The following is a 72089-nucleotide window of genomic DNA, read 5'->3' on the forward strand; positions in this document are numbered from 1 at the left end:
TGAAAGTAAACGTATCCCAAACATCTGTGTTCCCATGAAGAGTACAGCTGTCACTATACAGACACCACACATGCTGAGGACAGTCGGAGACTACGAGACCATATAGTCCATTACACTTTATATTTGACCAAGAGACCAGCCACAAGTGTTTAATTGGGAGGTGACTTTGAACCCAGTCACCACGAGGGTTTCTTTCTTATGGGAACTTATTAGATCTTATTGAAAGTACAATATATGAACAAAAGTATTGGAACAACTCCACATCCCACCTACTGGAGCCTTTAATGGGACATCCTATTCTAAGTTCATAGGCATTAGGATGGTGTCAGTGCTCACTTTGCAGGTATTACAGAGTCTGCTCATCTGGGAAGACTTTCTATAAGATTTTGGAGTTACTGTATCTGTGCGAATCTTGCCTATTCATTTGTGAGGTGAGATACTGTGGCCTGTAGGTGATCCCTAAAGTGTTATATGACTCCCCCCTTCATGCCTTTATTGACTAGTTGTTGAAGGTGGTGCCATGGATATCGCCTATCTGGACTTCAGCAAAACCTTTAAACAGCCTTTCTCCATAAAGAGCTGATAGAGAAGTTAGTGAAAATTGGACTTCATTCTGTGGATTTGTTGTTGGCTGAAGGATAGATATTGGTAGGTAAGGATAGTGATATAGGAGAAGGTTTGGTAGGTAAGGATAGTGATATAAGAGAAGGTTTGGTAGGTAATGATAGTGATATAGGAGAAGGTTTGGTAGGTAAGGATAGTGACATAGGAGAAGGTTTGGTAGGTAAGGTTAGTGACATAGGAGAAGGTTTGGTAGGTAAGGATACTGACATAGGAGAAGGATTAGTAGGTAAGGTTAGTGATATAGGAGAAGGGTTGGTAGGTACGGATAGTGACATAGGAGAAGGTTTGGTAGGTAAGGTTAGTGACACAGGAAAAGGTTTGGTAGGTAAGGATACTGACATAGGAGAAGGTTTGGTAGGTAAGGATAGTGATATAGGAGAAGGTTTGGTAGGTAAGGATACTGACATACGAGAAGGGTTGGTAGGTAAGGTTAGTGACATAAGAGAAGGGTTGGTAAGTAAGGATAGTGACATAGGAGAAGGTTTGGTAGGTGAGGATAGTGACATAGGAGAAGGTTTGGTAGGTAAGGATAGTGATATAGGAGAAGGTTTGGTAGGTAAGGTTAGTTACATAGGAGAAGGTTTGGTAGGTACGGATAGTGATATAGAAGAAGGTTTGGTAGGTAAGGATAGTGATATAGGAGAAGGGTTGGTAGGTGGGGATAGTGACATACTGTAGGAGAAGGTTTGGTAGGTAAGGATAGTGATATAGGAGAAGGTTTGGTAGGTAAGGATAGTGATATAGGAGAAGGTTTGGTAGGTAAGGATAGTGATATAGGAGAAGGTTTGGTAGGTACGGATAGTGATATAGAAGAAGGTTTGGTAGGTAAGGATAGTGATATAGGAGAAGGGTTGGTAGGTAAGGATAGTGATATAGGAGAAGGTTTGGTAGGTAAGGATAGTGATATAGGAGAAGGTTTGGTAGGTAAGGTTAGTGACATAGGAGAAGGGTTGGTAGGTAAGGATAGTTACATAGGAGAAGGTTTGGTAGGTAAGGATAGTGATATAGGAGAAGGTTTGGTAGGTAAGGATACTGACATAGGGGAAGGGTTGGTAGGTAAGGTTAGTGACATAAGAGAAGGATTAGTAGGTAAGGTTAGTGACACAGGAGAAGGTATGGTAAGTAAGGATAGTGACATAGGAGAAGGGTTGGTAGGTAAGGATACTGACATAGGGGAAGGGTTGGTAGGTAAGGTTAATGACATAAGAGAAGGATTAGTAGGTAAGGTTAGTGACACAGGAGAAGGTTTGGTAAGTAAGGATAGTGACATAGGAGAAGGGTTGGTAGGTAAGGTTAGTGACACAGGAGAAGGTTTGGTAGGTAAGGTTAGTAACATAGGAGAAGGTTTGGTAGGTAAGGATAGTGACATAGGAGAAGGTTTGGTAGGTAAGGATAGTGATATAGGAGAAGGTTTGGTAGGTACGGATAGTGATATAGAAGAAGGTTTGGTAGGTAAGGATAGTGATATAGGAGAAGGGTTGGTAGGTAAGGATAGTGACATAGGAGAAGGGTTGGTAGGTAAGGATAGTGACAGGGCCGTTTCTAGGTAATTTTGACTACAGGGCGAATCCTGCTAAAAGTGCCCCCCCCCAACGAAAAAAAAAAAAGTTCAGTGACTCATAGGCGATGTCTTCTTTGATTCTTTGATCTGAGGCATCACTTTCCTTTTCCCCTCCATCTGTCCCAGTCCACCATGATGATTATTTGCAGCAACAATTCATCTCTTGTGAACCTGCCAGACAAACATCTTAGGTTCCGCACTTTTACAACTTCCACTTCTTTTGTGTCTTGTGCAGTAAAGTCAGTAGGTATGTGGGTTGCCCCCTGTATGTAGGATCCCCTGCTGTACCTCCATATAGTAATAATCCACCTGTGCCCCCCCCCATAGTATTAATCATCCCTGTGCTCCCCCCATAGTAATAGTCCCCCCATGGTTTGTTCACATATAGTAATAAACCCACCTGTGCAGTCTCCATAGTAATACCCCCCGTGCTCTTCCCCCATAGTAATAATCCCCCCTGTGCTCTTCCCCCATAGTAATAAGCCCCCCTGTGCTCCCCCACCCATAGTAATAAGCCCACTGTGCTCCCCCACCCATAGTAATAAGCCCCCCCTGTGCTCCGCCACCCATAGTAATAAGCCCCCTGTGCTCCCCCACCCATAGTAATAAGCCCACTGTGCTCCCCCACCCATAGTAATAAGCCCCCCTGTGCTCGCCCCCATAATAATAAGCCCCCCTGTGCTCCCCCATAGTAATAAGCCCCCCTGTGCTCCCCCACCCATAGTAGTAACCCCCCCATGCTTTGTCCACACAAAAAAACAAACTATTATACTCACCTTGTTCCAGCATACAGCAGGTCCCTCTTTCCTTTTCTCCAGCCTGCGAGGAGCAGGCCGCCGTCGCCCCTGCATACATCTTCTCTCTTCAGCAGGCGCAGTGATATGACGACATTGCGCCTGCTCAGGGAGAAGATGTCTGCAGCGGCCTGCAGAGTGCTCGGCAGGGTCCGGGCAGTCCATGGGGGCGGAGCTACGTTGGGGGGGGGGCGGAGCTACGTTCGGGCACCAGTCTTGCCCTGTGATGGGGCACAGAGGCAGGGGGTCACAGAGCCAGGTGATGGGGTGAGCGGGCGGGTGGCCGGGGGTATGTGCAGCTCAGTGGAGCCACCAGCGCCCCCTAGCTGTCGGCGCCCCGTGCGGTCGCCCGGCCTGCCCGCCTCTAGAAACGGCCTTGGATAGTGATATAGGACAAGGTTTGGTAGGTAAGGATAGTGATATAGGAGAAGGGTTGGTAGGTAAGGATAGTGACATAGGAGAAGGTTAGGTAAAGTTTGTCTGTTTGCTGATGACATAAACATGTGCATTATGGCTAATATTCCTGAAGGTGTCAGTAATATGGAAAATGATTTAGCTTTGCTAGATAAGTGGTCCAAACAGTGGAAACTGCAGTTCAATGTTTCCAAATATAAAACCATGCACTTGAGGAGGAGGAATCCTCTATCAGAGTATCAGTTCTGAGTTGGTAAAGACTTAAGAAGAGAAGGATTTAGGGGCAGTGATTTCTGACTTAAAATATGTCAGCAGTGCAACCAGGTGGTGGGGAAAGCAAATTGTATGCTGGGCTGTATAGCTAGAGGTATAACCAGTAATAAGAGGGAGAATGTGATCCCGCTGTATGAGGCTGGGTTCACACTACGTATATTTCAGTCAGTATTGTGGTCCTCATATTGCAACCAAAACCAGGAGTGGATTAAAAACACAGAAAGGATCTGTTCACACAATGTTGAAATTGAGTGGATGGCCGCCATTTAATGGCAAATATTTGCTGTTATTTTAAAACAACGGCTGTTATATTGAAATAATGGCATTTATTTACTGTTATATGACGGCCATCCACTCAATTTCACCATTGTGTGAACAGATCCTTTCTGTGTTTTCAATCCACTCCTGGTTTTGGTTGCAATATGAGGACCACAATACTGACTGAAATATACGTAGTGTGAACCCAGCCTAAAGTTGTATGGTGAAGGGTGTGAAGCATAAAACATATCAGGAAAGACTTATGGATTTAACTGAGCACTTCTCTATTTGTGCACATGACTTAGATGGTCACATAGACACACTTTGTGAGTCTGACTATGTAGTACAGAGCTGGGAGAGAATGTACTCTTCTCCTGGGTCATTTTAGTAATCGGTGGGAGTCGGAATTTTTTTTTTTTAAGTGACAGTGTCCATTTAAGATTGGCCAAAACCGCCAATTTCATTGGGATCCTCCAAGCATCTAAAGTGTATTGAGGCCTCCCATTCCCCCAATTAATTTTATTTAATACATGTTTGATCTGCTGTCCAAGATGGCCGCCTCAGATTACCTCCTGTTAAATTATTCAGATTTTTCCCTTTGCCCCTTTAAGTGCATGAAGATATGGTCAGCGCACTCCCTTATCTGGTCTCCTTCCTGGGTTGTCAGTATTTTCCTACACCTCTCCCTCGCTCCTTCTGTAATCAGTTTGTCTGTTTGTATTGGCTTTGGTTTTGAGAATGACTTCTCTCTCTCTCTTATCTGGTATAAATAGATATTTTCACTCCTCGTGGCCACAATCCAGTTCTCTCCTACTGTAGATAATAGAGGAATACAGTACAGTCTTCTCTAAACACTTTATACCCAGGATTCTTCAGAGAAAGACACTTTTGCTTGTAGTCAGAAGCAATTTACTCCAGCAGCACCTAAGGGACTCAGACCTTGGAAAATACCGAAACATCTTCTCCTGGACACCAAGCTTAAAGGGGCTGAGATTTAAAAAAAATGTTATGTGTGGCTGGAGGAGCTATAAAAAAATTATACTCACCTCCCTCAATTCCCTCCAGCTGCTGTCTCCGTTCATCACCTCTTATTCATTGTTCCTTTGACACTTCACCCCTGTAGGACTGCCATATAGTCAGCCAATCAAGGCTGAGCTGGAACACTGCTTCAACCACTGATTGGTGGAAGTAGTGGTGACAAGTGAAGATTGGTGCTGTCCAAACTCTGGGGATCAAGGGAGGTGAGTATCACAACTTTTTTTTTTTTTTTACACCACCCCAGCCGTAATATATATAATTTATTCCCTAGACAAGGGGTACTCCTACAAAATGTTTTTTACTTTCAAATCAACTGGTGTCAGAAAGTTATATTGATTTGTACTTCTACTTAAAACTTTCAGGTCTTCCAGTACTTCTGCTTTATGTCCTGCAGGAAGTGGTGGATTCGTTCCAGTCTGACACAGTGCTCTCTGCAGCCATCTCTGCCCGAGACAGGAACTGTCAAGAGCAGTAGCAATCTCAATCTCCTGCTCTGGATAGTTCCTGCAGGACATATAGCAGCTGATAAGTACTGGAAGACTTTAGAATTTTTTTTACTTTACTTTATTACGAACCTATATAACTTTCTGAAACCAGTTGATTTGAAAATTTTATATATATATATATTTTTTTTTTTATTTTTTTTTTTTGCTGAATTACCGCTTTAAAGGCTATGGACACAACAGAAAAGCATCTTTTCATTCTTGCTTTTACTTATTATGGTGCAAAAATATTTTATTTTAACTTTATTACAAAGTTATTGCTTACATTTTGCCTCTACAGCCTCGGCAGCTTGCTGTTTAATATTTTCTCTCCCAACACAGTCTATATGCCTCTCCCTGCAAATTACCTGCTGAGTGCTTTTCTCCCTATATTAATTCCTGGGAAGTATTGTCTCATCTGCAACTCCCCTCAAAGGCCATGGACACAAATGATGTTTTATGTCACTTTTTTTTATTTATTATAAATCATACCCACATGTACAGGCCCCACCCTTTTTATTACGTTAGATGTGGGCATAGCCTGGAACCTAGTATTCATTTTATCTGTTGGACTACACTGTGCTCTTGTGGAAGTTTTCCAGCCTATTTTCTAATATTTTAATTTAATGAAATTGATGTGAATCACGGTTAGCGTGCAATTTGCACTTGGCCACCACACTCATAATTATTCAATTGAACTTACATTTTGGCACAACTACAAGCCAGTCATTCACCAGTGGAGTCATCGGGGACATCATTAGACTATACAGATAGGTTTGTGGTACATGCGTAAGGACCATTTACTGCTTGTTCATATACAGCTCCGGAAAGGCTGGGCAAATATATATTATCCATATAAAAGTTTATCGGTAGGAACTGAAACATGTATGTATATCACACCCTGGGTCGGTTCATTGGAAGATTTTCTAGTATTGCTGTTGGGAAGAGAGAAGTTGAGAGATGAGGAAGGAGAAAATGAAAAGGGGTCACCAGCTGTGGATGTGGTGCAGACATGGGGTGTCCAAAATCTCAGTGCTGTTCAAGTTGGCGAAGTTATCAAGGATTAGGAGAGAAAGATTTCAGGTTCCCTTTAAGCTTTTGATCCCTGCTAAGGGAGATAAGTGCTCCTCACCTTTTCTTACTCTAAAGGCCCTATTCCACGGAACGATTATTGTTCATAAACATGCTCCAACGATCGCTCGTTAACGATCACTAAACGATTTCTTTTAGCGAACGATAACACATAACGTGAACGATATATGTAGTGTAACGATTATTTTGCGGTGGTTACATGGTCGTTTAAAACGTTTGCCGGGGTGATCATGACCATACGACACACCTACTTTTTTTTTAAACCTTTTTACGAACGACTGAAAGATTTCTAATTTTACGAACCGATTAGCGAATTATCTTTCGAAGACCAATGATTTTTTTCCGACATGCTGAAAAACTATTTTAAACGACAATATAACGATTTCGCCTTTGTCGTTTGCTCGTTTACACCAATACCACAAAGCGATTATCGTTAACGAGCGGCCGTTGGAGCGAGTTTATGAACGATAATCGTTCCGTGGAATAAGGCCTTAAGCTCTTCTATACCCAACTAATCCAAACAAGATATCCTCTCTCTGAGGAGAGGCTGGATTAGGGAGGCGCCTTCCATTACTTCCATGTATATGGGAAACCTTATAACCTTATAAAACTCATAACTGGCTAAACAAAGGTTTAACAGTAGGCAGCAGCATAATGCCATTAACAATACCACTATTGTATATAAAGAGGAAAAAGCAGTGTAATAAAAGTAATACACAGTAACAACACTGCCGATATCGTACACCTTAGGGAAGATTTATCAAACATGGTGTAACGTGAAACTGGCTCAGTTGCCCCTAGCAACCAATCAGATTCCACCTTTCATCCCTCACAGACTCTTTGGAAAATGAAAGGTGGAATCTGATTGGTTGCTAGGGGCAACAGAGCTAGTTTCACTTTACACCATGTTTGATAAATCTCTCCCCCCCAATTACACTCTCCCCAGTGTACTAGGACCCTATAGTGGGACATTGCAGGGAGATTAAAGGAGCACTCAGGAGGAAAAAAAAATAGTTTATAAATCAACTGGTGTCAGAAAGTTACACAGATTAATTTACATCTTTAAAAATCTCCAGCCTTCCAGTAATTATCAGCTGTTGTATATCCTGCAGGAAGTGGTGTATTCTTTCCAGTCTGACACAGTGCTCTGTATGCCACCTCTGTCCATCCAGAGCAGTACAAATCCCCATACAAAATCCATCCTCCTCCTGACAGTTTCTGACATGGACAGAGGTGGCAGCAGAGAGCACTGCGTCAGACTGGAAAGTGTATACCTTTTCCTGCAGGACATACAGCAGCTGCTAAGTACTGGAAGACTGGAGATTTTTTAAATCTAAGAAATTTAGAAATCTGTTACTCCAGAGTACCCCTTTAATGAAGAGAGAGATGAAAGCGGGGAGAGAGTTGAAGAAAAAGGAATGAAAGATGGATAAGGAGAGAAATGGATAGGGAACAAGCGAAAGGTCTTTTTTAATGGGGTGTTTTTAACCAATTATTTCCCCATATCCCCCTCTTAGCCCACAACGTACAATGGATAATCGCACCTTTTATATGAACATAAAAAGATCATGTCGGCTGCACATCTCCAGGTCACACAGGCAATCTGCTGCCTAAAATAATAGACAAGAACGGCTACATGAACAACTAAGCGATAGTTTGTGCGTTCATTTCCTCTAAAAATTGGGTTGGGGAAATGACTCTTTAACCATCGACCTGTGTGTATAGTCAGTCGGAGATCTCCATATAAAAGATCCTGGGACAGACGGGGGCGGGGGGATGGGGGGGGGGGAGACGGTAAAAAAAAATAAAAAATTCTTTCATTAAAATCCTTCTTTCCCCATTTGCAGCCCGGAGCAGCTGTACGTCTGCCTAACAAGCTTACATATTCCAGGTGCGCCAGATCTGTACAGTAATCCTACCCAGAATTCCCTGCACGTCTGCCTTGTGCCCGCAGCATCAGGTTATATTTATCCGTGCCCTGCTGTGCTGTTCCTGCACTGTTACCTGCATTAGGATCTGTGTAGGTTCACGCTGTGTTCATATCTATAGAAGTAGTATATGTTATAATAATTATTATTACAGCAGTGCATATAGTATACTGAGAACCTGGGTGAGTGCCTGTAAGAGAAATCAATATATAGATCCGTCACCACCTTCATCTCTCTGCGGTGATGTTAAGCAGATGCACTTGAGTCATTGAAGCTGGCACAGGAGTGTGAGTGACACATAGTGACTGTACACGGCACAATCCGAGGGGAGGGATACAGGACTCCTGTGGTCTGGACGCTGCACAAGAGCACTGTGTCACCTCCGTATTAGCCACTGACCCGGCAATGACCTGGGATATTATTGCATATAGATCATATTTGATAACCACTAAAGACATACTTATGTATAGGACTGCCATAGAGAAAGATTGCCAAGGATAGCCCCATCCCTTTTGTATATGACTGCCATAGAAGAAGATTACCCAGGATAGCCCCATCCCTATTATATATGACTGCCATAGAAGATTACCCAGGATAGCCCTATCCCTATTGTATATGACTGCCATAGAGAAAGATTACCCAGGATAGCCCTATCCCTATTGTATATGACTGCCATAGAGAAAGATTACCCAGGATAGTCCCATTCCTTGTGTATATGACTGCCATAGAGGAATATTATCCAGGATAGCCCCATCCCTTTTGTATATGACTGCCATACATAAAGATTACCCATGATAGCCCCATCCCTTTTGTATATGACTGCCATAGAGAAAGATTACCCAGGATAGCCCCATCCCTTTTGTATATGGCTGCCATAGAGAAAGATTACCCAGGATAGCCCCATCCCTTTTGTTTATGGCTGCCATAGAGAAAGATTACCCAGGATAGCCCCATCCCTTTTGTATATGGCTGCCATAGAGAAAGATTACCCAGGATAGCCCCATCCCTTTTGTATATGGCTGCCATAGAGAAAGATTACCCAGGATAGCCCCATCCCTTTTGTATATTACTGCCATAGAGAAAGATTACCCAGGATAGCCCCATCCCTTTTGTATATGGCTGCCATAGAGAAAGATTACCCAGGATAGCCCCATCCCTTTAGCCATTTAGCAGTAGGATTTCACCCATAGAGAAACTGGTATACCATGGCACCATGGCTAGTTTTAACCTTTTTTTTTTTTTTTGCAGACCAGATCTTCATGGCTCTTCAAGTCCAATGCCCACCCATACAGGATACTTACAGGGATGTAGGGATCCCTGAAGTCTGTGGAAAAAATGGTTTCAGCAATGGTGAACCATCTGGTTGTGTATTGCCCTAAACCCACAATTGAGTCCCAGTCTTTCATGAATCCACATTCAGCTGCGATGGCAAAACTCCCTTTATTTGGTTGGTATGAGCCCAGGAACTGCGCCATATAACATAAAGTACTCACTAATATTTGGACATTGTAGGTCAGGACTATTACCATGTGGCAGTAATCATGCTGCGTCATAGCTTAGATGAGTGAAGGGGGCTATGCTTCCATCCAATATAAAGTTCTTGTTACTGTTGGGTTGTGGTCGCTGCATGTCCCTATTCACTTACCCTAGCTGTGATCTAGCACAACTGCTCTAAGGCAAGATGGCAATGGGACCAGTACTATGGCCAAGCCTTGACGCCAAGACTAGAAAAGGCCACCAAAACACTCACTTTTGAACAGAGCTTGCATGAACCCGCCCAGGTCACAGAATTGAACTGACAAAATCTGGACTCTTGCCATCACCCCCTCTCTCTGCTCTCTGCGGCCCTTCTGTCTGTGTCAGTGTGGTGCCCACGCCCGGTGTGAAGGTGGGACGGACGGTCATTGGTCAGATGGTAGTGACGCCAGTTCTATGGTGGTTGGCCAAGATATAGCCGGGCCCAGTGAGGTTATGTCGTGACACCAGTGCCGGTTGGGCACACAGGTATGGTGGCACACCTGCTTTTAGTTGTTTTTTTTAAATAAATTGTTTATTTTTCATTTTAAATACATTTTATAATCAACAGTGAGGTCTATCCAAACCATAGGATAGACAAACAATGAGTACATCAAGAAGAGAAGGGGGGAACACAGACAACACAGACACATCAGGGAGACAGAGAGACAGTGGAGGCCAGGGTCCTGGTAGGTGCATGAAATTGCTCATAGTACTCATCCCACAGCGCCCAAATCTGCTTGAACTTATCAACACAGTTATCATTAGCATACCTCCCAACATTTGCAAAGAGCAAAGAGGGACATGTGCGCCGCGGTCCCCATAGCCACGCCCCCATAGCAACCCTCCGTAGCCACGCCCCCATAGCAACCCTCCATAGCCACTCCCCTACAGTCACCACATGCTGCTGACTGAATAATGCCCTATACAGTATCCAATCCCGCCAAAAATGCCCTATATAGTATCCAATCCCCCATTATAGTGCCCCACATAGTATCCAATGCCCCCATATAGTGACCAACATAGTGTCCAATCCCCCACATAGAATCCAATCCCCCACATTGTGCCCCACAGTGTCCAATCCCCCACATAGTGCCCCACATAGTATCCAATGCCCCCATATAGTGCCCCACATAGTAGCCTATGCCCCCATATAGTGCCCCACATAGTAGCCAATCCCCCCCATATAGTGCCCCACATAGTAGCCAATGCCCCATATAGTGCCCCACATAGTAGCCAATGCCCCATATAGTGCCCCACATAGTAGCCAATCCCCATATAGTACCCCACATAGTAGCCAATGCCCCATATAGTGCCCCATATAGTAGCCAATGCCCCATATAGTGCCCCACATAGTAGCCAATCCCCATATAGTACCCCACATAGTAGCCAATCCCCCCATATAGTGCCCCACATAGTAGCCAATCCCCCCATATAGTGCCCACATAGTAGCCAATCCCCATATAGTGCCCCACATAGTAGCCAATCCCCCCATATAGTGCCCCACATAGTATCCAACCCCCTCATATAGTGCCCCACATAGTAGCCAATCCCCATATAGTGCCCCACAAAGTAGCCAATGCCCCCATATAGTGCCCCACATATTATCCAATCCCCCATATAGTGCCCCACATAGTAGCCAATGCCCCCATATAGTGCCCCACATAGTAGCCAATCCCCCATATATGCCCCACATAGTAGCCAATGCCCCCATATAGTGCCCCACATAGTAGCCAGTCCCCCCATATAGTGCCCCACATAGTAGCCAATCCCCATATAGTGCCCCACATAGTAGCCAATCCCTCCATATAGTGCCCCACATAGTAGCCAATCCCCCATAGAGTGCCCCACATAGTAGCCAAACCTCCATAGAGTGCCCACATAGTAGCCAATGCCCCCATATATGCCCCACATAGTAGCCAATCCCCATATATGCCCCACATAGTAGCCAATCCCCTATATATGCCCCACATAGTAGCCAATGCCCCCAAATATGCCCCACATAGTAGCCAATGCCCCCAAATATGCCCCACATAGTAGCCAATGCCCCCATATAGTGCCCCACATAGTAGCCAATCCCCCATATATGCCCAACATAGTAGCCAATCCCCATATAGTGCCCCACATAGTAGCCAATGCCCCCAAATATGCCCCACATAGTAGCCAATGCCCCCATATAGTGCCCCACATAGTAGCCAATCCCCCATATATGCCCAACATAGTAGCCAATCCCCATATAGTGCCCCACATAGTAGCCAATGCCCCCAAATATGCCCCACATAGTAGCCAATCCCCCCATATAGTAGCCAATCCTCCCATTTGTGTGGCCCCAGCGGAAAAAACAATAAACCAGTAACTCACCTGTCCTCCGGTCCCAGCAGCTCCTCTCCCGGCAGAGCACGCACTCCCGTCATCCTCCGGGGCGGGCAGCGGGGTACAGAGTCACTGACTGTACCGGAAGTGATTCATGACAGAGGCTGCAGGTCACTTCCGGCACAGTCAGTGTCTGTATACCCCGCTGCCCGCCCCGGAGGATGACGGGAGTGCGCGCTCTGCCGGGAGAGGAGCTGCTGGGACCGGAGGACAGGTGAGTTTGTTTATTGGTTTATTGTTTTTTTCCGCTGGAGCCACATATAATGCGGGACACTGGGGGCCGTTCCGGGACCGCGGGACAGAACCCCGAAAACGGGACTGTCCCGCGAAATCCGGGACGGTTGGGAGGTATGCATTAGAAGCAGTCAGATACTCGATTCTTTGTACATCCTGTATCCTGTTAATCAGCTCTATGGCAGATGGAATGAGTGACTGCTTCCAATATTTGGCTAAGAGACATTTCGCTGCTGTTAATAGATGTAAAAGCAACCTAGCCGATCGTTTGCGTAGAGATTTGGGTGGAACGTTTAGGATATATGTCAGGGGGTCTAATGGAATCTCTTGGTGAAACACTGATGCCAGTATCCCGCATACGCCCGTCCAATAAGGTTTTAGTACGGGACAGTCCCAGAATATGTGTGGGAGGGTACCCTCCTCCGCAGAGCACCTCCAGCAAGTGGAGGGGGTGGTGGGGAACATGTGGTGCAGGAGATCTGGGGTGTGATACCAATGAAATAGTATCTTGTACTGATTTTCCCTATAGGCTATGCAGGAGTAAGATCTAGCTGCCTGTGACCATATAATTTGCCATAGGCTTAGAGGGATAGATCTACCTAGATACCATTTCCATTTGTGCATATAAGTATGGGTGCGCTCAGAGTCATCTATAGGGGAGTTCAGGAGTGAGTAGATCGGAGATATCAACCCCCTGGTGGCTGCCGAGTTTTTACATAAAAGCTCGAACATAGAAGGTTTAGGGAATGGCTGGTGACCGGTGATGACAGATGCAAAATTAGAAAGGTGCTCATGAAAAGCAGCTGCACTGAGGGGTAGGTTAAGCTTATCTCTAAGATCTGTGAACGGTAATACCCGTCTGGTAAACGGGCAGACCACATCTGCAAATTGGAAAAGGCCGGCAGTGTGCCACGGCCAGATAGTCGCACGATCGTAACTCCTGTGTAATAAGTCAGTGTATAGGAAGGGCGTAAGCAAGGAGGGAGTAGACTTTAGAGGGAATTTGCCAGTAGCAGCCAGCCAAATCTCCCTTGTGTGTCGCATAGGGCCCAACAGCCAGTCTATTGAACCAGGGTATTCAGGGGACCATATCAATTCGCTAGGGTGTGTGGGCGCCATCCAGAGTTTCTCAATTTCAGTCCATTTATTATAGGCCTGGCGAGAAGTCCAGGATGCTATCCTCCGTAAGTGGACAGCGAGGTAGTATTTATATACATCAGGGAAGGCGAGTCCACCATGAAACATGTAAACATAGTCCCCCATATGATCTAACCCCTCCCCCCTGAACCCCCCCTCCCCAGACTCACGGATGTTGGAAGTTCACAGCTGCCTCGGCGATAAGGCAATACCCCTCAGCTACGAGCATCAGGGATGCGGATCCCCCCTAGAGTGCCGGCAACATCTTTTCTCATATACCATGTCGTGTCCTTGAATGGTCGTACTATCTCATCGATTTCTGGCGGTGATAGAAAAGTAACCAGGAACCTCTTCCATTTTTTAAAGAACTGTTTGGCTCGTTTTTCCCTGGCAGGTTCCGCATCAAGTTGGTCCATAAGTAGATATCTCCTAACCTGTTGTAGGACATGGTCTACCGTGGGCATATCTGAGACCAACCATCGAGATAAGAGACAACGTTTTGCCACCAATATAAATAAATGTGCCAAGTGAGGGAGTTGGATGGCGTCAGGGGGAATGTGTAGCACCAACAAGAATTAATTTTAAATAGAGAGAGTTCCATATTCAGAAATCAGGGAGTGAAGGTTAGGGAGAGATACCAAGGGATTCGTTAGAGTAAGTAGAATGTCATCAGCAAAAAGAGACAGTTTAAATTCTCTGTCCCTAACCATCACTCCCCGAACATCAGGTGAAAGACGTATCTTTGCTGCCAGGGGTTCAATACTGAGGATAAACAAGAGCGGAGATAGGGGGCACCCCTGCCTGGTTCCATTGCGTATTCGGAGTGGCCCTGAGGTAGCATTCGGCAAACGTACTCACGCAGAAGGGGCGGAGTATAAGGCCCTGACTATCTGCAGAAAAGGCCCCGAAATACCATAAGCTTCTAGAGAACCTGATTTTAGTTTAAAGGGCCAATTATACCTTGTTTCCCTGTGGACAGTGACCTGCTGGGTTGTTGCGGGGTCCCTTTGGCTGTTGTCACGATGGTCCTGAGTGGAATGATTACCCACCTGGACCATTGGTACTGCCACCCACAGAAAGGTGAGATGACCCAAGGAATGTATGCGTACTTTGCTGGTGTTTGATAAGGAATCACAGAGTCTATTTATCATAAATAAAGTCTGTTTTTCTCCAAAAATACTGCAGCAGGTCATACAGCTTTGCATTGATAGAACACTTTATACTTGATAAGACACTTGATAGTTTAGGATCCAGATCTGTAGTGAGAGTATAGAGAGTAGTACAGTCGTGCCGACTGGGTTGCGTACTGAGAGGTATATAGAAGAATCAGAGGAGTAGAGAGGAGGATGCTGTGAGAGTCCCAACCCAAAAAGTACTGTGCTCTGCCGGGAGATTGGAGGTAGAAATAGAAGAATACTTGAGAAGAGAGAGAATACTCGTGCCTGTGTTTTGACTCTTTGGTCTTTGCACCACCTATTGCCCTACCAGTGTCGAGTGACCCATCCTAGTGGGTGACACAAGCCCCAGACCTTGTTACCTTGGATGAGCGGAATGCTAAGGGTTCCCTGCTTACACCCACGCTGTGAGATAGAGTTCATAGGCTTCTAGCAACTTTGCTCTATCCAGATCAGTTCCTAGCCTTGCTTTATACTGTCCTGCACTGTGACTCTCCTTGTCCATGGCGTGGGTTAAGATGATCTCTGACTTGTCCTCTCTAGTGAAGGGTTCAACACTGCATTGTGTTGAGTGGAGTTACTGGAGAAGAATCTGTAGGTTGCATGTGCCTAGGCTGCACTCTGAGACTTGGGACCTGACAGAGGGCTAGGGCCCAACTGGACTGCTGTAGAGAGCGTTCTGGCTGGTGTCCTTCCTCTGCAGAGTCTAGCAAGAAAAGACCTAACACTTCCTCTACCCATGTTACTTCCTATCTACAGCCCCTGTAAGGTGTGTTGTGAATGGGTGAAGGGTGCATAAGTAAGAAGTAAAGAGAGAAATGATAGGATAGAAGAAGAAAGTACTCTTATTGGTCTACAGATCCATGTGACATGCAAATAACCCTTGCAATACTACAGCTGTGCAATAACTAAGTACATATACTTACAATTGCGACATCTTGTGGCGAAACTTTAACACTACATTACCACTTACATCCAAAAAGTACAGGCTTTTGCGAAGGGTGTAATTCATAGCAACACCTGAGGTGGGACACCACATCAGGAACTGTCCAGAGCAGGTTTTCTATGGGGATTTGCTACTGCTCTGGCAGTTCCTGACATGGACAGAGAGCACTGTCAGACTGTAAAGAATACAACACTTCATGCAGGACATACAGCAGCTGATGAATACTGGAAGACTTAAGATTTAAGGCCGTAGGCACTATTGGCTAGAAAATAAAGCTGTGAATATTATTATCAGTTATATCAAGGCACTTCTACTGAACTATAGTATACTGGTTGTATCCATATATGTCTCAGGCTGCTGTATAAAGCTATTGGTGCCATTTTTAGACACAACACTTATACTGGTAGATTTTGGGGAGAGTACTGCGGAAGTGGAGGATGAAAATAGTAACATGCTCTCACCTCCCCCACTCCATGCCGCTATCCTGCAGCTTCAGTTCCGGCCACTTGTGAGTCTGAGTGGGGACTTGGGACGTGATGTGTAAGGCCCAAAAATCACCCCAACTTTAACGCAATCTATGTTAGTCCATGATCTTCAAACTGCGGCCCTCCAGCTTTAGCTGTCCAGGCATGATGGGAATTATGGTTTTGCAACAGCTGGAGGGCCGCAGTTTGGAGACCCATGGTCTATGTGGTAGCTATGGTTCTCACTGGAAGCCCAGCTCATGTTGGCTGCATCCTTGTTAAAATAGGTTGTAGCTTTGGAGCCCCACAGCCCTTACTTTGGCCCCTGTGCTCCAGGTCCGGCTCCGTATACAGAGATTCGCCATTAGTCAGCGGAGCAGCTTGCGTCCACAAGTTCAGTATACATCATGTGATCCTACAAAGTTTTGTTTAGGAAAAGTTTTGCTGATGTCAGCCGCTTCCCATTGCATCGAGGCTCCAGTTATAATTACAGAAAGCCTTGAAACCTCCCATCCCCCACTCCAGCGTCCAGATTATATCTACTGGGAACATCTGTTGTGCTCCTGATTTATATAATTCATACAGGAAAGACGACGAGGAGTTAAAGTTGCTGGAGGACGGAGTTGAATGTAACAGGAGGCTATGTTTGGAACCAGCTTTTATCTCTTTTGCAACCCATATGTGCTCGATTCCAAGAAGAATGTGCAATGATCCCCCATAGCTTCTCGGCAGATGTACCTGTTTATTAGGCCAGTACTGTGCAAAAACAGATGCTGCAATCCCAGGGCTGTGTCCTTACATCTTCCCATACACGCTATGTAGTATTCATATACAGGGAACTGTTCTTCTCTTTTCTTACTTTCCTCTTGTTTTTGGAATCCATGGCTGCCTTAGGCGTGATAGTGATATGTAATGACAGGCCGGGGAAAGCAGTTTTGGTGGAGCATGGTGGTCGGCCACAGTGTCGGACTGGGGTACCTTGGGCCCACCAGGGAATATTTTATTCTAGTGGCCCACCCTACATACACCAGATATACCCAGCGACAAACCTTTCACATTACTATAGCGACTTTGCACAGTGCTGTGTATGTGACCGGCAATGCTCGCTCACTGTGAGTAACTGGTCAGACACTCTATGCCGGGGATGAGGAACCTCCGGCCTTTCAGCTGTTGCAAAACTACAGTTCCCAACATGCCTGGACAGCCGAAGGCTGGTTATTCTCTAAGCACCTACACAGCCAGTGCATCTTCCTCGGGTCATCTCCCTTTTCTGTAGGTGGCAGTACCGATCGTACGGATGGGTCACAACTTCACTCCGGACCACCGTGATAAGCGTCCAAGGGACCCCCATACAGCCCAGCAGGTTACTGACCACAGGGGAAAGGGTATAGCCAGCCACACTAAAATAAAAGCAGGTGTGCCTCCATACCTATGTGCCCAACCGGCACTGGTGTCACAACAACATAACACCTGGCTGAGCTATTCCCCGACCAACCACTACTGTAGTGGAGTCACACTTCACCATCTGGTAAGTGACCAGTCGTCCACCACACCGGTGGTGTACCACATTGGCATTCTACCATCTGTTTCTTTGGGTCCCGGCTCACTTACAGTCCGCTCAGCCAATCACTGCACTGTCCCGCTGCAGCGGACTGACGATGAGCCGGGACCTAAAGATGGTAATGAGTGTCACAGTGGATTTGCTGCAATAAGCACAGCATGAAATCTGCTGCAAACTCAATATGTGTTAATGCACCATTAAAAGGATTTTCTGAGCAAAATAGATTGATGACCTCTCCACCAGACACTCCCACCCATTGGCTGTTCAGCGGCCATACTACATAGGAAATGGAGCGGGAATAGCCAGCTCCATTCACTAGTGCACTGCAGCTCAGCTCCTGTTAAAGTAAATGGCAGCCAAGCTGCGGTAACCAGTGAACCACTACAAGGTGAATGGAGGTAACTGCTTCCAGCCACATTCGCTATGTAGTGCGGGTGCTGAAGAGCTGATCGGGAGGGGGGGGGGTAATGTGTTGACTGCTCAGTCAGTGACTGATGACCCATCTACAGTGAGGCGCACAGGGGATTGGTGATGTTTCCCCCTGCCGGGTCAGCTGATACGGTGGTGTGGTAGCTGAGTGGGTCTAGGGTCACTTGGGCACTTGTCATGGTAACCTGGAGTGGTGCTGGACCCACCCCGGACAATTGGCGCCCCACCAGCACAAAAAGGGGGTTAACCCAAGTATACAGGTGCGTGTAGGTGCAGGTGCGCAAGGAGGAAGCCAGAGCCTAGTGCGTTGGCAAAAATAGAACAGTTTACTGGAAATAATCGTAGTTCAATACAATGGTTACAGTTGGTAACAACTTAGGTGCTCACAGTTGAGGTAGAGAACAGGTGCTTGTAGTGGTACGTGCTTTACAGTAGAGAGAGAGAAGTTGCCAGGGGGGTCCTGCCCTGCCCAATGTAGTAATGTGCTCTGCCAGCACAATTTGATTGAATAGTAGGGTTGAAGAGACTACTTGTACTCACCGATGACTGTTTAGTCGTTGACTGTCTTATGCCCCCTAGTTGCGGGCTACCCATCCTAGGTGGCTAGTACAATACTCAGTCCCACAAGCCCCAGCCCCACAGACTCCCAGGCCTTCCCAGTTGTCTTGCACTTCGTACTGGGATACATAGACATTCCGTAGCTTTGTCCCACTGGGGTCAGTTTCTATAATTTTCAGGAAACTGCCCTGCACGTTTTAGAGAGGTTCCTGGCGTGGGCAAGGTTAATCCCTGTTGCCTTTTCTCTCCTGGTGGAAGTTTAGCACTGCATAGTTAGTTGGTTATTTACATAAAGAAAGTCTTTCTTAAAGGGGTTATCCAGCGCTACAAAAACATGGCCACTTTTCCCCCTACTGTTGTCTCCAGTTCAGGTGCGGTTTGCCATTAAGCTCCATTTACTTCAATGGAACTGAGTTTCAAAACCCCACCCAAACTGGAGACAACAGTAGGGGGAAAGTGGCCAGGTTTTTGTAGCGCTGGATAACCCCTTTAAGTTTCTATCGTGTGTCCCTGTCTGAGGACCTGGCCAAAGCCAGACTGTGGCTTAACCTCAGCAGAGACTCCACTGTTAGCTTCCTCTCACACTAAGAACTAGACTCAGACTGAACACTTCTTCCTGCCAAGAACTCCTCCTACAGGGGCTAACCCAACCCTCCTGTGAGTGGTGGTGTGTGTGTGTGTGTGTGTGTGTGTGTGTGTGTGTGTGTGTGTGTGTGTGTGTGTGTGTGTGTGTGTGTGTGTGTGTGTGTGTGTGTGGAGAAAGAGAGGATAGGATAGGACAGAATAAGAGAGAAAGCACCTACACCTGTGAGTGGTCACAAAATAACACATGGTACAAAACAGTTAACCCTGTAGTTACTTCAGCTGTGCATAAGTTTAGACAAAGGCAATAGTGACACCTAGTGGGGAAAACACAATAACACACCATCTCCCACTTGTGTGAACCTGAGGGAGTTACTTGCTCAAGTGCAATGGACAGCACCCTGTGCTGGGACACTACACATCATTATGCTTTAAGGGTCTGTGGTCTGATAATGTTTGATTGTGATCGGAGACTGATCAGTTTAGGGGTCTGGTCTGGGGTCATATACAAGTGCAGCTGTTCTCTAGGCCTGTACGCATAAGGACACATTTGGTGGCCTAGTTATATATTTTTTTATGCGATTTTGCAGAGAAGTGTTTCCTTACACAGAGCCGGTAAATGTTTTTATGGGGGAAGGGGACGCATGTAGAAGTTTGCTAATAGGTCCCACCTTCTCTAGTTAGTCCCTGAATTAGACGATAATTCTGCAGACATACAATACTGATTATACTGTGTGTATATATGTAGTGTGCACTAAAATCCTCATTTATGACCCAGCCAGGTTCCCAAACACGTCAGCTCCCAATTAGGAGAGAAGAATAATGGGTCTCTGTTACAGCCCCGAGTGTGAGAGCCGCAGCAGCCAGCGGCCCCCAGATACTCCATCATTGTCTAAGTCTAATTTCTCAGGTTCCACTTTAGTTTCAGTCTGGAACCACAAGCGCTGGCAAAAATTATGGGATCACCACATTTATAGGGTGGTCTCCCTACAGATACACAAATCCCAGCTATAACCCAGCGTTCAGCTTCCTGATACTTACCTCAATAAGAAAGAAATGATGATAATTCATTGCATATGGTTATCCAGATGTTCCAGAGAAAAAAACATGGGATCAGTAAAAAAAAATATTCAACAATAGTAAAAAGAATTCTGATTAGCACATTGTTGCTCCTCCTCAGGTTTTCTGATGCCCTGAAATCTTTATTGTTTCAAAACTACAACTCCCATCATGCCTGGACAGCCAAAGCTTTAGCTTTGCAACACATGGCAAGGTTCCCTAGAGACTATTTTTATGTTTTAATCATATTGAGATCCAGACTTTGGAACGTCCCCCGAAAAGGAACATTAAAGGGGTACTCTGGCGAAAAACTGGTTTAAAAAATTTATACAGATTTGTAATTTACTTCTATTTAAAATTTCAAGTTTTTTAATACTCATCAGCTTCTGTATGCCCTGCAGGAATTGGTGTATTCTTTCCAGTCTGACACCGTGCTCTCTACTGCCACCTCTGTCCATATCAGGAATTTCCCAGAGCAGGAGACGTTTTCTATGGGGATTTGCTGCTGCTCCGGACAGTTCCTGTCTCGGACAGAGATGTCAACAGAGAGACTGGAAAGAATACACCATTTCTTGCAGGACATACAGCAGCTGGTAAGTACTGGAAGAATGGAGATTTTTAAATAGATGTAATTTACAAATCAATATAACTTTCTGAAATCAGTTAACTTGAAAGAAAAAAAAAAATCGCTGGATAACCCCTTTAACACCCATTGTTCAGTGGTAAGATACCATGATAAGAAGTGACTTCTTCATCAATCAACCTGTTTTCTATCAATGACATAAAAAAAAAAAAATGTCCAAAATTTCTGTGCCCCCCAGTGCATTGACTGTTAAGGTAATATTTGTCATTTCCTCTGGTCCTCTACTTGACATATAACCCAATTCCATAAATGAGTAGGGATATGTGATTACTTTCTTCAGTCGCCATATTTATATGTGTCATTACAACATGGCACATATGTATACAGCTCCCCCGCTCCCAGCATCTTATAACCGATGCTGCCCGGGCGGTGAGTCCATTACAGGCATTCTACGCCCGCGTTCTGTGCAGATCATGAAACGTGTGAATGCAGCCTTATTATAAAGGGGCCATCTAGTGAAACTAGATGGAGATCACTGCAAACTGTGAAGTGACACACATAACCATGTGTTTCCCCGGATTTGTCTACTGATTATGGGGTCTCAGCGCTAAAGCCACCACCTAGGACATGTCAAATATTTTTTTAATTAACAATTTAATATCCTGGTGTTTTATATTGCGCCAATCTTTACACACAGCTAACTGGGAACAACCATCATCTTCTTCCACACTCCATGTTAGGTTTCTATGTTGAAGGGGTTTTTATAATTGTTTATGTGTTGAAGGCCACGTTTACCATCAGTCAGCCTCATCCCCAGCTCGGTAAGATCTCTAAGCACTTTTCCCTTTTATCTGAATGTTCTCCACCAAAAACGAAGAAGAATCTAGATTTAGATGATGGTAGATGATGGATGGGGCAATGGAAATCAATGCATCAGTTCTCCAATCCATTGTGTGCTCTGATGTGACTGTAGTTGAACCTTCTGATTCCCATTTTTATCTGGAATAATAAATGACTATTGCACAACCCTCGCTCATTGTTGATGAATGCCGGGTCTGGATGTGATTTTGCAGAAAATGGTTTTCTTCAACTTTTCTAATGTGCACCTGATTTTCTTAGAAGGGATGCTGAAAAACATATTCACTCCATTTCATCTTAACATCACAAAGCAGTGTCTAATTTCCAGATGAAACAGGGAGCTAGCAGTGGGGGGTGCACAGTGGGCCGCCGCACCCTGGCCCATATGTCACAGGACGCCCAAAGGCTTCTCTGCTGCATAGGAAGATACAAATATTTGAAATGGCCCCGTTACAGGTTTAGTATTGGGGCCCCGGAGCTTCAAGCTATGTCGTGTAATGATAATATGTAAGTGATACTCAGCATACTGCCCTGCTCCTATGCACATGTAATAAAGGAAAGGCCGACCTCTCATCACTGCTTCACTATAGACACTCAGCAACATAAAAAATAACACCGAGAAATTGTAGGAAGTAACATTTTATATTTTATTTTAAACTTGATGTAATGATGATAGATATGTGATGCAATGGTGATTTATGTGATGTAACGATGATATATGTGTGATGTAATGATGACATATGTGAGATATAATGTAATATGTGGGGTGTAATGTTGATAGATATGTGATGCAATGGTGATTTATGTGATGTAATGATGACATATGTGTGATGTAATGATGACATATGTGTGACGCAATGATGATATATGTGTGATGCAATGATATATGTGTGATGCAATGATCATATATGCGTGATGTAATGATTACATATGTGTGATATAATGTAATATGTGTGGTGTAATGATGACATATGTGTGATATAATGTAATATGTGTGGTGTAATGAAGACATATGTGTGATATAATGTAATATGTGTGGTGTAATGATGACATATGTGTGATGTAATGATGACATATGTGTGATGTAATGATATATGTGTGATGTAATGATGACATATGTGTGATGTAATGATGACATATGTGTGATATAATGTAATATGTGTGGTGTAATGATGATATATGTGTGATGCAATGATGATATATGTGATGTAATGATGATATATGTGTGATGCAATGATGATATATGTGTGATGTAATGATGATATATGTGTGATGCAATGATGATATATGTGATGCAATGATATATGGGATGTAATGACTGTATAATTGTGCGGACAGACATGCATTTTTATTAGCTGGCTATCCCCTTTAACAAGACCTGGTCAGTTTTCATTATTTGTCCCTATATTAGTGTAATGTTGACGTTTCCCATACATAGTTATGCTGGATAGTGGTATTATTTGATCCTGATACAATAGTAATGTAGATGTTTCCCATACATAGTTATGCCGGATAGCGGTATTATTTGGTCCCTATATGACAATAATGTAGACGTTTCCCATACATAGTGTACATACTGTAGTGTACAGACACGTATGGAGAACACAAAGACTTTCTTTTCTGAAGCAACATTTCCACTAACGATGCAGTGCTAAATACTTAAGAGAGGACAAGTCAGGGATCACCCCAACCCACGCCATGAACATCTCTAAAAGTGCGGGACAGTATCCTAGACAAAGGAACTGATCCGGATAGAGCAAAGCAGCCAATGGCCTACATACTCTATCTCGTAGCGCAGGTGATACTGGGATACGCACAGATACTTTGCTCAACTGAAGTAACCAAGACTGGGGCTTGTGTCACCCTGGCAGGACAGGTAACTCGACACTACAGGGCAAAAGGGGGTTTATAACAACAAAGGTCGAAACACTGGCACAATTATTCTTCTTCTTTCAAGTATTCTTCTCCAGTATTCTCCTTCTACTAAAGTTCCGGCAGAGCACAGTACTAAATTGTGTTGGAACTCTCACAACAAACTCCTCTCCACTTCTCTGAACTCTCTACTCTTCTTAGCACGTAACCATATCAGAACTGCTATTCTACTGCTACACTACCTCAGTATCTCTCAGTACAGATCTGGTGAAAGGAAGTCTGCACCAGTCAAGTATTATTCACCTGTATTACCAGACACTTGCCAGTAAAGAAAAGTTTTATTTATTCTACTGTAACTCCACCATCCTTCCTACACCATCCTCTTTCTGTGGGTGGCGGTACCGACTGTCCGGGTGGGTTATACTCCACCGACCAACCACAACAGTAGTGGCGTCACACAGTACCATCTAGCAAGTGACCGATCGCAGCACAGCCCACCACACATAGTTATGCTGAATAGCGGTATTATTTCGTTCCTATACGACAGTAATGTAGACGTTTCCCATACATAGTTAGGATGGATAGCAGTATTATTTGGTCCCTATATGACAATAATGTTGTTGTTTCCCATACATACTGTAGTTATGTTGAATAGCGGTATTGTTTGATCCTGATATGACAGTTATGTAGTCATTTCTTATACATAGTTATGTTGAATAACAGTATTATTTGGTCCCTATATGGCAATAATGTAGACATTTACCATACATAGTTATGTTGAATAGCGGTATTAGTTGGTCCCTATATGACAGTAATGTAGATGTTTCCCATACATAGTTATGTTGAATAGCGGTATTAGTTGGTCCCTATATGACAGTAATGTAGACGTTTCCCATACATAGTTATGTTGAATAGCGATATTTGGTTCCTATATGGTAGTAATGTAGATGTTTCACCTATATAGTTATGTTGAATAGCGGTATTATTTGGTCCCTATATGACAGTAATGTAGACGTTTCCCATACATAGTTATGTTAATTAGCGATATTTGGTTCCTATATGGTAGTAATGTAGATGTTTGCCATACATAGTTATGCTGAATAGCGGTATTATTTGGTTCCTATATGACAGTAATGTAGACATTTCCCATACATAGTTATGCTGAATAGCGGTATTATTTGGTCCCTATATGGTAGTAATGTAGATGTTTGCCATACATAGTTAGGCTGGGTTCACACTATGTATATTTGAGGCTGTATTTGGTCCTCATGTCAGGTCCTCATAGCAACCAAAACCAGGAGTGGATTGAAAACACAGAAAGGCTCTGTCCACATAATGTTGTAATTGAGTGGATGGTCGCCATATAACGGTAAATAACTTCCATTATTTCAATACAACAGCCGTTGTTTTAAAATAACAGCAAATATTTGCCATTAAATGGCGGCCATCCACTCAATTACAACATTATGTGAACATAGCCTTTCTGTGTTTTCAATCCACTCCTTGTTTTGGTTGCTATACAGCCTCAAATATACGTAGTGTGAACATAGCCTTATGCTGAATAGCGGTATTATTTGATCCTGATATGACAGTAATTTTAAGCTTTGCTATATCTGCTTATTATCAACATGGGAATAAGATTTTTCACTCACAATGAGCCCCAGCTTCCTTTTAATAATGGTGATTCACCCCTAGAAAGCAAGTTTTGAGTATACTTTATACTTTTTTATCCCTCGTCATGCCCGGCATCCAGCGGTCACATCGCTGCTCACCATTTGGCGTGAATAAGTTAAGTGTAAACAGCGCAGATAAATGGGACATGAAAAAGCAAGTTGTTGGGGCTGGAGTTGTGTCAGGAACGGCCTCTTACAGCTGGGACTTGTAGAGACTTCACGAATATGAATTCCATGGGAAGATGAAGCCGGAGAAGGGTGGAGGGAAGAAAAAGAGGAGGATTTAGTGTTCACAGTTGTTTCTGGGTCTGTGTGCAAGTCACAAAGAGAGGCTGTAACCGGCCGAGCTGCTGCGATGGGATAGGGCTGAGGGGGGCTGTAAGTTATTAGGGGGGAGCCAAAGACCAAAACAGTTTTCTTAGGCAGATGTTGTGTATCCACTGAGGAGAGTCCTTCCCATCGGAGCATAACAACTAGAGCAGAGCAAGCGCAGGTGATTCTGGACAACCGCAGGACTACGCTGAAGAGATGGGGGCCATCCACAGACTGCTGCTGTGCCAGCTGGTTATTTTCCACAGTAAGACCTTCCCTTGTTACCCACCATTACTGTGGGGGGATGTGTTATTACTTGCATGGCTGACACTTATCTTATGGTCAACTTTTGCCATTGTCAGCTGTTGCAGAAACGGATGATGCTGGCTGGTCAGATATGCTGGGAGTTGTAGTTCAGCAGCACTGGTGGCATCATGCTGGCTTTACGGGCACTGATCCTAGTGGGGGCTTAAGGTGGTGGTAAATCTAGCAATTCCTTACTGTAATGGTTGGTTCATTGGGTAATGCGGGAGGAATTACACATGACATGGTATATGCATGCGCTGTTGTGTACACGGCAGGGTCCCTGCTGCCATTAGTGACCCATCAACAGCTGGCATTGGCTGACACTAAAAAGAGGGCGCTGTGGCTGGCAATGTAAATTTTAGGGGAACTGTGGCTGTCACTATTTTAACTGTAGCTGTCCTTGTGGATGCCAGTCATAGGGGCACCATGGCTAATACTATTATGGGGGCACTGTGGCTAATACTGTTATAGGGGCACTGTGGCTAATACTGTTATGGGGGCACCGTGGCTGATACTGTTATGGGGGCAATATGGCTAATACTGTTATGGGAGCACCGTGGCTCATACTGTTAAGGGGCACCATGGCTAATACTGTTATTGGGGCACTGTGGCTAATACTGTTATGGGGGCAACAATGCTTATACTGTTATGGGGGCACCATGGCTAATACTGTTATGGGGGCACTGTATGGCTAATGCTGTTATGGAGGCGCTGTAGTTGGCAATGTTATTTGTTCAAGGACATCAGGTTAGTACAATTTCCCCCAACCCCTAGCTGTCCAGCTTTAGCAAAACTACAACTCCCATCATACCCTTAAACAGCTGGAGTGCCACAGGATGGGGAACATTTACGGTGGCACAGACTATATTTTATGGGGCACCACTTCTGTTGGTTCTTTAAAGCCATTTATTCAAAACAGACGAGTATGCTATAAACCACAGCAATCTGCAAATATTATTCAGACTGCAGCCTAACAAGTCTGCAGGATGGCCGCGGGTTACCTGAAATGCTCTGCATGCCCTTCATACCCTATCTATCTATGAGGAACACTATTATATTAGGGACTTTGCTGCATTTCCCTAAGGCTGTGTTCACACTTTTCTTGTTAACATGTTTTGTTGTAGTTTTGAGTTCAGTAATCAAAACAGAAAACAAGTGAAAGATATAACAAAAACATGACAAAATTACAGTGTGAACACAGCCTAGAGGTTTCCCAGAGGCCAACAGAAGAGTTGAATAAATATAAAGGAGACATGTACTAACCAGATTTTCTATGATCATGTAGTTAGCTTTAGATCTATTTGCATAGGGCCAGGAGAACAGCAAGGGGGCAGCTTAGCTAGTGCATATATATATATATATATATATCTTTTCACACTAAAGTTTCTGGAGCTATAAGTGCAGACATTGGCCGCCGGCTTGTTTTCCCTGTGGCTGATATGTGATTTTTGGTCCAGCGGGTATCACTTCCCTCCAGGTTTTGTTAGGTGTTTGCACAGCCGTGAACATTTGGCAGTCGGGGTTCTCTTCTTGCATTCAGGACAATGTTATATTCCGTCTTGAAACATAAACTATTCTAAACTATTTGATGAACAGCAATAATGTATGGTTTTAGGAGCCAGTAGCTCATAAACAGTGGGATTATAGCTCTACCTTGTACTATCCCAAGCATAGGGAACCAAAGGTCATGAATGATGGGATAAGTTGTTCTGTTTTCAAACATGGTTGAGTGTTTATTCTATAGTTTTTATTTTCCATTATAGTCGTAGGTGTTGTTTTTAAACAAAAAAAATTATGAAAAAAAGTCAGTTCCATGGATTATGATGTTTAACCAAACACATAGGGACACTTACGTTTTGCATTAACAGATTCTTGCAAAACCAAAATGAGGATGTGCAGCTTGTCTGGCTTTTGTTTATAAGTAAGTGTGAACCATAGGTTACTGTACACGGCTATAAAGCCCTATCCGCAAGGCACTCAAGACGGATAGTTACTTCATAATAGATCTTGGAGCCAAATATTAGAATTTTGGAGCCCATGGAAAGAAAAACATGGAAAATGTGTGGAGGAAAACAGAAAATGTTAGAAAGTTAAAGTTATGTGAATGTTCAGGATTGAGTTTTGGAAACAATAGAATGAATTGAACCAAGATAGATCTATTAAATGTGGCGGTGACATATAGATAGATAGATAGATAGATAGATAGATAGATAGATAGATACAAAAGAAAATCCGTAGCACACCAGCGTCAGGTGAAAAAGAAGTGGTATTTATTGCTTGTAGCAAGAAACACAAAAAGGGATGCAACGTTTCTGTCTACTCCAAGACCATTATCAAGCATCATGCTTGATAATGGTCTTGGAGTAGACAGAAACGTTGCATCCCTTTTTGTGTTTTTTGCTACAAGCAATAAATACCACTTCTTTTTCACCTGACGCTGGTGTGCTACGGATTTTCTTTTGTATTTGTTGGGATCCCGTGCCAAGGGACTTACTCTGTACAGCACCCGCTACTTGGATTCGGAAGTGCAGCTTTCTCCTTTTTCTTTTAGATAGATAGATAGATAGATAGATAGGAGATAGATAATAGATAGGAGATAGATAGATAGATAGATAGATAGGAGATAGATAGATAGATAGATAGATAGATAGATAGATAGGAGATAGATAGATAGATAGATAGATAGATAGATAGATAGATAGATAGGTAGATAGATAGATAAATAGATAATAGATAGACCCAGTAATGTAACTTCACTCATATCAGCAAATTCCCAGTCTGTTTTTTGTCCATCATGTATATTCATACAGGACCACAGAAGTTTGTTGTTACTGTACTTTGCTGTGTACTTTTTAGGGACTAACTGAAGTCAAGTAAGAAGCTGACGTCATCTCTTATGGTATTAATCATCATAGAGTGAACTTGTTAGTTTCAAAAGACTAATAAGGGTACTATTACACCAACAGATCTGACGACAGATTATCTGCCAAAGATTTGAAGCCAAACCCAGGAGTGGATTTGAAAAGAGGAGAAATCCAGTCTTTCCTTTATGACCTGATCTCTGTTTATAGTCTGTTCCTGGGTTTGGCTTCAAATCTTTGGCAGATAATCTTTCGTCAGATCTGTTGGTGTAATAGTACCCTAAGAGTTAAGGTGCCCATGCTGTATATGCCTGGGTCGGAGGTATTTGGGCACCTTTCAAAGCTCATGGTTGTCATAATATAATGTAATATATTTTGCAACCTTCGTATATCTCTAAACTGGATGTATATTTCAAGACATTGAAGGAAAAAAAAGCAGCTTGGCCTACATCAACCATCAAGCCAATGTTTCCGCCGATTTTCTTCCATTGACTTGTGGACTTGGGGAGCAAAGATTGGTCCGTGCACCATACAGGATTAAGGATATATGTTGGACTATGCCAGCCGTGATTTTTCTTTAGCGTCTATCACCAATAAGTGGGGCAATTTTTTTTTCCAAAAACACCAAGGCAATATATAGCCCCCAACTCTAATCTACAGATCAAAGGTAAAAACTGATCTTAGACCTGCAATAGAACTTATACTGACCTATTACCCACACCCTTATTATAACAGTGTAGTTATCATTTTTCTAAAAAGCATTGAAGACTATATTCCTCAAAAAAGCAGCTATCCTATAATACATAACAGAGCATAGTTTTTGCTACATGTTGACGGCTGACTGTTCTCTAATAAAGCAGGCCGTACACATAAGATGTAAGCAGTAGTAGTGTCAACTTGATCACTTATCCAATCCACATGATTGGGTAACAAGCTGATCAGTGGGGATCTAACTGCTAGAACCACCACCACCCACTCAATTACAAGAACAGAAGACAATAGTCCGCTAAATAGAGCACAGCATGCCTGGCTACTAGAGATGAGCGAACCTGGAGCATGCTCGAGTTCATCCGAACCCGAACGATTGGCATTTGATTAGCGGTGGCTGCTGAACTTGGATAAAGCCCTAAGGCTATATGGAAAATATGGATATAGTCTTTGGCTGTATCCATGTTTTCCAGACAACCTTAGGGCTTTATCCAAGTTCAGCAGCCCCCGCTAATCAAATGCCGATCGTTCGGGTTCGGATGAACTCGAACCTGGTTCGCTCATCTCTATTGGCTACCAATCCATTAATTCTATATGGGAGTCCAAACAGTGCCAAGCTCAAAAATGTTCAGAAGCCCCATAGGGAACAAATGGAGCCATGGTCGTTCATGTATTTGGGGGCAGGTTTCTACTGTTTTCTTGTTCAGTAAAGGTCCCAGCAGTCGGATCCCCACCAAAAAACTAAGCACTAATGTTCACAACCAACATAGAGAAGGACTAGGGCACTAGCCACATACACATACATGCTGTGTCCTCCAGTCATTCAGTGGACAGTGCCAGAGATTTGTTATTTACTTCTATTTAAAAATCTCAAGTCTTCCTGTGCTTATCAGCACTGTGTCAGACTGAAAAGAATACACCATTTCCTGCAGGACATACATCAGCTGAGGAGTACTGGAATCTTTATTAATAGAAGTAAATTACAAATCTCTGGCACTTTCTGGCAGAGATTTGAATTAATTTGATTTTTTTTTTTGCTGGAGTACCCCTTTAAGGCCAAGTCAAGCCGATCGAATTAATGTATGGGTTAAAATAGTTTAGAGATTAAAATTAGCCAACAGCTAAGGGATGTGTATGGCCAGCATAAGACTCCATTGGCTTTCTTTCAACAATTCTACAGGCAACTTCCCATTGACTTGTTCACATAGGGACAAACTTTTTACGCTTACTTGCACCTAATTTAAATTTCCCCAAAAAACTTCACTAGAGGACTCTTAAAAAGAAAAAAAAGAGTCCTGATGTAACTGGATTGCTGGCTCATACTGTATACTACAAGCCCACGTTGGATCTAGCTCATAAACCAACGACAGATGCTCCTTAAATTTACTAACACTCCTAATGACTAAAATGGCGCGGCGCTCTGGAATTATTGCCCAGATGTTAACAAGCTAAATGGAGGAATGAAGGTGACATTACACAGGGCTGCTGGGGTGACAGCAAAGAAACAAGGCGTGGTTGACGTTCCCATACCTTTATAGTGATGTGAAGCAAGAAGACAGTCAATACAAGTATGGAGGCCTCAGAACTTTGGTTCCAAACAATTGGATCCTGGATCATCACCAAGTCAAACTCTTCTTCCAGCACAAAAGTCAGGATGGCAGCTTTGACCTATTTCGGGAATATTATCAGGACATCCAGCTAACTGGAAAAAGACAAAACATGGTCAGAAGAGATGAAGTTCATCAGCAACTATCACCAAAATTTAGAAAGCAATGTCGGAAAGTAAAAAAATTTGGACTAAAGGTGCCCATACACTTAATTCTTATATTAACATGTAAGGGGTTCTCCCAAGTGGAGATAGGCATTGGGCATAATGGAATATCTCTGTCTGACCCCTTTGTTCTCAGAGAGATAAGCCTCCACCAGAGCTGTCTGGCTGTGCTTTACCCTTCCCCATAGGGAATGCATGAATATTTGGCTATGTCATTATGGGGTTGGGGGAGATAACTGTCAATCGAATGAACATTTGTCCCACAGTTGTTGAAAATGTGTTGCCACCTTAAAGGGGTTTTCTGGTTAAGTAAAATACATGTTTAATATTAGCCCCACTGGAGACTAACCATCTGTTCCAGACTTGTTATTACTTTATCAGTCTCCTTCTGAGTCTCCTTCTGAGTTCTGAGGCTGCTACCTTCTGCTCAAGACATAAAACTGTCTGAGTTGTTCTCTCCATCCCGCTCTGAACTTCTTCTTCTCTATCCCTTCAGCAGCGCTCAAGTAAACAGCTCCCTGGCCAGCTGTCACTGCACTCTGTGATGCCTGATGACCTGCTCTGAGTTCAAGTTGCTGGCGACCTCACTATGATTAACCTGGCATCACAGAGTGCAGTGAAAGCAGGCCAGGGATACTGTTTATATGAGCGCCTCGAAGAGAGGGGGGAACAGGGAGTTCAGAGAGGGATGGAGAGAACAGCTCAGACAGTTTTATGTGTCTTGAGCAAAAGGCAACAGACTCAGAACTCGGTAAGGAGACTGATAAAGTAATTGTAAGTATGAAACAGATGGTTAGTCTCCAGGGCGGGGGAGATTACTCACCATGTATTTTATTTAACCAGATACAGAAGCCGTCTGTAGACAGCTGTTTCAGTGTTGTTGCCCCTCATTGGTACTGACAAGTGGTAACAACCAAGAAACAGCTGGGGGGGGGGATTAGGGAAAAACGTTCTGGTTTGAATATTAAAATGAGATATATCTGCCTAAAAGTTTTCTAATACCGTACATATTCCATCATGATTAATTGTCTAAACATTACCATGAGGTGGAAGGCCTGATTTACATAAAGAATAGCTGTTGTCGCAGCTGATTGACAATAAGTGAGATCTAGAGAGAGTCTTCTGACAGTAAATTATTTCCATTCAGGATGAAATTGTTTGCTGTACTAAATCTCACTTGTCATTTGTGAAACAGTCACTACGTTCTTCCCCTGTCCGTCTAGATAGAACGCTGCAAACCCTTGTCTTACTTTACTGCATGGTTTCATAGATCCGGCAATGATTTCAGTATAAATGTGTGTGTTGGGTTTAGTTGTAGCTATAACTTAGATGCTTTATATTATATAACTATAACTCTTCCTATGTAGCTGGAGTGTTACGTCTGGGGGCCTATAGGACAGGTCTGTACCTGTACAAATGACAGGACGGTTTTATAGTAGAACCTGCACAGGTGGGTTTATGCTGATGCAAGACATTTTCCTGTTATTCATCCTGTCATTGTTCCTCACCTTACACATATATGCTGAGCTTTTGATTCCAGACATCCTTAAGGCGGAATGCTAATATAGATTATCATTTTGTTTTTTTAACTTCTTGAAAGAAAAGAACTGTGTGTAGCCGAGAAGACGAAGACTTGTTTGAATAGAATAGCCCAATAAAAAACTAGGATTGATAATAGTCTTTAGGTCTTATAGAGTTCTGATGACCCAGAAAAATGGGGTTAGTGTCAGATTTGTATACCTTGTGCCCACCATATACTGATGACCCACTGTAGAAAATAAAAGGAGTGCTGCTAGGGTTGTTGGGAAGCATCGTCCTTAGGGAAGACCATCTCAGGCTATGATTGTTGACTCTGATGGGTCAGTCCAATGTTGTGTGGGGGGCTACTTGGGGGTTCCCTGTTATTCCCTTGTAGAAAGGCGTCACCTGAGAGGGATCCTGAAATTATGAAATCCTACAGTGGTGCGGTAGTATGGCGAGGTGTCCCTTGTACTTCTAAGCTTTTGGAAGCCCTTGAACTTAGAAGACCAGTTCAGCTCTAGGAAAGCTTGCAGGACTGTGTTCTGGAAAGACTCGAGAGACCCCTGTGGACTGTATAGTGCCCTACGTGTGTCGTAGTCCTGTGAGACCAAGGACTGGGAGCAATCATAGGGATTAACTAGGGGAGACTATTTGAAGGAAAAGTTTGGTTAGAGAAAAGTAAATTTTTCTACATACAGGAAAATGCAACTGGTATGGCTGCAAGTTGTATGGCTGCAATCGTTCGCATTGAATAAAACGTCGTTCGGTCGTTCGCAGTAGTGACGAATGCAATAGCGACAACAAGACGATCGCAAGAGCGATCATAAGTAACGACTATCGTTCCTTGTAAATGGGTGAACGATTTCAGGTCTTTCGCAATAGCGGTCGTTTGGATCGTTTATCGTTAACGATTATGCGAACGATAATTGTCCCGTGGAATAGGGCCCTAAGGGTCCTATTCCACGGGCCGATGCGGGCCCAATCAATAGTGTAAACGAGCTGCTAGATCGACGCTCGGTTACTGGGCCTATTCCACGATAATCGTTTAGCGAGGGCTGCAGGGACATCCTTACCGATGTCCTTGCAGCCCTTGTTTTAAACACCATACTTAACTAAACATGCTGCAGGGCTTCTCCTGCCCTTCTCCTTCCTCCCGGTCCCGCGCTCAGCAGCAGCTCTGGCCAGTGATTGGTTGAGTGATCTGTCAGCTAAGAGAGGCCGCACCGAAGCTGCTGCTGCGCACAGGACCGGGAGGAAGAAGACCTGCAACATGCTAGCTAAAGTCTGGTGCTTTTGAAATCATCGAGCACCCACCGCACATCGCTATTCCACGCAGCAATGCGCAGTCGGTGCCCAATGTTTTAAGGTTTGAACCTAAATAAACGATGAGCCAATGACATGATCATCGGTTGATCGTTATTTCTATTGCACGCAGCCATAATCGGCCAAATCGGGCCGATTCGGCCAATTATCACTCGGCAGCAAGGGGTGTAATCTGTAGATATTATCCTAATGAACTTTAGTTGTTCTGTGTTCCTGTTGTTGCAAGTTGTAAGTGGCTGAGAGTAGTTTGGACAAATGCCATAACACATCACTATCATGTTATAGAGCAGAAAAAGCTGAGGAGATATACAGAATCTTTTCCCATAAAGATATATGTCAAACTTGTAAGTTGTTGATTGAAATGAAAGGAGTCCAGTGGGCGAGTCACTCAATGGACTGGACTCTTTAGTATGGAAACATTAGAGATTTCAATCAATATATCTATCTGTTGAGCTCCTCCTGCTCTATAACATGGTGCTGACAGCTTAGGTAGCATTTTTATGGGGACGGGTTCCTTTTAAGTGTTTATTATTGTTTTAGTCCTTTGGTCACCTCTCTGTGTTATCAACTGCCAAGCTTTCTGTGACTTTAAGACTGTCCTGTAACTGGCAAGCATATTGTGCTTCTCTAGGTGTTTGCAACCATCAAGATGGGTCCCACTGTGCAGGAAAGAAATAAAACATGTGTTCTTATATCTAGTCTCTGATCTGTTCTTCAAGGGGAACTCCGTAATCACTTACATTATACGTGTCATCAAGACAGCTGCTGACCGTATGCCCCTAGAGGGCATATGGAAATCATAAAAATGCCCCACTTGGGACCCCCCTGTATGACAGAGTAAGTTCTTATTCACACGTTCAGTGTTTTTCCCGGTGCACTATTTTTACTCCATGATCCGTGCAGTTTAGTTCGTAATTGCATTCTGGTGCATCTGTATCCATGTCCACATCCGCATCAAATGTTGAACTGGTAAAAAAAAAAATTGACTAGTTTGTTGTGAACAACTTTTTTCAAGGATGTGACATTTGTGGCGTCTGTGAAAAACACGGATCCCATTCACTTCTATTGGATAACCCATGCCGTGATCACGTCCGAGTTATGACATGTCCTATTTTTGTTCCAGCATGGATCACAGAGCGGATGACGGCACAGATCGTCCGAATAAATTCATAGGATTCAATGGCCCCTGAAATTGTCAGTGGTTACGGATCCGGAAACACAGACAATTTTACAGAACGTGTGAATGCAGCCTTATAGGAATAGTGGTGTACAATTTAAAGAACCCCAAGCTGTACATGGACAGACATTCATCTCAACTACTGTGGCCATTGCAGGAGTCATTGGACAAGGAATGGGGGAGATTTATCAAACATGGTGTAAAGTGAAACTGGCTCAGTTGCCCCTAGCAACCAATCAGATTCCACCTTTCATTTTCCAAACAGTCTGTGAGGAATCTGATTGGTTGCTAGGGGCAACTGAGCCAGTTTCACGTTACACCATGTTTGATAAATCTCCCCCTATGTCTTTATGAGAGTAATAACGAGGAGGATTTATTGTTTATACTCATTTTTGGTCCATAAGACAAGACAAAAATCATCTCCTGTTCTGGAAGGCCTGTCCCTCCCCGCATCACCTGGGCCTATTGATATGAATAGGCATTGTGTAATGCCAAGTTTCTCCTGTGGAGGTGCTGTAGGGAAATTGAACACTTACTACAACAAGATTACAGCTAATCAGCTTAGTGCTATAGGAGCCCTCTAACAAGTAGAAATTGCCCAGAACCCTTTACAACCACTTTATGATCCTAATAGCACAAAACCAATGTTTCTAATCCTATATTAGGAGAATGAAAAATAACGTTGAGCCTGAGCCTATATAATCCTATGTAGTCTGACATTTGAATGTCAGGTGCTTGGCTAAGAATTGCTGGGTGGGACTGTCCATTCCTATGCTATCTAGTCATTGTAAATGGCATCATTTGTTCTGCATGAAGAATAAGGGCCGTATCTGTCTTCACTTCCCCGTGGGCAGAGATTTGGCAAATTGTAAATGGTCTGAGTGCATGAATGGCAGAGATAGCTGTCAGAGAGAAATTAGGATAATGGGATTGGGCATGGATGCGTTTAACTGGACAGAATTGTGTTAAGCGGAGGAGAAAATAAGCGTAAAAAGACAGAATATCATAGTACGGGGCGCGGGTTGTATCACGTCTTCACTCGTCTAGACTAGAATAGCTGGCAGAACTTATAAGGATTGAAGATAATATGATTGACAGGTCACTGATCAAACCCAACAGGAAAATATCAGGGTAGTGAAATATAATAGGAGGGAGACCAAAAATCTAACAAAAGGCAACATATCATCATGTCTGTTCCTAGGTTATGGTTCTCGTAATGGAATTCCTATATAAAACTGCCCTGTGTATAGTTATTATCTCAGCAAGAGCCCTCCGTGTGCTGGGTACAGGCTACATTCACATCTATAAAACAGCCAATGTTCATGGTGTACGTGCTGGTCCATTGATTTTAATGGACTGAATGTAGCCTAGTAGTGGCCAAGTTCTCTATTTCCAGATTTTTCCAGGACTTAAGGAGCAAAGCAAGGAGGCAGCACAAGAAGATTTATCTGCTTATATATAGTCACTACTAGACTGGATTTAGTCCATTGAAATCAATAGACCAGACGCGGATATGCCTCAGTATCTGTTGTCATATTATTCTGCTGGTTATACGTGTGAATGTTCGATGTGTATACCGCAACCAAGAATGAAAGGTTTGGGTGGTGAAAGTCCTTTATGCCCCAACCATTCTCATGATCTATCGGTGAAGAGTCAGTAGGCTGCCATACACCTTAAACAGTCGTCCAAATCCATTGAAGGAGATAGGTTGTCACACAACATGGTACATGGTGCAATGAAATCTATTAGAAAAAAATAAGGCAAATGGAAGTGTAGGGCACCAAAAAAAAGTTGTGCAGAGCGGGTTTGGCCACAGCTTTCCTTGAACCTGACTGCTTGGTATTTGATTCCCCAAGGCTGCAGAAATTACTTTCAGCCCTATGGAGTCCTGGAAAACATGGATACAGTTTTGGCTGTATCCAACGTTTAAAGAACTACGCTGAACCTGAAAAGGGTCATTTCCTATTGATAATGCAAAAATAGTAAGAAAATACAATTATGAACAAAAAAACAGCAGATGTCAAGGGACAGAAGGATTGGGTATGTTGGATTTTAGCATGCTCAATCCTTTGTTCCCACAGGAGATAAGAAACCGCCGGAGTAGTCTTCTTACGTCTTAATCCCCTCTCTCCATTGAGAACACATGCATTATGAGCCGGGAGGAAAAGATGTCGGCCAAGTGAGTGTTCGGTGTTGGCAGAGAATGGGTGACTTTAGTGGCTTTCCCTCCAGGCTCATAGAGGGTGGCCCAAAACATGTAGACCTCCCCCATCTATAATCTTCCTATGCAGGAATACTGTAGATCCATTTTTAAGTGGACAATTTCCCTTAAAGTTTTATACTTATAGAGACATTTCATCATGTGCTGGCGCCTTCCTACATACCGTTTCTTTGGTGTTGTTGTATGGCCGTCTATGGGTTATAGCTCAGAATATAACACAGCTGGACACAAGAAAATGACCTAGAAAAAAAAAATCCCCCATTCTGCTATAGTTTAAGAACAGGACGTCTTTGATGATAGAGGGGGGTACAAATTCTTTAAGGTTTATTGCAAAACCAAGAGGCGTTTAGAAAAACATATTTTATTAGTAGCAGTTTTAGAAGCATCTGTATCTAATTTGCAGTATTAAGACACAATCCAGGCTACCGGCAGGGTGAATAGCCGGGACTTCCAGAGCACTGTGCTTCCATTAGATCTGGATGGATGACTCATTGATAGCTCGGTTACTGTAAGTGGCTGACCCCGGCCTAGCATGTGTCTGTATGTATACATTCCATATGGCAGACCATGGTGGGAGTTGTTGTTTCACAACATGTCAAGATCCATAAACTGCAGGAAATACTGGGCCCTAAGGTTGAAACATAAAAAGTAGCCATGTAACCTGATCATCCCAATGGGCATCAATCTGTAATATTCCGGAAAATCATATGGAGTAAGTTCATGTATAGGTATATGTAGTAAAAGTTGGGGGAAAAAACAACAGAGCTGGGTAACAATAAATCTGACCTTGTTGTCTGTAGAAATCAGTAAGAGTTCAGCTTTAATTTTTTAAAGGGGTTTTAGAGGACCTATTGTTATTAATGGCCTGTGGATAAGCCATCAATATCTGATCAGTAGGGGCCTGACACCCAGCACCTCCACCAATCAGACATATACAGAAAGAACAGAGCCGTAAGCGCATACCTCTATACACTTTATAGTCAGTGACGGCCGGCAAACTTAACTAAAATGACAGCAGTGGGGACATAATGCCGCCCCCTGCCGGACCACAGAATCTGCCGACTGAGGCGGAATGCTCATTCCGCCTCATGGCAGAAGCGGCCCTGTTTATAGTGGTCACACAATAAAGTGTCCTGTAAAGCGACTCTGTACCCACAATCTGTCCACCCCAAACCACTTGTACCTTCGGATAGCTGCTTTTACTCCAAGATCTGTCCTGGGGTCCGTTCGGCAGGTGATGCAGTTATTGTCCTAAAAAACTACTTTTAAACTTGCAGCCCTCTGCCAAACGGCCGTGGGCTAGGTTATCTGTGCCATAACTTTGCACCACTCCTCCGTCCCTCCTCCCCAACCTCTTCATCATTAGGAATGCCACTGGCAGGATTTTTCCTATTCCTCTGCAGTGAACACTGCACAGGTGCCTTAACGATCCAGCCCATGTGCCGTGTTCTCACAGCTGATAAATAGGAGAATACCTGCCAGGGGCATTCCTAATGATGAGGAGGGTGGGGAGGAGGAGCAGAGAGGGTGTGCCAGCCTAATGCACAGGCACTCTAGGCCACGGCCGTTTATCACAGGGCTGCAAGTTTAAAAGTTGTTTTTTAGGACAATTACTGCATCACCTGCCGAACGGACCCCAGGACAGATCTTGGATTAAAAGCAGCTATCCGAAGGTACAAGTGGTTTGGGGGGGACAGATTGTGGGTACAGAGTTGCTTTAATGCAGGAATAAGGAACATTGGCTTAGCTGCATGGGGGGATGCCCGGGTGATTGCTAGATTGTCCGGGTAGCCCATAGAAGATAACGATGGTCTGCTGCTCCGGTTACACTGAGTGACGGCAGTAGATCGCTGCTATCTAGATCGTTGCCGTTTCAACATGTTGAAAGACAACGATCAGCCGACATCGTGCATGAAAGCTAATTCTTGTCTTCTATTGAACAAAGTGATTATTTGTTGTATAACGGACGAATACGGCGATAGTCGCTTTGTGTAATAGGGCCTCTATATTTCTCCTTGTGTAGATCTGACCAGTGTATGACTGTAATATAGAGGTACACCAGAGAACACAGAGCTGAGATTCTTTATGTTAGCTGGCCAGCTTAAGAGGGGATATAGAATTTGACTTGGGGCCCACTAGCTTTTCGTGACACCCCTTCCTCATAGGATGGCTCATTTAGTTTAATCCATGTTTATGCACTCAACTTCTTTGAGAAGACCACCCAAAATTTCATTAAAAAGTGGTCTTCTATAGGGGTGGTCTTACTCAAAGAAAATAGCTACTATGCATATGTATGGTAGGCCGAAAATCCATCCCATGAAATCTGGTTTGGATCAGGGTGCGTTCTTCTGTATTTGTACTGGAGTTTTGGCCACCATCATGCCCTATGTAGGTCAAGTGAATAAAAATCTCAGAAAATACAGCTTATTTCTGCCTGACTGCGATGACCTGACACGTTGTTGCCTATAAAGTTGCGTTATGTAACTTTCTGGCCAGTGTAGGTGTAATTCCACAGATACGCGGTCAGGCCCAGAGAACACATGGCCAAATAATTCTCTCTCTACTAAAAAACATTAAAAAAAACATTGCCTTATGTTAAAGGAGGCGTCCGCCGATTATTGTGCCTGTGGTAGGAGCATTTAATGACTACTCTATTATTACGCCTCGGTGTTCCCGCAGAATGATTATAGCTGTGTAAGCACTTTACAGAAAAATGCTAATGAAATATAATTATAGGATGGATAATGTACAGCCTCATCTTACCCTATACTCCCCCTCGCCTTCCACAGAATCACTACCACATCCAAACATGATGGCAGCCAAGACTGCATTATTTAAGTTAGTTTGGTGCAGATGTCTTTATTCTATCTACAAGTTAGATAACTGGGACAGAAAATGTTTCATAGACTTTGATAGGAGAGTGTTGTGAGCATGCTCTGTGTCCCATGCAGTAGTCACTACGCAGGGAGGGGGAGGTCCATCATGTGAATCTGTGTTATCTGCATCTGCTTACCCTGCCCCTAGTGGACACATTACAAACTGCAATAAAATCCTTACAATACATGTGTTATACCAGCATGTATAATTTACCTTAAAGGGGTACTCCGGTGGGATTTTTTTTTTTTTTTTTTAAATCAACTGTTGTCAGAAACTTATACAGATTTGTAAATGACTTATATTTAAAAATCTCAGTATACAGGGCCTCCCACAACTCTAGCGCACTCGCAGGGTTTGCTAAATGTCTATGGAGGACCCTGGGCTAATATAATTGGGGGCTCAATTTCCATTTTGGATAGAAGCAAATGAAGAGTAAAATTCCTTTAGCAATGTAGACTTATTGGGGTTAAATAATAAACATGCTGTATTAGCAATAATAGACCATGGTAGTATTGTACTATTATGGTACCATATCTATACCGCTGAAGGTAGCATGGTAACTAGCATGGAAGTTAATACAGTAAATTGTAATTATAGTTAAAGTCTAACACTTGTCTGTTCATTGTCTTACAGGTCCAGTTGTCTACCTATACTCAGGTGAGAACCTTCTATACAGTTCTGGTTCATCTCTTCTCTATCCACAATTCAGAAGTCTGGGTCCAATGTCAATTGAGGTTTTCAACTATCCAAAGTGTAGACTGAAAAGTTTTACCTACTTTCCAAATGATTTTAGCAAATAAATTCTATAGAATATTCTTGTATCAGTTTGAGAGACTTAAAGCAACTCTGTACCCACAATTTGTTCCCCAAAACCAATTGAAAGCTGCTTTTAATCTAAGATCTGTCCTGGGGTCCATTCAGCAGATGATGCAGTTATTGTCCTAAAAAGCAACTTTTAAACTTGCAGTCCTGTAAGTGTCTGTGCCCTAGGCTTGCACCACCTCTCCGTTCCTCCTCCCCACCCTCTTTATCATTAGGAATGCACCTAGAAGGATTTCCCCTATTCATCACCTGTCTGAACACTGCATATGTGCTGGATCGTTCAGACGTGAGGAACAGGAGAAATCCTGCCTGGGGCATTCCTATTGGTGGAAAGGAGGGACGGAGAGGTGGTGCAGGCCTGGGGCACAAACACAGGGCTACAAGTTTAAAAGTTTGTTTTTATAGGACAATAACTGCATCACCTGTCGAATAGACCCAAGACAGATCTTGGATTAAAAGCAGCTATCTGAAGGTACAAGTGGTTTGGGAGAGGCAGAGTGTGGGTACAGAGTCGCTTTAAAAGGGTCCACAAGAATAAATGTTATCCCATATCCACAGAATAAGTGATGAATAGCTGATCGGTGGGAGTGCTGGGACCACCCCTGATCACAAGATTTGACCCCTGAGGAAATAAAGGAAAAAAAATGTTCAATGATCACTCTATACTTCTCTGCTTTTTTTTTTTTTTTTTAGCACCATCCCTATTCTCAGGTTGTTTAGGGTATTACAGTTTTATATATATATATATATGTGTGTGTATATATTTTATTTTTATTTTTTTCTATTCTTTACTTTGGAATGCTGTCTATAATGAGTTCTTCAGGCGGTAGTTTACAGTACTCTGCCAGCTACCCATCCCTGCAATGAATCTATGACATTGGAATTTCTAGAGGTTGTGATAGTGTATGACATCCATAAATCCAGCTCCAAACATTTAACTCTAAATTCCATGCAATAGAAAGGGATCTCACTATGATGTGTTCCTATTTCCTATCCAGTGTTGGATCATAATTCAATACCATTAAAAGCTAAAAGGTTTTGCTTTTTGTCACAGTTTTTTTTCGGGATATTCCATTCAAAAATGTTATTCCATTCATTTAATGGTATATTCCATTCATTTTAAAAAATCTATGATGGGGTGACAAAAAAAATCTAGTTTCCTACGGCCACCACTAGGGGGAGCTTACTGAAGACAGGTTTATACAATGCCTGTAACCAGCCAACCGTAGTGCATAGAATAGCACTTCATAGTGATGTGACCATAAGATTGTGAAGAAGCTGTGAATGCAGTGGCGGTGAGGTCCATCTGTTTCACCTTTATTCCATATATTTTTGCAATGTTTGGGTTTGAAATACCATAGGATTTTCTATATTATTTTTTTTTTCTATTCCAAATCCTCTGTTTATAACTTCAGGAATAAAATCTGCTGAGAAAAGCAAAAGTATTCACATTGGCAAATTCAGTATTTTTATAGATTGACTATCCCTGGGAACTTTTCCCTACAGATGTTAACCTCTTCAATGACAGTCGGGACATGGGATTCATAGTGGATTAAACAAACCAATTTGGAATATTGCATCTATTGGGATAAGCAAATATCGGGGTCTCTCACTTGGGGGTCAAAACTTATCAATTGTCAATAAGTAACCTCCATTGAGTTTAGGGGCGCAGCAAGACAATTCCTTTATCAGAGAGCAAAACACACTGTATGTCTTGCCCCTCCAAGGTTTAAAGAAGCATTAAAGGGATAGTTCACAAAAAAAAAAAATCTTTCAAATCAACTGGTGCCAGAAAGTGCCAGAGATTTGTAATTTACTTCTATTAAAAAATCTCAAGTCTTCCAGTACTTATGAGCTGCTGTATGTCCTACAGGAAGTGGTATTCTTTCCAGTCTGGAGAGCAGGAGAGGTTTTCTATGGGTATTTTCTGCTGCTCTGGACAGTTCCTGACATAACCAGAGATGACAGCAGAGAGCACTGTGTCAGACTAGAAAGAATACACCATTTCCTGCAGGACATACAGCAACTGATGAGTAATCCAAGGCTTTATCCTAAAGTTCTCTCTATTGTGTCCACAGTGCCTTCCAGTCAACAGAATCCAGAGAGCGTAGTCGTCTCAGTATCCAACATCAGTGCAGCATCGGGGTCCAAGGCCCACCTGTTATGTCAGAGTTACCGCATGGTGTGGACCCAGGACAGCCTCACAGACCGGCAGAGGGTTGTGCACTGGGATCTCTACAGCAGCCAAGGAGAATACAGAGGAGAGCGCCTCTTGGACATGTTCTCTGCAGGGGAACAACGCATCTACAGTGGCTACAACCAAGGCCGAATCATGGTGTCCAAGTCGGCCTTCCAAACGGGCAATTTTTCTTTAGTGATAAAAGGTAGGACAGTCTGGGAGCACAACTAAAAGGGAACCTCGCCTAAGTTAGGCCTTTCCTTTACTACTCCATGATTTTCTAAGTGTAAACCTTGATAAATTATGCGAGGGAGAAGGCCATGTATCCTCCACGTCCCACTGCCCACCCATCAGGCGAACAAGGCTTAGACCTGGTGTACGCCACGGCAAATGGAAAAATCTGCACCTTTTCCAACTTTCATAACTGTGTCCCCCTAAATCCTTTAAAAATGGATCACCCATTTGCTGTAGAGTTTGGATGCTGCTGCCGGTGATCGGGCTGACATATTACCTCTTTCCTTGATAGATATAAAGAGGGAGATTTACAAAAGTTACGTCAGGGGTGTACACCAGGGAGAAGGCATAGGGGACTCGGGGTGGCGCGGCAAGGAGGGGAGGAGGCGTGGCCTCCTGGGTCGCGTACAGCTGGACATAACACAGAAAGTGGGGATGGGGCATAGTATATGCTGTGTGCAGGAGAAGGGGAGAGAGCCTGAGAAAGTCTGGGCTGTGTACTTGCAAGCTAAACCAGTCTGCCTACAATGAGATGATCCACAATCCTGAAAGTCAAATTATTCTGCTCAAACATATCTTTTCATATGTTTCTGCCCATAACAAATAACAATTCCTTCCATATTTAATATCTATTCAGTCCCCTCCCCCCAGTTCTGAGCTGCTGCTTTCTGCTAAAGGCACAAAAATCTGTGTGTGAGCTTTTCTCTCTGGCTCCCCCTCCCTTCCTTTCCGAGATGGCTGATGTAAACAACTTTGTAGCAGCTAGGTAATGCTGGGAAGTATAATCACAGTGAGTTCATCAGTGACCTGACCCCAGCATTTCAAAGATGTTACAAAGTTGCAGATAAAGCCTGCCAATTACTTTTTAGCTTTGCACCATGGAGGGGGCTCCCAATGGCTCAAAAACAGAAATAAAAGCACCAAAATAACCTTTTCACCACCCTAAACTCATATGGCTTTTAAAAATCCACAAATATAAATCCTTTCGAAAACAGTGACACGTGATATTGCGGATATGTCCCATACACTCGAAATAAGCTTCAATATGAGACAAAAGGACAAGCGTGGCGCTCTTTCTGGTGGTGCTTTTCTGAATCTGTTCAACCCCTCTCAGTTTCTAGGTTTTTATTTAAATGCTGATATAGAAACATTGGGGAGATTTATCAAACATGGAGTAAAGTGAAACTGGCTCAGTTGCCCCTACCAACCAATCAGATTCCACCTTTCATTTTCCAAAGAGTCTGTGAGGAAAGAAAAGTGGAATCTGATTGGTTGCTAGGGGCAACTGGGCCAGTTTCACTTTACACCATGTTTGATAAATCTCCCCCATTATATTCATACAGGTATTAACCTGAGGAATGTTTTCCTCTTCTCCATTGCTTTATTACAGGAGTATCCATGAGCGATCAAGGATTGTATTCATGTAACCTCCATCACCACTACTGTCACCTTGATAACACGGTCAGGGTTCAACTGAACATCACAAAGTCAGGTAAGAAAAGATAGGGGTCAAACTGACCCTCCACAGGACCCATGTTCTTATATAGTATTTACGTGTTTATATACTTATTGGGGCAGATTCGGCCCTTCTCTCTGGCGTACGCCTCCCGTACGCCCAGCTCTCCCAATGGGCGGGCTGCCAGAGCTTGGGGGGTTGTGATAAGGTGAGAAGAAGGCGTGGCCTCCTCCCGTGCCTAATTTATCATGATTTACACCTCGCAGGCGTAATTTTCCGCTTAAAACTAACTCCACATGATAGGGGACAAGTAAGAGATTGTGGGGTGTCTGACCTCCCTACCCCCAATCGATCTCCACATCGCCCCCCCCCCCTCCCCCCGGCTTTTTTATTTTGTATTCTGCCACAGGTCGGCGCGAGACCCACGTATCTATTTATTTTCTATGGAGGCGCCGGAAAAAGCTGATTGCTGTACTCAGCTCTTTCCGGCGGCTCTATAGAGAATGAATAGAGCCGCAGGTCACATGCCGTCAGCTGGGTCGTGACGTAGCCGGAGCTCAGAAGACAGCCGCCGGGGTCCAGGAGCGGGTCGCGGCTCTGAGGGGGTGCCAGGACAGGTGGCTATAACCTATTTTTTATTTCCCTTCACCCCCTGCCAATAATGAATTTTTGCCCCCCAACCCCCCAGACTTCCCCTTTAACCACAGTCAGACAGCCTTATTCCTCAGAGCACAATAAGGTAAAAAAAGCAAATCCATCATACTCAACCTTTATTTCCCTAGGTGGAGAGTAGGGAGGCCCCCATACACCTTACACTGTCAGCTAATCCCATTACTAGTGCAGTGGGTTCAATGCTTGAATTAGTTGTAGACATCATGCACTACATAGTACAAGTACAAGGATATTACGTCTAACGTGTAACGCTTCTCCTTCAAGAACGTAAAGTGAAGATGTACTGGGATGGAGAAAAAGCCGTAGTTATTGCATTGGTTGGATCCAATGTGGTGCTGCCTTGTGAGAACTGGGACCACCTCTGGACTGACCGACATCGTGAAGAAGACCAGCAAGTAGTGCACTGGGATCGCCAAGCCCCCGGAATCCCTCACGATAGAGCGGACCGACTGATAGACATGTACGCATCGGGGGAGAGGAGGTCCTACGGCTCCATCTTCATCAGGAGGAAAATGAATGTGACGGATAACGCTTTTGCTTATGGAGATTTCTCGCTTCTCATATCAGACTTAACAAAAGGAGACGAGGGCACTTACTCGTGTCACCTACACCACCACTACTGTGGGCTTCACGAACGCAGGATTTTTCATTTAACTGTTTTTGATCCACCAATAGAACCTCCAAAAGAAGAAGAACCCAAGAAAACTAATATGGGTGCAGCACCAGCCAAAGGTAATGTACTATATGGCTCGTACATAACAAAAATCAGGCAAAGAAGAATCGGGCATATTAGTTTTCAACATGTTCAATCCTTATTAGCTGCTGTATGCCCTGCAGGAAGTTGAGTATTCTTTCCAGTCTGACCCAGTGCTCTCCGCTGCCACCTCTGTCCATGTTAGGTACTGCCCAGATCAGGAGAGGTTTTCTATAGAGATGTACTACTGCTCTGGACAGTTCCTGACATGGACAGAGGTGGCAGCAGAGAGCACTGTGTCAGACTGGAAAGAATACACCACTTCCTGCAGGACATACAGCAGCTGATAATGAGAAATAAGTAACAAAAAAAACAAAAAAAATCGGTGATGAAGATGGGCTCAATGGAATATCTTTTCTACATCTACAACCAATTGGTGTTGTTCAATAAATGGCAGTGTGGGATGTATATAAGTATATTAATAAAATAGTGGGAAGAAAATATATCCGCATTATATGTCCCCCTTCTTTGTTATGGTCTAATTTCTATGGTCTAATTCTTTGCCCGCAGATCCCACCGTCATCCGGGAAAATAAAGTGATCAATGTAATAATTCCGGAAAACAGACTTCACTTCTTCCAGCAGCTCGGATACATCCTGGCAACCCTTCTGCTGTTCCTTCTCCTGCTCACAGCTGTGATCCTCATCACCCGCAAACATCGCAGGAAAGGTGAGTGTGACTCACAAGATGTGACACGTAGCCCATCAGACCAGCAGCCTCGGGGGGCCTCACGTCTGCAGGTGTTAGTATCAGGGGAGATGTATGGACTGGGTGACAACTCTTCTGGATCTGCCGAAACAGATCATTTACATAGGGACCAAGTCCAAAAATTGGACGTCATATGCAAATATTGGGGCAGAGTTTTCCATAGTGTTGTAAGGCGAATTAATTTATGGGCTGGTGAAAGTTGGTACAAAATGGGCCAAAATGATTAAAGTTTACTTAAGTTTGATATTATTTTCACATTTAGTAATAAAAACCATAGATTTTTTTTAAAAAAGTTTACTTTAGTTAATAGTTTTGTTTTAAAAAAAAAAAAAACGGGCAAATATTGAAAAAAAACTATTTTTTTTCTTTCTAGGTTACGCATACAACATGAACAAAGCTCAAGGGTATGTACGTCACTTAGTCACTTGACTAAAGAAATTCTGAAAAAATATGGCAAACGTTATCATTGAAGGGGGAATTCCATTTTTTTAAATTAACTTGTTCCAGAAAGTTATAGAGATTTGTAAATGACTTATGTTTAAAAATCTCAAGTCTTCCAGTACTTATCAGCTCATGTATGTCCTGCAGGAAGTGGTGTATTCTTTCCAGTCTGACACAGTGCTCTCTGCTGCCATCTCTGTCCATGTCAGGAACTGTCCAAAGCAGTAGAAAATCCTCATAGAAAACCTCTCCTGCTCTGGACAGTTTCTGACATGGACAGAGGTGGCAGCAGAGAGCACTGTGTCAGACTGGAAAAAATACACCGCTTCCTGCAGGACATTCAGCAGCTGATAGGTACTGGAAGGATTGATATTTTTAAATAAAAGTAATTTACAAATCTGTATAACTTTCTAATACCAGTTGATTTGAAAAATTTTTTTTTTTTGCCAGATTTCTGCTTTAAGGGGAGTTTTATGCTGCCCGAACAATAGAGAGCATAAAGGCTTGCTTATCATATGGGGGAGAGCGATCATCGAGGGGGACCATGTTGGCTTCATTGACAGAGTTCCCCCTATTTGCCTATTATTTGCATATAGGAAGAGATCTGTCATACTGAGCAGGCGGACCCACTGAAGTGTCTCCGCACCTGCCATTATTTTATGCTCTCTGTGGTTCCCTTTATTGCTATGAAGGGATTGTATGCCATTAGGGGTCTGATTGTTTTCTCTTAAAGGGGTTATCCAGTGCTACAAAAACATGTCCACTTTTGTACCACTCTTGTCTCCAGTTTGGGTGGGGTTTGGAAACTCAGTTCCATTGAAGTAAATGGAGCTTAATTGCAAACCACACCTGAACTGGAGACAAGAGTGAGGCAAAAGTGGCCATGTTTTTGTAGCACTGGGTAACCCCTTTAAGCCGTACCACTCTAGTGCATTGGTTTTTTCTAGTGTTATGGCTCAGCCCCGCTCACCAGACATAGGCCATTCACAAGAGTAGTACTCTTACAGAGAGACATAAGTAACCTGTTTCTATGCCGTACTGTGATTATCTCCCATCGATTAATGCAGATTTTTCTTTATGTTTGTAGGAAAGACATCAACATGAAGGAAATTTGTCTGAGACCCCCTGATCTTATTGAATACAAAAGGGAAGATGTTCGAATTGGTAAATAAAATAATAATTTGGGGACAGTATATTTCCCTTTCATTAAAAGGTCTTAAAGGGGTACTGTGGAGAAAAAAAATATATATTTTTAATCAACTAGTATTAGAAAGTTATAAAGATTTGTAATTTACTTCAATGTAAAACTCTCAAGTCTTCCAGTACTTATCTGCTGCTGTATGCCCTGCAGGAGGTGGTGTATTCTTTCTAGCATGACACAGTGCTCTTTGCTGCCACCTCTGTCCATGTCAGGAACTGTTTAAATCCCTATAGAAAACCTCTCCTGCTCTGGACAGTTCCTGACATGGACAGAGGTGGCAGCAGAGAGCACAGTGTCAGAGAGGAGAGAATACACCACTTCCTGCAGGGCATACAGCATCTAATAAGTACTGGTAGACTGGAAAATTTTAAATAGAAGTCTAAAGTAGCCTAGCCCAACAATGTCATTAGGAGGAGAGTGAAACATATCTACAAATAATTTTCTAAATTATGTTTGTTGTTCTGTATTTGCTTGAAGAGCTTTTTATGGGTCTCAGTGTATTTGAACACATAACGTTCTGCTTTCCAGATTACAAAAATAACATACTGAAGGAACGTGCGTCCATGGAGAGGCCCTTCACGCCAAAGAATATTGACTTAGACCTTGGTGAGTGAGGTCACACTGTCATTTACTCCTACCGCTAATTGAGGGCTCGGGTAGAGACTGGTTCTTATAAGAGGGAACAGGGAGCTCCATCACTGGGCAGCCCCATAGCGGCAGGCATTCCAATAGAAACACAATCCCCACAGCAAATAAAAGCAATGGTTACGGGAGACATTTACAGACCTCATTCTCCGGGGATATGCTGGACAAAGAGGAGGAATCTGGCCGGGGATCAGTAAAAATTATAGAGCGTGGGCTCCGAAACGTGGATCCAAGATGAAAGTACAATTCTGTGGTGTTTTCAAAGCCAGCTTGATCTTGGGTAATGATAATACAATATAACAAAAACAAGGGGTTAGACTCGCACAACAGCTGCAAACACCATCTTGGGACTTTATTTGCTATTTGACTCTATTTTAGGAGCCTATATTTTTCCTAAAGGGGTTGTTTGAGAGTGGAATAAGGTCTTCTTTGATTCTAAAAACAGCCATACTCTTGCCTGATATTGCAAATCAGCCCTGTCTATTTAAATGGGACCGAGATGCAATACCAAGCTCAGCCTATAGACAAGTGTGGCGCTGTTTTTGTAAGAATTTTTTTTTTTCTGTGCAAATTTAATGGAACCTCTTAAATGGAAATCAGTAAAAAAAAAATGAAGGTTTCTGGTAGTAATAATTTATTAGGGCGTTTTCCCCAAGTGACATTACTGAAAAGGGGGTGAACATATTTACATGACCCTCCCCCAATTATATGTACAAATGGGTCAGACATGTGTCTGCTATGGCAGCCATACACCTTACACAGGATAAGGTTGATAGCTAGATATCTCTTTAAGGTGTTTTAGTGATCTCCCTGCCTGCTATTATTTAGCCCCAGAGAGTCTCCTCTGTCTCGTTCTCTACATTTCAAGGGGGCAGGATCAGAGATGGGTACATATACATAGACCTTCCTTACTTCTCTGACCAATGACAGGACAGTGCCTACTCTTCTCTGCTATACCGTGACATTGTTGGAGAATGTGCACTGTGCTGAGTTTTACACAGTACAGTACTAAATGGGCAGAAGAATGGGTTACTGATGCACTAAGTGCTGTGTGAAAAGAAATTTAAAAAAAAACCGCAGCAGCAAAGAAACAACTGAGCTGACTGTTGCTGTTTATCTCTCTCTCCTGCTCACATGTTAAACCCCATTCTTACTTCCTGTAATTTGTCCTGATCTAGCTGTTACTAGAGACAGATTCCCCCTGACAACAGCCAGTGAACAGCAAAGTAATGGGGTGCCTAGTGATCAATAAGCTCTGTAAGATTAAAAATAACTTATATTCGTCTTTCCTCAACAGAACTTCGCAAGGAATACTGTAAATAGGACATTGCTCCCGCTGCTGGCTGGCCCAGAAGCTCCACCTTCACTTAGGAAGAGGGCCTTAACGCTTCATATTGTGTCTTCATCCAAGCTGTTTGTTCCTTTTGCCTGCCTCTCCTTTGTGCGCTACTGTATATTCAGATCACTGTTCCAAGTGGCGGCAGCATTTTCATAAAGACGTTGACCAAAGACGTTTATGACGGAATGTACACATCGTCCTGCGCCATTTTTCCTATCTGTGGTAACTCCCAAAAGACGGATTTCAAGCAAATGACTAAATCTACAGTGTAGTGTAGTAATGGCTTGCCGCATTAGCTTCCTATAGAGCTGCCTTATGTATAAGTAGGGGGTGAGGTCTACATTCTGCTGGGATTGCACACAAAAAAACTAAAAACTAAATTTTGGGATTGTAAAGGATTTTCTATGCCAGTGTTTTTTATAGGTGTATTGTAGAGTCTATGGAATAGTCCCTCTAAGAAGCTGCATTCACAATATATGGGATTCTCCGTAGCATATAGAGATGAGCGAACTTACAGTAGGTTCAGGTTGGTACGAACCCTAACTCTTGTCATTTGACTCATGGTGCCTGGAGAAGATGGAAGCAACCCTAAGGCTATGTTCCCACGGCGTATCAGACAGGCGTATCAGACAGGCATATCATAGCGCACAGTGAAGCGAGCGGCCGGAGCCGCTCGCTTCACTGGGTGAACTGACAGGGCTTTCTGCAGCCGGAATTCAGTGAATTTCCGGCCGCAGAAAACTGACCTGTCAGTTTTTTACGGCGCCGTATGGGATCCCGGCCGGAGCGTGTACGATGCGTGTACGCTCCGGCCGGGATCCCATTGCACATAAGGCTTTGTTACACACCTCAAAACTACGGCCGCAGTTCTGCGGCTAGAACTACGGCCGTAGTTTTATGCAGTGTGAACATAGCCTAAGGCTGCATGGAAAACATGGATACAGCCATAGGCATGGACAACATTAATATAGCAATAGGCATGTAAAATATGGATACAGCCATAGTCAGTGTTGGACTGGCCCATCTTTTCCAGCCACCGGGTTTGCACCAATCTGAACTTACCGTACGTTTGCTCATCTCTAGTAGCATACTATGGTTTCCAGATTGAGTGCACAGTGGTCTACTCTGCCATATTTTTTTTTATTTTTTTTTTAGATTGTCTCCTTTCTCCATATTAAAAACCAAAATCTAAGAAAGTTGACTTGTAGGAAGAATAGTAGGTGAAACATAGAAAATACCAAGGGTCAAATAAGACAGAAGTGGAAAATCCACCATTTTTTAGGCTATGAGCGTAGTTTTTATAGATATTCATGATCCAGCAATCTCCCATCCACTTGAGTGTCGCGTATATTGGATACTCCAAGGAAGAGGAGAACATATCAGGATTAGAAAGCTTTATATTGGTTAGGTGGTTATGGTTATAGGTTTTTGTTGTCGATCTCTTTTTATATAATACTTGGAGACAAATTATGGATAGTAAGGCTAGCTGGTCTAGCCAAAGCTCAGGCCATAGATAGATTAGACCAAGAGTTCTTTTCTTTTTGGCATCCATTCTCTTTTCACAGATGAATGTAACTGAATTGAAAATTAGACAACTGTGGGAAAATTGTACTGTATAGGGGTTAAATGTTATCTGTCAGCTTTATAACGTACCCAGAATTCAACTGTTAAAGAGGTGTTAGGCTGGGTTCACACTGCGTTTTTGCAATCTGTTTAAGGTATACGTATTATGGAAAAAACGGATGCCAAAAACGGATGCAATAGTGTGTCATCCGTTTGAATCCGTTTTTCCATTATATATATATATATATATATATATATATATATATATATATATATATATAAAAAAAAAAACGGATTGAAACAGATGCGTTTTTTTTACGGACACAAAAACTAAGTTTTTCTGTAAGTTAAAAGTAACCAATTAAAAACTGATACATTGAACAGATTGCAAAAACGCAGTGTGAACCCAGCCTTATTGAGCCGCTGTATACACTCCTCCTACCTCATCTACCCCTTTCTGCCTATAGGGCTCAGTGTTGGAAGCCAAGCCCTGTTAGTTAGTCAAAGCAGGGAGGGGTGGAGGAGGGAGGAGGCATGTATAATGAGGCTTGGCCACTCCTCTTTGACACTACAGCTCTGAGCATGATGTAGACCTGACAGATTAGCTTTAAAATGCACCATAAGCCACGTAATAATCATGTACAAAGGCAAAACACCATAGATCAATTGATCTCAGAGTTTTTATCATTCACCTTCCAAATAACCTTTCATTCTTTCTGGTCTGAAGACCTAAAGTTCAAACCAGTTGCTTATGAGACATGGCCAATTGGATCTCTTGGTGGTACCTTATATTTTTACCCCATAAATCTGTTCTATCAAACAATGCCTGATTCTGGGTGACATAGAATATATTGGCCAAATAACTGTAATAAATTAACACTACCATACAGTTGCCTAAATAGCAGTGCTATATAGTGCCGCCAATTATGTAAGTAACAGTGCCACACAATGTCACATACAGTATCATCAACAATCAATGACCAAAGCTTGATACATTTCAGGTCATTTTTAAGTCCCCTTAAAGGTAAACTAACCTGTCGATATGTCCCCATAGGGCACAGGGCGCTGAGGATGAAGGTAATTTTTTTTTTATCCTCAGCAACTTTAAAGTTTAAAAGATATACAAATAAGGTGTTTGGTGCTTTGGGGGCAGAGCTGTCTGTCAGTGCCCCAATCCTCCCTGGCCAGCCTGCCTCTCCTATTGAGAGTGATGTCCCTGCAAAGCACCGCCCCAATATTCATCAGAAGGGACTGGTCAGTGTGGGCGGATGGGTGCACTGAGGGCTTTATTTTATAACATATTCTAGATTCTAGAAGAGCATTACAGTAATGGAAATCTGCAAGCAGTACATAAAAATGCATGCAACAGCATTCTGAAGAACGCATCTTCACTTTCCTTAGGGATCTGAGATTATGGACCTCCACTCTTCTAATGTTTTTCTATGATCATTACAGGACTTCCAGCTGTGATCTAATGTCTATTTCAGTGGGCAAATATAAAGGAACTATAGGAACCCTTCACTAACTGCTAGGATATGCCATCACGTTATATAACCTCTAGGACCCCCACTGGTTGTAAGAGTTAGGTGGACACAGTGCTGGTGTAGGGAACAACTCACAAGGTGCAGCACTACAATAGTGCCCAGAAATCAGACATCCTCCGATAGCCCACAAGATGGGAGAACTCGTCTTATAGATCGAGACACAAACCATTAAGAACAAACAGCTAGTTCTCTGGTTTCTTACCCATTCTTCCTTCCAACCAGCACAGTTCTGGTTCACGTAATATAAGTATTTAATGCGCCGCTGGTTTGGTGACATGTTTATAGTAATACAATGTATTCCTGCCATTTCCGCATTATACATTGGACAGGTGGAAACCCACATGTTTCAGATCTTTTTTTAGCATACATTTTTATTATATCATTATCAATATAACAGACATTAGCAGAAAATCAACCAAATAAGAGTATATGAACAAATGACATTTGTGAAATTACAATAGAGACTGTAGTATGGACATGTGCTTGATCTGGAAATAAACTTTGATGAATGCCTTTGCTTGTGTAATTTTGTGATGTGCAGTTTAACAAATGGGTATGATATTGTTGTTGCATGTGTAGTATCAGCAGTGGACATAACAGTAAATTGCTTGCCCATTCTTCGCATCTTTTCCTTAAAGGGGTATTCCAGGAAAATCAACCACAGGATAGTAAAAAAAAAAGGAGATTGCGGGGGTTCCAACCTCTATACCCCCGCCGATCTACATATCACGTGACCCACGGCTCAAGAGACGATTATGCCGGAAGAGCTCTGTTCTCTTTTCATGAGCTCCATAAAAATGAATGGAGATGCGGCTCACGTGCCATACCCGCAACTCTATTAATTACACAACAGTGTGGGAGATCAGCGGGGGATGCAGAGGTCTTTTTTTTATTTTTATGGAATACCTCTTTAATCCCTGGACCTATTTCCCACCCCCCTGTATGCATACAAAGCATTTAGTCTCATAGAGCCTAGCTCAATTTTTGGCACACAATCATGAATGGTGTAGGGCCAACGGGACTGTCACCTCTTTCCCCAATGGCTTAAATGACCTTTTGTCATATAAAAGCAAACTTGTAAAATTGAAGACCCCCGAATCCTCTCCCCTTCCATCTCCGGGTATATGTGACATCTCTACCTTATACCGACCAGAGCAAAAGGTCCCTAGGTGTTCACATGCGTTTCATTACAGCACATGACTTGATTCTGACTTCAAACCTGTTTGCCTGCCTCAGCCTATTTGCCTGTCAATTGACGTTGCACGTATGCAGCCACCCCAAGACCTTGGCCTGGTCTCCTCTCTTTACCAGGCCCATTGGTGCTTTGTACTGGCATATCTTGGCCCTCAAGGCCAGTTGCTAACTATACTGGGACCACTTCCAGAAATAATGACCTAATAGTTCAGATTAAAGGGTAAAACAGGAGGCTACTTATAAGTCAACACAGTAGCCCAGTGTCAAATGGTTAGGTTGCACATTGGGTCCACATCTGATGGTCTTTACACTGATGTTGGTACTCCTAGTAGTGATACAGTAGAATCCAGAGTATGAGAATTGGAAGTAAGTTTTAATCTGTTTCACATCTGCAATGAGCTCCTGAGTATATACCATATGCATGAACAAGAACAAGAACATCTTCCTTAAAAACATCCAGTTCATTCTAAAAAGAAATTATTAACAATCCAGCCCTTGCTAAGTCCTAAAATGAGAAAAAAAACAATCCATATGCTGATCTACCCAATACATTTTACAGATGAATAAATACATGAACCAAACTGAAGAAGTTATCAATGAAACGTACATTTGTGGTTTTTAGTGCTTTTATATGACTTACATATTTCTCAGAAACATCAACCTTAGTCATGGGCATGTTCAAGAGGAGGTTATTAGATCTAGATCATGGTGGTTAATAGATGGACCTCTGTGACCATGTAAAGCTGCAAAAAAATATTATTAAAAAGTGGCTATTGGTAGCGCATTCTGGGCCATTTGTCACCTAAGTTATACAGTCAGACAGTTCAAAGGGTAATATGGCCATGTCATGTCCTATCAGCCAAACCATACACGATAGATATGTGGGCAAAGTTCTTTCATTGCAACTGATCAGGGCATGGAGATGATACAGGTGATGTCTCCTGGGGGCTGGGTTACCAAATCAATAGACAGCTAACCTGGCCCCCAGAGAGGAGGTCACATGTTCTGTGTTTACAAATGGAGGGGAGAAGAGTTGTTGTCAGAGTGGACAAAAAGAAAACAAATTTAGACATCCAGAGAGGGTAAATATGAGGAAAAAAAACAGGGAAAGGGTGCATGATAGGTTATATATGTATATTAGAAATAGGGTGGTATTGGGAAGGGGGATCATTTAGAATATTTTTTTTTTGTTACCTGGATAACCCCTTTAAAGGCCGTTTTACACAAGGGATTATCGGCAATGAGGGTTCCTAGAAACACTAATTTGTCCCATAATCGGCCTGTGTAAAATTGCCAGCGATCAGCCAATGAGTGGGAAAACGCCTGATCATTGGCCGATTTAATCCTTTGACCGACGGTAAAACGTATCATTATCAGCTGTACATCTCTCTGTGTAAACAGGACATGTGAGGTAAACAACAAGAAATGCACATGGACACACAAACAATACTGCAATTATGCGGCCTGGTCGCGTGATTCATCGGTCCTTGTAAAAGCACTGCAAGTGAGCACATATCTCGCGGATCGGCACTTGCGTGTATTCTTGCATGGCCGCATATTGGGCAACATAAAAAGACCCTGAGGCTGTGGTCACTTCATGATTTCCAACATATAGTCATCATCCTTATGAATGCTAACTACATGAATACTTGACTACATTTAGGCCAATCCCTGTATGTTTAGAAATACGTTAGCATCCCAGTTTAACAGGATGCATACATATATATGACCATTATATGAACATGGCCTAAGAGTAAGAGACAGCAGATGACAAGCAGAAGACAAACCATTTATTGACTGATTTGGGCAACACTGAAGGTACCCAAGACAAGGAGAAGGCCAAGCGGTTGGCAAGTCATTACACTGGTCATTAAAGTCTCCATGTAATAGCAACACAATAGTAAAATGAAAGCTGAGCTGTGATTGGTTGGTATCAGCAATAAAAACAATCTTACCATAAGACACACACCCCCCCCAATGTACTTGCTACTGCTCCTGTATTTCCCTATGTATTTACTCCATGGCTAACACTGTCTATGGTGTTTTGTTGCTAAATATCCTGCTCTCTTTCTGCCATTGGCTTTTACAAACCCCAATAGTGACATCTAACCAAACACTTCGAGCCATTACCAGACGCTGACTTATTCCTTCTGTAACCTGATATGGAAAATATACAGCCTGTCCAAATTACGCCGCTGGACCCTCTCCCAGTATCTCTCATTTCTTGCACTAAAAGTTCTCAAAAGTCTCTCTCCTTTTGAGAACTTTTCGAAACTCTGTAAAAAATAAGAGACTTAACGAGTCAGTAGGTTTATGCTGTCCTATATCAGGGTAGTACATGGGTAAGTAGATTAATTACTTACCCATCACGATGGCAGCACGATGCAGCTGGCAACATTAGCACATAGCTAAAGACCGTATTACACGTAGCGACTATCATTCAAAGATTTGCTTTAACGATCATTCGTTAGCAATAACTAGCGATTTTTTAGCGAATGATTCTGAGGTTATTACATTCACTGGTTACTGTTATGAACGATTGTTTTCACGTCGTTATATAGTCGCTTATCGTTCCTCGGGACAGCCCACACAACGTGTTTTATCTGAGAACGACTTATTACACAAACAAACATGCGAACGATCGGTGAACTACCAACGATAATTTTTCAACATGTTGAAAGACCAAAATGAATTATTTTTCATTCGTCGTTTCATCGTTAAGTGTTGTTACACGGAAAGAAAATTGTTCATTTCGATCGTTTTCAAATTTTAAACGATAATCGTTCCGTGTAATAGGGCCTTAAGACTGACCCTGCCCTCAATAAGTTTGTATGCTTATAAACTATTGCCTAAAGCTGACCACACATCTCAGATAGCTGTCAGCCCAAGGAGACCACCCTATATCTCAGCTTGACTGAGCATGCATAGGGAACGGGGAGAAAGTCACTGCAAGACACCTATCTCCTCCAGAGCTGACCTCTCCATAGGCCTCCATTTACATGGACATTCTGTGTCTCCCAGGCATATCTAGAGCGGTGCCCCGACCCAATTGTAACAATAAAAAAGACCTAGACAATGCGCCAAGCCCTGACTATGGAAAACTTCTGAACTTCCACCCAGCCTATTTTTGCTTCTTACAAGTTTCCTTGGTATATTTTTTTCATAGTCTTGTAAAGTTTTTGTACATTATCGTCCTGTACAGAAACATTTGGCTATCTCATATACAGAAATGAATGTATGCGGAGGCCAAACCACTTCCAGTAAAAATAATCCTTGAAGAACGGCCATTGGGCGGCTGCTAAATTCCTAAATAAATCAGCCTTGTTCCAGCTCTAACAGTACAGTGCGACATTCCTGGTTATCTGGCACCGGCTTACAGTATGTGGGATATTTACGGATGAAGCAGTTTTTCCATTTCCGACCCAGTAGACAAGATCTTTTGGCAGTTCCTTTGAAAAGCAATATAAAGTGAATAAGGCTGAGAGGGCGTTTTTGATGATATCTTCGTGGGGTTAAAAGTTGGTCTATCCAAATTCACAAATCAAATCTATTAGTTTTTGGAGCAATGTACTTGGAGGCCTGATGAAAAATTAGTGCATAGCATTCCCTGTACCAGAATGCTGCAGCCCTGCCACTTTCCAAGCCTCCGCATGATAAATTAAATGGATTTGGAATAGATGGATGCAAGTTAAAGTACAGTATATGATGAAATATCCAGACGGTTTAATTCTTTGCCCACAGGCGTGTTGCGTCGATGTTATTTCACATGATACACCTCGATAATAATTCAATGCTAAGTGGCAGTGTAACATTACAATTCTTGATGCTGCGTCTAGTCCGAGCCTAATGCAGCCAGTAGCACTTACACCACTAATACCATCGCTGAACATACCCTAGTACCAGCTGGACCCGCCTTCTGGGGCAGAATACAAATCGAAGGGGCCATTCTAGGGTGGGTGAGGAACGTGCACAGACCCTTGTCTTGCCTTTCCTTTGGTGAGTTCAATCAACTCTCCAAGGTTTATGGTGGTCTTCCAACTCTCCACTGAAAGACGATGTTGGTGAAAGGGAAAGTTGGGCACCATGTTGAATTTTCACCTCTTGACCTTGTTATTTTGAGAAGGATAAGCCAGTGCCAGAGCTGTCTGGCTACAGTTTACTTCAGCCTCACTATAGAAGAAAAAAGCAATTGTGCCAAATTTTCATGTGTATGGTGAGGTTGGGACAGGATTCCTATAGCCATGTCTATATCGTATAGATGTAAATCGTGTTGGATCAATGTTTTCTTTGCTGTAATACAACTATTGCTACTGAGATACAATAGGGTTATTATTCATAGCCAGTGCAGCTTACTTTTTATATTGTTGGTCCTAATTCATGGGAAAAGTTGCAATTTAGCATCTTCTAAGTCTCTCAGAAGCAATCGGAATAAGGGGGTAAGCTGTGATAAGGACAAGAGAAGTCCGGCAGATTCTAAAATCCTGCAGCCGGCAGGGTGGAAGTTGATTACATGTAGGAACTTACCGCTCCCATGCCCGTGGTGACCATGCCAAGGGACCCCCCGCAGGAAGGCATTTTCCCCTGAGTTGTGATGACATCACGACTCGGGGGGGGGGGGGCTTGTCTTGTCTAGTGATGTCCGTGCTGCCCTTGTAAAAAAAAAATCAACTCCTGCATACCTCTCCATGCTCCGTGACATCCTACTACCTTAGGCCCGCTCCTGGCACTGTGTGAAGTCACAGCCCGCTCAGCCAATCACCGAAACACTGGTCCCGGTATGTAGGAGTTTATTTATTTATTTTACACAGTCACCAGCTGTTGAGCATGCACTGCTATGTGTAATAGTAATGATTTTAGGTCTGGACCTACAGAAAAAATTGTCCGATGATCGTTTCATTGGCCGATCATTGTCTCTATATCACACGAAGCGATAATAGGCCGAATTTGCCTGATTTGGCTGATTATCGCTTTGGGTTATAGATCCCTAAGATGGGCCCTTTAAGATACTTTATAAAGATTAAATTGTTAAATGCCTCATTTCTCAAGCTTAGGGATGAGCTTATCTTTATGCTTATTCTGTGCGTGCTCGACTTGTCGAGTGTCCTACAGAATATACATGAGGTCACTGTCCATGAATCCTAGTAAGCAGGTGCAATGTGGGTGAGTATCCATGGTAATTCAGGGTAAACACTCACAATATCCCACGAGAATCAGAAGTGGTCTGTCACTATGGTATTATTTGTACAATCTGTAGGTTTCAGACTGGGTGAAGGAAATACATTGCAGGAGGAATTTTCCAAAAAACTTATAAAGGTAAATTGTGGGTAAAATATAATAAGAAGCAGAATTCAGCAGATGCTTGTAGTGAAGGAACAGCAAAGAAATGGAAGGATGGAAGGTAGAATAGGCTTGTGGAAGAAGAGTAAAAGGAGAAGCTTGATGTTTGGATCTTGTTGAGTTTTCCCTATCCATGTTTGGGTAATGATCTGTAATATCACAGGATCAATAACTCTTCTGGTACGTTCTGATGGGTTCTCCTCTTACAAGCATGTCAACACAGGCATCAAACCAATTCTAAGGTGTCAGAAGATCCAACTTGTTATTCATCTCAATGTGGAGCAAACATGGCAGACCACCTCAGATCCGGCAGTTCTTCTCAAAAGATGCCCTATCCGAGCAATATTCCATCGCTTGTAACAGTGGTAAAACCCTTTAAAATCTCACGACTTATAACTATGTGATCAAAGGTTGCCATGTATTCTATCCAAACTAAGATTGAAACCAGCCATGCCATTGTTCTAAGGAATTACTGTAAGAAGTTTCTGCCCGGTTAGTCACAATGATGGAGCCTTCCAACACTTTACAGAGGAGGCAGACGTTTGAGGAGTCAGCTCAGTTGGCTCTAGATGAAAAGCAGATTTTGCAGGATGATGTGTTACTTAACAGCTCGCAACACGATTCCCGAACTGTAATGAAGGAAATGACCAAACGCTGTGAGAAGTTACTGAAGGTTCCATTGACACATATGGAACATGGCCATTGCTCAGATGTAGACCGAATGGTCAGGCAACAATAATGGCCAAAGACAAGAGTTTTCTGGTGGGGTCAACCCTTTCAAAAAGCCATTTTAGATGGACATTCATCGCCTTAGACCTCCCATAACTACTCTATAGCCTCACTACTCCAACACAGTGCCCAAAGCCTGGCCATCTAAGGTCTCTGGCAACCACTGAACAAGCGTCTCTTAAAGAGATTTTGAAAAAAAAAAAATACTTGATGGGACCAATTCCACCATTCCTTTTTCCTTCTCTTTTAATCTTTAGAAGGTTGTAGGGAGCAGTGTTAGGGATGGTGGATAGTTAAAGGGATAGTCCAGAGGGAAAAAAATTAAATCAACTGGTTCCAGAAAGTATAAAAATAAAAGTCTTCCAGTACTTATCAGCTGTTGTATGTACTGCAGGAAGTGGTGTATTCTTTCCAGTCTGACACAGTGCTCTCTGCTGCCACCTCTGTCCACTGTCCAGATAGTAGCAAATCCCCACAGAAAACTTCTCCTACTCTGGACAGTTCCTGACATGGACAGAGGTGGCAGCAGAGAGCACTGTGTCAGACTGTAAAGAATACACCACTTCCTGCAAGACATACAGCAGCTGATAAGTACTGGAAGACTTGAGATTTTTAAATAGAAGTAATATGCAAATCTGTCTCACTTTCTGACACCAGTTGATTAGATTTTTTTCCCACTGGAGTACCCTTAAAGACACACATATGGAAATTAGACATTTTTCTTCTCAAGGACCCAGGGTTATGATACCATTCATTGGCTCTCCCAACTGTAACGTAATGGGGTGTTACAGTCCAGCTATACCACCTGTTTCTCCCTGCTGCCCCCATGTGGCAGGCAGGTGCCAGGCAAGGCTTTGGCTATGGCAATGGAATCTGATTCCATGACCTGTCAGGTGCCGCCACACACTTACCCATAGCACAGTCTGTAAATACAAGCCCATATTCTCATATAGAATATCTAGTTCTTATCGCACATTGTGATATGGAACAATAATTGAGAACCTTTGATCACAGCATATCAGGGATTCCAGCCAGGCAATGATTGAAAGCAGCCATGCCATCTGCCGCGTGTGGTCTAGAATTGTGGTAAGACGCGTCTGCCCAGTTAGTCACGAGTGAGAAGTAAAACAATGAGCGGAGCCTTCCAATACAGAACAGATTCTGGAGGAGTCAGACTAATAGTTCTCTAGGGAAAGCATGTTGAGGGTTGTGGTTCTTAAAGTGTAACTGCTGAGGAATCCTTACACCACAGTCGGCTATGGGCATAGACCTCCAGAACCCTCTAATCTAGGCACTATTAGTAAGGAACCTCTATTGCACTTTAACTATGCTCCACCTGTTCCCTGTTTTTTGACTGTATAAAACCACAAGCATTAGGAAAGTGTCAGGTTAGGCTGAGTAATGGTGGCATCACCTCCACTGTTGGTTACAATAAAGTGGTTTTATACATAGCAAAGGAGATTAGTCACCTAGTAATAAATCTGTAGGCCATGATCTGACCACAACCAGTAACTCTTCTATGGATATGTACTTACTTTCACATCTCATTTCCTTAAAGGGGTTCTCTAGTTTATAATAGTTCAGAAGGGGCATAGCCATGAAGATGAATGTTGCTAAAGGAGAAGTCTGGTGAAAATTTTTATTAAAGTATTGTATTGCCCCCAAAAGTTATACAAATCCCCAATATACACTTATTATGGGAAATGCTTATGAAGTGCTTTTTCCCAGCACTTACTACTGCATCAAGGCTTCACTTCCTGGATAGCATGGTGATGTCACTTCCTGGATAACATGGTGATGTCACTTCCTAGATAACATGGTGATGTCACTTCCTGGATAACATGGTGATGTCACTTCCTGGATAACATGGTGATGTAACAACCCGACTCCCAGAGCTGTGTGGGCTGTAGCTGCTAGAGAGGATAATGGCAGAGGGACACTGAGGGACACAGGGCACTGGAGGGGCACCCCCTGCCATCATCCTCTCCTGCAGCCACAGCCCGCACAGCTCTGGGAGTCAGGGCATGACATCACCATGTTATCCAGGAAGTGACATCACCATGTTATCCAGGAAGTGAAGCCTTGATGCAGTAGTAAGTGCAGGGAAAAAAGCACTTTATAAGTATTTCCCGTAATAAGTGTATATTGGTGATTTCTATAAATTTTGGGGGGCAATACAATACTTTAATAAAAAATTTTGCCGGACTTCTCCTTTAAGTGCATGCCTATACCTATCTAATTCCTTTACAACATGAGTCCTGGCAGACAAGGAACTATTGTTCAGACACCATGAATGATGTACAGTATATGGGAGCCCTGTGCAACACATCAGGGACAGTAATAGGGGCAAATGTGGGAGAAACGGGTTAAGAACTGTATGAGGAGATTGGGTAGTTGGTAAAAGGTATAGAGGGCACTGGAAATGTAGTGGTCAATGTGTGGCTGTATTATTTAGGCTTTATACAGCGATATGGGTAACTGTATGGAGCACATTGCTCAATAAGACAGAAACATAGAAGATAGTCGGCAGAGAAAGACCACCTGGTCCATCTAGTCCCTTCTTATTATCTTAGGACACATATATGTATACACCAGCCAGGTTTACATTCTGTTATTGTAGATTTACCAACCACATCTGCTGGAGGTTTGTTCCAAGCATCTACTACTCTTTCAGTAAAGTAATATTTTCTCATGTTGAGTCTGATTTTCCCCCAACTAACCTCTCTCTGTGTCCTCTTCTTCTTGAGTTCAGTTTTTCTCTATAAACACCTCCCCTGAACTCTATTTTGTCCTTTAACATACTTAAAGGTTTTGATCATGCCCCCATTTCTCTTCTTTCCTTCAGACTATACAGATTCAAGTTCTTAGGTCTTTCCTGATATGTTTTATGCCTCACACCCTCCACCATTTTTGTAGCCATTCTGTTTTATCAATATTAGAGATGAGCGAATACGATTCGATCGAGATGGTATTCGATCGAATATTGCGGCATTTGAAAGATTCGAATTCAATCGAGTAGTGAGGTGAATACGTGGGAAACATTCGAAAGCCCTCCCATCGCAGTTGGCACTTTTTTTTAATCCAATCACCATGCAGGGAGGCCGTGAGGGACCCTGGGAGTACGCATGCAGTGTGAAAACGGCGTCTACCCTCATTGGATGGCTGAACCACATGACCTCGATCTTACATACTTGGCTCCCGCCTCTCGACCGCAGATGCGCTTTCAACCTAGCCAGGGAGAGATCTTGCAGCAGGGAGAGATAAGATCCAGCGAAAAAGTCATCTCTGAATCCAAAGCACTTCTCAGGGCTAAGAAATAGATGATATAACAGCATCAGCATCAGCAGATGTATTCATTCCAGTACCCTGTGTGTACAAGTGACTTATAGTGTCCCTGGTTTAGCCCACTAAGGGCACGTTATACATACTGTTCCAGTAGCCCACTAAGGGCACGTTATACATACTGTTCCAGTAGCCCAGTAAGGGCACCTGATATATACTGTTTCAGTGGCCCAGTAAAAGGCACGTGATACATATTGTTCCAGTAGCCCAGAAAAAGGCACGTCATACATACTGTTCCAGTAACATTTGTACAGCATTACGCGTGATACGCTGGAATAACATGACGCTCTGCAGACGCACATTGGAATCATGTATGTAACACTGCGCAAGAAATACGAACAAAATATGTGAACATTGCCATAAATGTTCGTAAAGCGTTCACAAATATTTTTCCTTCGCAACTGCAGAGAGTGGAATTATACTGTGATTTTGGGGTGTTGGGTGCACCCAGGCATGCTCCCCCTAATGTCCCAGTGTCATTCCGGAGGTGTTGGCATTGTTTAGGAAGGTTTCATGGGGGACTTGGTGACCTCCAAGTGGTCGAATTTTGATTTCCAAGTTCCGCTAATTTTTTTCCTATAGACTATGATGGGATTGAATACTCGTTTTTAATAGTCGAATATCGGTGCCTATTTGATTCAAATTCCCGAAAGTCGAATATTTCACTACTCGCTCATCTCTAATCAATATCTCTACATAGGTGAGGCCTCTAGAACTGGACACAGTATTCCAGATGTGATGTCACCAGAGCTCTATACAGCGGGATCACAATCTCCCTCTTACTACTGGTTATACCTCTAGCTATACAGCCCAGCATACCATTATATATATATATATATATATATATATATATATATATATATATACAGCCAGCCAGCCCAGCATACCATTATATATACAGCCCAGCATACCATTATATATAAAGCCCAGCATACCATTATATATATATATATATATACAGCCCAGCATACCATTATATATACAGCCCAGCATACCATTATATATATATATATATATATATATATATATGTCACGAGTGGCTGGGGGAAGATAAGACACAAGACAGTGGGCCCTAAATCTGACCCCACCCACTGTCACCTGCCTACTTGCCTCAGTCGACCCTAGGCGGTCGCGGACAACCACAAAGACAATCCCTATACTGGATACGTGCAGAACATAAAACGCAGACAGACAGACAAACAAAATGCGGAGAGTCAACTAGCCGAGTCAGGAACCAAACGAGCAACGCAGTACAAAATCAGAACCGAGCGGAGAGTCAGGGGACAGGCAAAAGGTCAGAATCCAGGCAAGACAAAATGGAGAAGGATAGGACAGAATACAAGGGACTGGGGAGCTGGGATCAGGACAACTAATAGCCAGCGATACCCTGCTGGCTACACTGAAACTTTATACTGGACCAGGAGCCCGGACCAAAGGCTAATTGGTCCGGCCTCCTGAGTCCAGCCTCACTGCAGCTGTTGCACTGCAGGCTGAGCGGCCGGGCGACCTGTCACTCAGCCTGAGTGCAAAACACATCAGCTGCGTGCCGGCCGGCCAGCTGACGGTCACGTGACCCCACGGCGTCCCCGGTTGCTAGGGACGCCGCCGGGTCTCCGTGACGTCACTCGGCTCCGGCGGGCGGAGCAGCGGCGCGCTCCCGAGCCGACAGCCGGAGCCGAGCTGGAAGGAGACGCCGCTGGAGCCGGACAAGGTAAGTTCCTTACATTACCCCCTCCCCTATGAGGGGCCTCAGGACCCTTAGTAACAGGACCTGGTTTAGACGGGTTGTGCAAATGATATTGCCGAATGAGGCGAGGTGCATGCATATCCCTACTTGCTACCCAAGTGCGCTCCTCTGGGCCAAATCCTCTCCAATGAACCAGATACTGTAAAGAACTCTGAACTCGGCGAGAATCCAGAATCCTCTCTACCTCATATTCAAGTTCACCCTGAATAATCAAAGGAGCAGGAGGAGCAGACGGTAACACGGGATTAATATATTTTTTTAACAGAGACTTATGGAAGACATCGTGAATTTTTAGACTCTTAGGCAACAGTAACTTAAACGAAACTGAGTTGACAACTTTTACTATGGCATAAGGACCAATATATTTAGGAGAAAGTTTACCAGATGGTGTTTTCAATCTCAAGTTTTTAGTAGAGAGCCATACCTTGTCACCTACCCTGTACTCAGGGCCAGATATACGTCTTTTGTCTGATTGTTTTTTACAATTTTCTTGGGCTTTAACCAGGTTCTGAAGAGCCTGGGCCCAAACTGTGCACAGTTTTCTGTAGATTTTTTCGGCGGATGGATTAATGGACTCGGCCGCATGTACAGAAGAACAACGAGGATTAAACCCAAAATTACAAAAAAATGGTGACATTTTGAGAGACTGACTTTCACGATTATTCAGGGCAAACTCTGCCAAAGACAGGTATTCTCTCCATTTCTCCTGTGACCCTGCAACAAAACATCTCAAGAACTGTTCCAGTGACTGGTTAACCCTTTCCGTCTGACCATTGGACTGCGGATGGAAAGCTGAAGAAAAGGACAAGGATATGCCCAGGCGACCACAAAACTCCCTCCAGAATTTAGACACAAATTGTACTCCCCTGTCAGAAACAATATTCTCTGGTACACCATGTAAACGTAAGATATGATTAATAAAAAGAGAAGCCAAGGTACGAGCATTAGGAAGCTTGCTGAGAGGAATTAAATGGCACATCTTAGAGAACCTATCAACCACCACCCAAATCACAGTTTTACCCTTAGAGGGTGGTAAATCAGTTATGAAGTCCATTGAGATGTGGGTCCACGGTCTAGCAGGTACCGGTAGGGGTTGGAGAAGTCCCTCGGGTAATCTGCGAGGAACCTTGGACCTGGCGCAAATCTCACAAGCCTCCACAAACAGCTTAGTATCTCTGACCCAAGATGGCCACCAATAATGACGAGATAATAAATACTTGGTACCAGCAATACCTGGATGACCTGCCAAAACTGAACAATGTGTTTCTTCCAGGACTCTCAAACGAAGATTTGGGGGAACAAACAGTTTGTTCTCCGGGGTATTTCTAGGCGCCATAGATTGAGACTGGACGACTTGGGCAGCCAGATCGGGCTGCAGTATAGCCACCACCACCCCCGGAGATAAGATGGTTTCAGACTCCTTTATGGGGACTTCATTGACGTCGAAACTACGAGATAAAGCATCTGCCCTTACATTTTTGGAACCCGGTCTGAAGGTGATTTCAAAGTTAAACCGTGTGAAAAAGAGTGCCCATCTGGCCTGTCGTGGAGTAAGACGCTTAGCTTTATCTAAATAAACAAGGTTTTTGTGGTCGGTTAAAACCTTAACTTTGTGTTTAGCCCCCTCTAGAAAGTGCCTCCATTCATCGAACGCCCACTTAATGGCAAGGAGTTCCCTATTGCCTATATCATAGTTGCATTCTGCTTTGGAGAACTTTCTAGAGAAATAGGCAATGGGTCGGAGATTGGTGAGAGTTTCAGGACCCTGTGAAAGAACAGCCCCCACCCCTACCTCTGAGGCATCCACCTCGACAATAAAAGGTTGCTCAAAGTCAGGTTGAATCAACACCGGAGCTACAGAAAAACATCTTTTAAGTTTGTCAAATGCCAGAATGGCTTCAGGAGTCCAGTTATCCACATCAGCTCCCTTTCTGGTAAGATCTGTTAAGGGCTTAGCAATCACTGAAAACCCCTTAATAAATTTTCTGTAATAGTTAGCAAATCCCAAAAATCTCTGTAAAGCTTTAAGATTCCTTGGGCGCTCCCACTTGGTAATGGCCGTCACCTTAAGGGGATCCATCCCAAAAGAACTAGGGGTGATTTTATATCCCAAAAAAGAGACCTCCTGAACACCAAACTGGCACTTTGACAATTTAGCAAACAAATGGTTAAGTCTTAGGAGTTCCATAACCTTACGAACATGACCAACATGCGAAGACCAATCTGGAGAGAAAATCAGGATATCATCCAGGTATACCACTAAAAAACGTCCCAGGTAGTCGCGAAACACATCGTTAACAAAACGTTGGAAAACTGCAGGTGCATTACACAACCCGAAGGGCATGACAAGGTATTCGAAGTGTCCTTCGGGGGTATTGAAGGCAGTTTTCCATTCATCGCCCTCCTTTATACGAATCAAATTATAGGCCCCCCGGAGGTCAATTTTGGAGAACCACCGGGCCCCTACAATCTGATCAAACAAATTAGGAATCAGAGGGAGAGGATGTTGATTTTTAATCGTGATTTTATTTAATTCCCGATAGTCAATGCAAGGGCGTAAGCCACCATCCTTTTTGCCCACAAAGAAAAACCCAGCACCAAGGGGAGAACAGGAAGGACGGATGTGACCCTTATGTAGACTCTCTTTAACATAATCACGCATAGCCTCTCTCTCTGGTTTAGACAAGTTAAAAATGCGTCCTTTCGGGTACTTGGATTCAGGAACTAGATCAATAGCACAATCGTATGGACGATGAGGAGGTAGCTCGTCCACCGATTTTTCATCAAAGACATCAAGAAAATCAGATAGAAATTCAGGGAGCTCTCCTTCTAACGAAGAACATTCGGTTAAATTCAAAGAAATACAATGGGCGGCACAACCTGGTCCCCATTGGACAAGTTCTCTGTTTACCCAATCAAACACAGGGTTATGCTGGGTCAACCACGGTAAACCTAAAATAACATCAGAGGACAAATTGTCCATAACCAAAAAATCTAGACACTCAGAATGGATCGACCCCACTTTCACTTCGAGAGGAGGAGTAATATATTTTACCCTTCCTTGGGCCAATGGGGTAAAATCCGCGCCCGTGATACTCAGCGGGCATTTAAGCTGAAGCGGGCATACCCCCAGACCGGACCAAAACCCGGAATTAACAAAATTAGCGGATGCCCCTGAGTCAACATGGGCAAACCCCGAGATACATCTCTCGCCCAAGCATAGCGAGATGGGAACCATCAATTTATTCTTATCGAGTGGTACCTGTGCGCCTGAGTGACCCCCTCGATAGTCACTCAGGCGCTGGAGTTTTCCGACGATGTTCCAGGCCTGGAGGTACATTCCCGAACCCGGTGTCCAGCTTTGCCGCAGTATAAGCAAAGATTATGCTGCATCCGATGGGCTCGTCTAGTTCTTGCATCGGTGGCGCCAATTTGCATAGGTTCCTCCGGTGGTGGCAGCAGGGAGGAGGGGTTTTTAGGAAAAGACACAGGAGAGAAAGAGTTACTACAGGGTTCAGAGGTGCACTTCTCCCTTCGTCTGTCACGCATCCGGCGGTCTACCCTAATGGCTAACGTCATTGTCTCTTCTAACGTTCCAGGGGGAGGATAAGCTATTAACAGGTCCTTCAACTGGTCAGAGAGACCCACCCGGAACTGGTAGCGCAGAGCGGAGTCGTTCCAACCAGATGGGATACACCACTGGCGGAACTCTGCGCAATAATCTTCCACTGGTCTTTTCCCCTGTTTTAGGGACGTCAATTGTCGCTCGGCCACTGCAGTCCTGTCAGGGTCATCGTACAATAGTCCCAATGCCGAAAAGAAAAAGTCCACAGAAGTTAGTTCTATGGCGTTAGGAGGGAGAGAGAATGCCCACTCTTGTGGGGGACCCTGCAGGAGGGACATGATTATTCCCACTCTTTGGGCCTCATCTCCTGACGAACGGGGACGCAGTCGAAAAAACAACCGACACCCTTCTCTGAAGGTTCGAAAACTCTTTCTATCCCCCTTAAATTTTTCCGGGAGTTGTACAGGCGGTTCAGGGGGAGAGGGCGTGGTCATCGTAACCTGTCGAGGAGCAGCCTCCTGCTCCTGAACCCATTCAGCGAGATTCTGAACCAATGTGTTCAGATTCTGCATCTGTTCCACTAGTGCCTTCATAGGATCCATGATAACAAATCGTTGGCACACGTCACACAAAATTTTAGGGCTGGCTATTCTGTCACGAGTGGCTGGGGGAAGGTAAGACACAAGACAGTGGGCCCTAAATCTGACCCCACCCACTGTCACCTGCCTACTTGCCTCAGTCGACCCTAGGCGGTCGCGGACAACCACGAAGACAATCCCTATACTGGATACGTGCAGAACATAAAACGCAGACAGACAGACAAACAAAATGCGGAGAGTCAACTAGCCGAGTCAGGAACCAAACGAGCAACGCAGTACAAAATCAGAACCGAGCGGAGAGTCAGGGGACAGGCAAAAGGTCAGAATCCAGGCAAGACAAAATGGAGAAGGATAGGACAGAATACAAGGGACTGGGGAGCTGGGATCAGGACAACTAATAGCCAGCGATACCCTGCTGGCTACACTGAAACTTTATACTGGACCAGGAGCCCGGACCAAAGGCTAATTGGTCCGGCCTCCTGAGTCCAGCCTCACTGCAGCTGTTGCACTGCAGGCTGAGCGGCCGGGCGACCTGTCACTCAGCCTGAGTGCAAAACACATCAGCTGCGTGCCGGCCGGCCAGCTGACGGTCACGTGACCCCACGGCGTCCCCGGTTGCTAGGGACGCCGCCGGGTCTCCGTGACGTCACTCGGCTCCGGCGGGCGGAGCAGCGGCGCGCTCCCGAGCCGACAGCCGGAGCCGAGCTGGAAGGAGACGCCGCTGGAGCCGGACAAGGTAAGTTCCTTACAATATATATATATATATATATATATATATATATATATATATATATATACAGCCCAGCATACCAATATATATATACAGCCCAGCATACCAATATATATACAGCCCAGCATACGATTATATATATATATATATATACAGCCCAGCATACTATTATATATACAGCCCAGCATATGATTATATATATATATATATATATATATATATACAGCCCAGCATACCATAATATATATGTACAGCCCAGCATACTATTAAACATATACAGCCGAGCATACCTATATATATATATATATATATATATATATATATACAGCCCAGTATACCATTATAAATACAGCCCAGCATACCATTATATAATTACAGCCCAGCATACCTATGTGTATATATACAGCCAAGCATACCATTACACATATACAGCCCACCATACCTATTTGTATATATACAACCAAGCATACCATTATATATACAGCCCAGCCTACCTATATGTATATATATACAGCCAAGCATACCTCTCTCTCTCTCTCTCTCTCTCTCTCTCTCTCTCTCTATATATATATATATATATATATATATATATATATATATATATATACAGCCCAGCATACCATTACATATATACATGCACAAGCCAAAAAGACAGAAATGGCTGCACATCGCACCCATGGCTGACACGAAAGCTTATTCAGCTACATTTAAAACCAACATCAGAAGTT

At 43.3% G+C, this 72089-nt stretch overlaps 1 protein-coding gene across 1 annotated transcript; it reads left to right on the forward strand.

Moving 5' to 3' along the window:
* The first annotated feature begins 25801 nt into the window (after positions 1 to 25801).
* MXRA8 (matrix remodeling associated 8) lies at positions 25802 to 51671 on the forward strand. The gene is made up of 10 exons (XM_069947320.1): positions 25802 to 26060; positions 41194 to 41217; positions 43461 to 43766; positions 45186 to 45287; positions 46188 to 46655; positions 47188 to 47346; positions 47759 to 47789; positions 48914 to 48990; positions 49556 to 49633; positions 50970 to 51671. Exons 1-10 carry the CDS (start codon positions 26012 to 26014, stop codon positions 50993 to 50995), a joined length of 1320 nt encoding a protein of 439 aa, XP_069803421.1. The 5' UTR covers positions 25802 to 26011; the 3' UTR covers positions 50996 to 51671.
* The last annotated feature ends 20418 nt before the right edge of the window (positions 51672 to 72089 follow it).

Source organism: Dendropsophus ebraccatus, chromosome 12, assembly GCF_027789765.1.
Source record: "Dendropsophus ebraccatus isolate aDenEbr1 chromosome 12, aDenEbr1.pat, whole genome shotgun sequence".
Classification (NCBI taxonomy): Eukaryota; Metazoa; Chordata; class Amphibia; order Anura; family Hylidae; genus Dendropsophus; species Dendropsophus ebraccatus.

Coding starts and splice junctions, on each gene's coding strand:
- MXRA8 (XM_069947320.1), top strand. CDS start 26,012: ATGGGGGCCATCCACAGACTGCTGCTGTGCCAGCTGGTTATTTTCCAC. Junction 45,288..46,187: donor ACTGAACATCACAAAGTCAG/GTAAGAAAAGAT, acceptor TTCTCCTTCAAG/AACGTAAAGTGAAGATGTAC. Junction 47,790..48,913: donor AACATGAACAAAGCTCAAGG/GTATGTACGTCA, acceptor TTATGTTTGTAG/GAAAGACATCAACATGAAGG.